The sequence below is a fragment of the Triticum urartu genome, chromosome 6, assembly GCF_003073215.2.
Source record: "Triticum urartu cultivar G1812 chromosome 6, Tu2.1, whole genome shotgun sequence".
NCBI classification, from domain to species: Eukaryota; Viridiplantae; Streptophyta; class Magnoliopsida; order Poales; family Poaceae; genus Triticum; species Triticum urartu.
This window is the reverse complement of record NC_053027.1, coordinates 427,558,251-427,630,339: the sequence shown is the minus strand read 5'-3', so window position 1 is coordinate 427,630,339 and position 72,089 is coordinate 427,558,251. Positions and strand designations below refer to the sequence as shown.

General features: G+C 45.3%; 1 protein-coding gene across 1 annotated transcript; it reads right to left on the bottom strand.

Moving 5' to 3' along the window:
* Positions 1-31,859: 31,859 nt before the first annotated feature.
* On the bottom strand, positions 31,860-37,132 carry LOC125513962. Its single transcript, XM_048679197.1, has 3 exons — positions 36,931-37,132; positions 36,561-36,851; positions 31,860-32,643 (listed from the first exon to the last, which is right to left on the bottom strand). The coding sequence occupies exons 1-3, from the start codon at positions 37,030-37,032 to the stop codon at positions 32,056-32,058; spliced, it is 981 nt and encodes a 326-aa protein (XP_048535154.1). The 5' UTR covers positions 37,033-37,132; the 3' UTR covers positions 31,860-32,055.
* Between the last annotated feature and the right edge of the window lie 34,957 nt (positions 37,133-72,089).

The following is a 72,089-nucleotide window of genomic DNA, read 5'->3' as shown; positions in this document are numbered from 1 at the left end:
CCTAGCAGCAATAGCAGAAGATGAACTAGGCCTATCAGTAGCAGCAGAAGATGAACTTGGCCTTGTTGGAGCAGGAGCAGAAGGAGCTGCCCTAGGTGCAGCCCTAGTTGCAGATGGAGCTGTCCTTGGTGTTGCACTGGTTGCAGCAGGAGCTCTTGCCCTTGCTGCTGGTGGAGCAGATGGAGCTGCCATTGGTGCATCAACTCTCCTGTTTTCCTGCAGTGACAACATATAGACAGATTAGAACATAGTATTAAATATACACAAGATTTAACCTGTAGTGACAACATATATACACAAGATTTAACCTGGTGTTGGTTCCTTCTCATTGCTAGGGCTGGCTTCAGATTTTTGTGGCAGCTAGTGTACTTATGACCTGTTAAGTTGCAATTGCTGCAGGTTATTGTTGCCATCCTTGAAGTATCCTTGGGAGCTGGCTTCTCAAACTGATTCCTTCTCCTGTTAGTCTGCTTCTTTCCTGGCTTGTCTCTGAAAACTGGTGGTTCTATGTCAGGGGTCCCAGTATTTGGCCATAGATCAGTCCTAGGCACAGGATACACAATTGGATTGTAGGCTGCTTGGTACATTGGTTTCTTGAAGAAATCACTAACAAAATCTTCTGGATGAAGTTTTGCCTTGTTAATTGCAGAAACACCATGCTTGCAAGGAACACCAGTCATGTCCCATTTGCTACACCCACATGTGTGCACTTGCAGATTTACTGCATATGTGCTTTCTCCACAGCTAACCTAGTATAGATCAGGTCCTGCTTTGATGGACTAACAGTATCTAGCATGGTGTTTTGCTTCTTCTAGCTTTTCAGCATATGTTGGGCATATCTGTCACTTGGCTGTCTTAGTCTTGGTCCTGTTTGCATTGAACTTAACTAGCAATTTAGTTCTGATGCCATCAACCATGGTTTTAATTGGTTTCCCTCTCACATCAAGTATCATTTTGTTGAAAACTTCACTAATATTGTTAACAACCAAATTAGCTTTACAATTTTTATCCATGGCATGTCTAGCCCATGTATGCTTGGGTATCTTTCTAAGCCATTTCCAAGCTGCCTCACACTCTCTTTTCATGCCTTCCATTGCTTGATCAAAACCATGCTCATTATATGAATAACTAGCCTGATCGATATACTTCTTTAACTCTTCACCTCTAAAGCCAGCTGTTTGAAAGTTCTGATAAATATGTCTAAGGCAGTATCTTTGAGGGCAATTTGGGAAGACATTGTTTATGGCTTTAAGAAGGCCTTGTTTAAATAACTAGTGTTCAAAATATAGTATAACAACAAACAATTTGACATTACTAAGCATGGTAAAACTTTAGTAAATATAAGAATGATGATGTGTGAGGTACCTTTTGTCTATCAGATATGATAGTGTAGTTGCCATACTTCCCTGAGTCACCACCAAGAGCATACTTGAGCCGGGTTAGAAACCAGGACCAGCTGGCAGTGTATTCCTTGTCAACAATTACAAATGCAATGGGAAAGATGTTGTTATTACCATCTCTTCCAATTGCAGACAATATTTGTTGCCCTGTTGTCCACTTAACAAAGCAACCATCAACACCTAAAACCAAACAGAACACATTAGTACCAAACATAACCAAATGCAATGGGAAAGATGTTGGGGAAATAATTATGCAAGTACCTATGAAGGGTCTGCAACCATTTAGGAAGCCCTCTTTGCAAGCATTGAGACACATGAACAAGCCATGAAATATAGGGTTTTTGCTAGGATGAGTCTTTAAATGCTTTGTTGTAACAATGCATCTACTTCCAGGATTGGTATCCAGCATAGCTTGGAGGTAATCCCTTATCCTAGTGTATTGTACCCTCTGATCTCCTTGGACAACTTCCTTAGCTGCTTTCCTTGCCCTGTAGGCCATGTGAATGGACACTTCAATTCCATGTTTTTTATTCAAATTGTTCATTATTTCCTGGACTGGTGTGTTTATGTAAGTGCATCTAGTGCCACCCCTAGTTGGTTTTGGAGTATTGACGACAAACCTAGTTGAGGGACTAATGTGTTTGTGAGAATTGCATGATAACACAGGTAGAATTCCCTCATTGATTCGGTTTTCCTACCAGAGATGACCCCTAAAAATGTATGAAGACATTGATGTCAAAGGTGGTATATGAAGATATTCACATTGAAGACTATGACAAGAGAAGACATCGCATGAAGCCTATGGAGCTCGAAGACTTAGATCTTTCGTAGTTCTTTTTCTTCTTTGTTGAGTCATAGGAACCACCGTACTGATAAGTGGGGTCCAAGAGAACCAGTCAGAATGACTGAAGTGATGCTTAACCAAAACCTATGTCTTCGAGTGAAGACTATGAGAGCGAATCTTGTCCAGAGTCGGACAAGTCAGCTTTGCTTGTAGCCCAAGTAAAGTTGACGTGTGAGTTTGAAATCTGACCATTGGAACACGTGTCAGTTCCTTAGTGACCCAGGGTCATTTCGGACAAATCAGGTCGGGTTGCCTAGTGGCTATAAATAGCCCACCCCCTACAACCATAAACGGTTGGCTGCTCAGAGTTAGAGTACGGCTTTTGTCGTTTGAGAGCAACCCACCTCGAAGCCTTTGAGAGAGAATTCCTTGCGAGGATAAAGCCCTAACCACCCAGAGCCTAAGAGTGTTAGGCATCACTTAAGTCTTCTTGTCTGTGTGATCTGAAGACTTATTACACTTGAGGACTGTGAATCCTCCAGCCGGTTAGGCGTCGCGTTCTGAGCGTCCAAGAGATATTGTGGATCGCCGGTGAACGAAGTCTGTGAAGGTTTGGGAGTCTACCTTGAAGACTTACCAGAGTGATTGGGCGAGGTCTGTGTGACCTTAGATCAAGGGGAATACGGTGAGGACTGGGTGTCCTGAGCTGCGTGTTCAGGACTGGGTGTCCGGGACTGTGTGTCCTCAGGTTTAAATACCTAGCCGCCCTAACCAGACATACAGTTGTCACAGCAATTGGAACTGGTCCAACAAATCATTGTCTTCAACGAGTCACTGGTTTCATCCTTCCCTTCCCTTTACTTACCGTTGGTCCTTGTGAAGTCATTGCATGATTGCACTACCTTTTGTCTTCACTGAGTGACTGCGTGTTCTGTTTGGCTTCATAATATCTTCCTACTTGATCCTTACTACCTAGCTGTTGTTAGTCATTGTGCTTTCACTTCATTGAATACTTGACTATGGTTTGCCTAGTGTAGTCCACCTTCCGCTGCATGGTAATAGGTTTATTTCTATCGTTTATCTTCGAAACTTCCACGTTTTGAATATTTTCATAAAAATCGCCTATTCACCCCCCTCTAGTCAATATAACGCACTTTCAATTGGTATCAGAGCAAGGTACTCCCTTGTTCTGTGTGATTCGGTTTAACCACCTGGAGTTTTAGCTATGTCGACTGCAGGGATAATTAAAGTCTCCACTGCATGCCCCGTCTTCGATGGAACTGAATATCCCTACTGGAAGAATAAGATGCGCATGCATCTTGAAGCCATTGACGTCGACCTATGGTATGTCGTCAAGAACGGCGTTCCCAAGGCTGGAGAAGGTGTCACTGCTGCTGACATCAAGAAGTTCGTTCAACTGGACTCTACTGCCAAGAATATCATTTGTGGTCATCTGACCAAAGGACAGTATGGCCGCGTGAGTGCTTTGGAAACATCTAAGCTAGTCTGGGACTGGCTCTCAAAGGTCAACGAAGGCGTCTCAACCCAGAGAGATCAGAGAATCAGTGTCCTTCGCAACCTCTTCAATCGCTTCAAGAGAAATGACAATGAGAATGTCCAGCTCACATTTGATCGACTCACTTACATCACAAATGAGCTTCAAGCCCTCGGCGCTACTGAGATCACCAAGCATGAAGTCGTCAAGACACTCCTGAGATCACTTGACAGTTCGTTTGACACCCTAGCCCTGATGATTCAAGAATGTCCTGATTTCAAAACACTCGATCTGTCTGACATACTTGAGAGGCTCAACACACATGAGTTTCAGCTTTCTAAGAAAAGAGATATCTACGGTCCCAACTATGGGCGAACTCGTGCCTTGAAGGCAAAAGCTGTCTCCACATCTGAAGAAGAATCCGACAGCAGTACTGATGATCCTGAAGACATTGGAAAGGAGCTTGCTATGCTTGTGAAGAAGTTCCAAAAATTCACCAAGAAGAAAGGCTTCAGAAAGTCTTCAAGCTCAAGGAATGATGAAGCTTCTGCTTATGACTACAAGAGAAGATCATGCCATAAGTGCAAGAAACCTGGCCACTACATCTCTGAGTGTCCGCAGTGGGACAATGAGAACAAGAAGAAGAAGAAGAAGAGCAAGGAGTATGACTCTGACGACAAGAAGAAGAAGAAATACTCAAAGTCTTCTTCCAAGTCTTCCTCCAAGTCTTCATCACACAAGAAGAGCTCATCTGGCAAGGCCCGTGCGTTTGTTGGCAATGAAATGGATTTAGAGGAGGAGTATGCTTCTAAGGAGGCGGAGGTGGAGTCTGAGGAGGAGTCCGATTCTGGCGTTGCGAGTCTGGCTACAACATACGTTGCCAAGTCCATCTTCAACACTGAAGACAATGACTTCATCACCGACACCGATGCAAATGACAAGGACTACTCCGCTCCTACCTACTGCTTCATGGCACGTGGTGCCAAGGTAAACACACGCACTAATCACTATCAAACATCTAGTGAAGATGACTCTGATTGTGATTCCAAACCCAGCTACAAAACACTTGCTAAAATTGCAACTGAACAACAGAAAGCTATGGAACATATTCAAAAACTGTTAGACAAAAGCGATGATCTGCTAGACGCTGAAATGACCCGATCTCATTCCTTAATTGAAGACATAAAAAATCTTCATGTTAAGTATGAGGAACTTGAAAGTCGTCATGAAACGCTCTCAACAACTCATGAAAGACTTTCCTATGATTATCTTCAAAGGAAGCAAGATCTTGAGAAATTGAGAGCGGCTCATGAAGATCTTCAAAAGGAAAACGAGTCACTTCGCGCCAAACAGATCATTTCCGCTCAGGAAGGATTTGAACCACCATGTCTTAAATGCATTGAGCGTGATAATGCTACTTCTGTTGCTGAATGTTCTACTGCTGCTACTGTTGCAATATCTTCAACTGTTGATGTGGTAACTAACCCCTCTGCTGAGGATACCATTGCTATTGCTGATGAGAATGCTAGGTTGAAGACATTGCTTGAAACAGGGATGTACAAAAGTCTTAAAGGGCATCAGACACTATGTGATGTCCTCAAAAGGCAGATTCTGAACCGAAACCCGAGGAAAGAGGGTGTTGGGTTCGTAAGGAAAATGAATGCTGATGGCTCTTACTGGAAACCTGAGCAGTACCCCAAAACCACATGGGTTGCTGCAACAGAACCTTCAGCAGATCCATCCAATCTATCTGGCTTCACTTGTGCTAACCCCATTGTCATTGATGAATCCTTTGATGCAAACTATAAACTGTTTAAGAATCAGAATGGTGAAGTGTTTGCCAGGTATATTGGTACTAACTGCAGGAATGGGCCGCCTATGAAGAAGATCTGGGTGCCGAAAAAGTGTTTGGAAAATCTTCCTGTGAATGTCATCATGACACCACAGGTGAAGAAGACAAACCCCAGACCACAGGCTTCATACAGTTCAAAGGCTTCATACAGACAGAGGACTCACCTGAGTCGCACTAACGCAAATGTTTTGCAGGGAAACCATACTCAGGCCTATGAATATGAGCGCGGTTCAACGAACCGCCATGTTCATAAGACCAAGAACTATTCTGCTTATTCTTATGAGTACTATTGTCCGCCTGCAAGACTTTTTGCTAGGGCTCCAAAGCCAAAGTTCTCAGACGCTGCACTTAGACTTATTGCTTCTAAGCCACCCTTGAAGATGTGGGTGGCTAAGAAAGCTTAACTCTCTTTTGCAGGGAAAGGTCTCCAGCAGAAAACCAAAATCTTCTGACGTTATTGCTGGGGACCTTAAACATCTTGTAGGGCGCAAGATCAAATGCCCGAATGGTCTTACTATGTACTTCGTTCCTGAATCGCTTGCTACTCTCCCTATCAGTCCTAATCTGGATCTAAGCTTTCATAACCCACTGGTTCGTCAAATGTTTTTGCTTCACAATTCTCTTCGTGAAGCCTATCCCCCTAACTGCACTGTAGGGTACGACACCAGCGTCTTCAGAATGGATTATTGATAGTGGGTGTACCAATCACATGACTGGCAAAAGAAGCCTTCTTATGGACTCAACCTTACGTCCATCCGACAAGAGTCACATCACATTTGCTCACACTGGTAAAAATAAGATATTGGGTCTAGGTAGAGTTGCAATTTCAAAGGATCAACACATGGATAAAGTCATGCTTGTTGAATCCCTTGGCTTCAACTTAATGTGTGTCTCAATGCTTTGTGATTTAAACATGATCGTAATATTTGGAAATATCGTTGCCTTGTTCTAATGGAATCTGACAAGTCTCTAGTGTTTGAAGGGTATCAGAAAGATGATTTGTACGTGGTAGATTTCTCAGCAGGACCTCAGCTTGCCGTATGTCTTCTAGCAAAAGCTTCAGAATGCTGGCTCTGGCATCGGAGGCTAGGGCATGCTGGCATGAGGAACCTCCACACCCTTGTAAAGAAGAAGCATGTCATAGGCATCGAGGGCGTCAAGTTCAAGAAAGATCACTTATGCGGTGCCTGTGAAGCAGGAAAGATGACGAGGGCCAAACATCCCTCGAAGACAATCATGACTACTACTCGACCCTTTGAACTGCTCCACATGGATCTTTTCGGTTTCCACTCATTATTCAACTCTTACTACTACTGCTTGTCTCTATGGCTTTGTCATTGTTGATGATTATTCTAGATATACTTGGGTGCACATAATCCTCTACAAGACTGAAGTGCAGGATGTCTTCAGACGCTTCGCCAATCGAGCAATGAACAACTATGGCGCCAAGATAAAGCACATCAGAAGTGACAATGGCACTGAATTCAAGAACACTGGCCTTGATACATATCTTGATACTTTGGGCATCACACATGAATTCTCAGCCCCGTACATGCCACAGCAGAATGGCATCGTCGAACGCAAGAACAGAACACTCATTGAGATGGCCCGAACGATGCTTGATGAATACAAGACTCCAAGAAAATTCTGGCCTGAAGCCATTGATACTGCATGCCATACAATCAATCATGTTTATCTTCACAAGCTTCTGAACAAGACATCTTATGAGCTCCTTACTGGCAAGAAGCCAAATGTCAATTACTTCAGAGTATTTGGCGCTAGGTGCTGGATCAAGGATCCACATCACACTTCAAAATTTGCACCAAAAGCACATGAGGGTTTGATGCTTGGATATGGAAAGGATTCGCACTCCTACAGAGTCTTCAATCTCTTTCATTATAAAGTGGTTGAAACAGTGGATGTGCGGTTCGATGAGACTAACGGTTCACAAAGAGAGCACCTGCCAAATGTGCTAGATGAAGTTCCATCCAGTGAATCAATCAAACTAATGGGAACTGGAGAAATCATACCCTCTGAAGCTCAACCTGAAGAGGAACTTATCATATCCACACCTGATCAACCGGAAGACAATGCTCAGCCTGAAGACAATCCTTCTAACAATGACAATGATCAGCAAGAGCAAAATCTTCGCCCTGTATATCCTCGTGTTGCCAATGAAGTGCAGATTGAGAGAATAATTGATAGCATCAATGCACCCGGTCCGCTCACTCGTTCAAGGGCAACTCAGCTAGCAAATTTCTGTGGGCACTTCGCATTCGTCTCAATAACAGAACCTAAGAAAGTTGAAGAAGCCTTCATGGAACCTGAATGGATTCAAGCTATGCAAGAAGAGCTTCAACAGTTTGAGCTAAATAATGTATGGGAACTGGTTAAGCGTCCTGACCCTCGGAAGCACAATATAATAGGCACCAAATGGATATATCGCAACAAGCAAGATGAGCATGGTCAAGTTGTCAGAAACAAAGCTCGTCTCGTTGCTCAAGGATATACTCAAGTGGAAGGGATTGACTTTGATGAAACATTTGCTCCCGTGGCCCGACTTGAAGCCATACACATACTGCTGGCCCATGCAAATCATCATAACATACTTCTATATCAAATGGATGTGAAGAGCGCTTTTCTCAATGGCAAGATTGAAGAAGAAGTGTATGTTGCACAACCGTCTGGCTTTGAAGATCCAAAACATCCTGACATGGTATACAAGCTCAACATGGCACTGTATGGCCTCAAGCAAGCCCCTCGGGCTTGGTATGACACACTCAAATACTTCCTGAAGAGCAAAGGCTTCATACCTGGTTCCCTCGACCCCACTCTCTTCACAAAGACATATGATGGTGAACTGTTTGTGTGCCAAATATATGTGGATGACATTATCTTCGGCTGCACCAATCAGAAGTACGGTGAAGAGTTTGGATATATGATGCAAGAACAATATCAGATGTCCATGATGGGTGAGCTGAAGTTCTTCCTCGGTCTTCAAATACAACAACAACGCAACGGCATCTTCATATCTCAAGAGAAGTATCTCAAAGATTGCCTAAAGAAGTTCGGTATGCAAGACTGCAAAGGCTTCACGACGCCAATGCCAGCCAAATATCATCTGGGTCCCGACGACAATGGTAAAGAGTTCGATCAAAAGGTATACCGCTCCATGATTGGTTCTTTACTTTATCTATGTGCATCTAGGCCAGATATTATGCTTAGTGTTTGCATGTGTGCTCGATTCCAAGCGGCACCAAAAGAGTCGCATCACTTAGCTGTGAAGCGAATTCTTCGATATTTGGCTCACACCCAACTCTAGGATTATGGTATCCAAAGGGCTCAGAGTTTGATCTGGTTGGATTGTCGGATGTTGATTATGCTGGTGACAAGGTGGATCGCAAGTCTACATCAGGCACATGTCATTTTCTGGGACGATCACTTGTATGTTGGTCTTCAAAGAAGCAGAACTGTGTATCTCTATCCACTGCTGAATCTGAATACATTGCTGCTGGATCTTGCTGCGCTCAGCTTCTGTGGATGAAGCAAACACTCAAGGACTATGGCATTCATCTGAAGCAAGTGCCACTCTACTGCGACAACGAAAGCGCCATCAAGATTGCCAACAACCCAGTTCAACACTCGAAGACAAAGCACATTGAAATTCGTCATCACTTTCTCAGAGATCATGTTGTGAAGGAAGATATTGATATCATACACGTCAACACTGAAGAGCAATTGGCAGATATCTTCACCAAGCCCTTGGATGAGAAGAGATTTTGCGAGTTACGGTGTGAGCTAAATATCTTGGAATCCTCAAATGTCCTGTGATCATGCACACATCCTAACACTTATGCATATTGATGACTTAGATGTGTAACACACGGAGTAAAGTATATCTTCAATCAATGAAGACATACATTCTAAGTGTGAATACATTAATGTGGAATTTGACTTTGGAGCGCCACGATAATTGTGCGCCGTGTCTGGGTCTAATACTTCCTATACAGTGGGTAATGCCACCACCAAATGTTCTGTTTGAAGTGTTTCACTCATGGCGTTACATTTGCTATGTCTTCACATTTGGTTTGGCTTCAATCTCAACATGTCTTCATAATTATCTTCACTATGTTGAATATATATATATACTAGTGTTCTGTCCTCTACAGCATTCACTTATAGCTATGTCTTCTTGTTGAATCTTTTGAACTAAGTGAATGTGATCGGACCCTAACCTTTGTATGCTTTCTATCTCAAACTCTATCTCTCCAAATCATATGCATTCTATCGAAACTGTCAAATGTCTTCTCTGCGTCCTTGTCAGCAGAAGATACAGAGACAAACTTTAAGTCCGTTTTCAATGCTCATTCCTTCACCTGAAACCCGGAGAAGTGGGAACGACCACCCGACAATCCAGGCGTGCGTGGGACGTGGAACAACCCCCATATGCTGCATGATGGCCACGTGTTCTTCAGATGTGAATCGCCAGGGGCACCTGTGTAATAACACTGAGCCGCCCCTATCCCTATAAATACACGCCTCACCACAGTCATTATCTCTTCTTCCACTCTCGCACGAACCCTAGCGCCACCGCTAGCCCTCGACGACGCCGGCGACAAAGCGCTTCGCTGCCGCAACCTCTCCGACGCCGTCTTCACGCCGACCGCAGACATCGTCCTCTCCGCCGTCGCCGTAGCTGTCCTCCGTCGCCAAGTTAGGGCACGGACGATCGAACTGCTCGGCCTCCTCTTCCACTCCGTCTAGCAGTTCTACGCGTGGTAAATAAAACTTCCTTTTTACGGCCCCTTTGATCCTATAGATCCGTCACTTTCTACCACAAGTGGTTTTTGTTCACACATGTTGGATCCACTTCAAACTGCATCTCATAATATGCCTAGTATATTCACTTATGCTTCACAAAGTAGTTAGATTCCTCACTTGTACTGGTTCGTGGATTCGTACAAATCTGGAACCAACTCCTTATCTATGAGTGAATGTCTTCGCACGATGAGGTCAATGTCTTCTAAACTGATTTATCTTCAAAATCTTCTGAGAATGCATATGACCTCTTCCCCTTCCCTCGCACCTTAATGCTGTCACAGGTACATGTCCGTGGGAGAATCCCTTGGTTCTCATAGTCTGCATTCATTTGCAGAATTCTTACAGTATCACATAAATTCTCCCGAAGCCAGTTCCTGTTTGTCCAGCAAGCGAAAGCCTTTGAAGCCTTTGAACGTATTGAAGCCTTTCACTCTAAAGTTCATGGCTTCAGAGAAATCAACAAGGAAGGGTGGCAGAAAGCGTCGAGGAGAAACATCAAGAGATCTGCCCGATAACCTCTCAGAGCTGTACAAGACAGATCCTGAAGAGGATTACAATCAACGCAAGACACGAATCCAATGGATTCGGCGCTATTGGGCAGAACAGTGATTCAAGTACAGATTTGTGACAAAGGAATATGCTGAAAAGAATGCCATCAAGCGACCATGGGGAGACATCCTCTACAAAAATCTTCAACCCAGGACTAGAGATGAAGCCATTGAACAAGGCTTCTATCCCTGCATGGTCCGTGGACCACAGCCTGCGGATGCTGACCCATCGTCACTGCTATGGTGTCGTGACGACAATCTGTTCAAGCGCAACTTCCAGTTTGCCCAGAACTCAGCGAAGCAGAACAAGAAGTCTTTGGGATTAGACTTCAACCTTGGTCCCTCTGCTCCCCGTGCTGATGGAACCCACGAAGCAGAACCCAATCTTGTTGGGCCCTTCTACAACTTGGAAGGTCTCATCACTCATATTGTGGTTCAAGGGACAGCCGTGAATGAGCCTGCAGATGACGCTGAATCAGATGAAGAGCCTGCAGCGCCGAAGCCAAAGAAGTTGAAGAAGCCTAAAGCTTCAAAGCCTGCCTCTGCGCCAAAAATCTCACGGGCGAAGCCACTGGCCACTGCACCTCCTGAAGACAATGTGCAGTCTGAAGATTTGTCACGCATCTCCAAGCCCCAGAAGGTCAAGATGCCTCTGCCACACACCGGCCAAGAACTAACTGCTGCTGCCATTCTGCGAAATGATGCCATTGATCTGTCCAGTGATGAAGATCTTGCAGATGACGCTCTTGAGCAACTCATCAAGAGCAAAGAAGAAGCAGAAATCTTCAATGATCTGCCTCTCTTTGACGTGACAATCACACACAACTTCATTGATGAGTGGTTTGACATGCCCAACATCAGCTTCGAAGATCTGCAACTACCCATTGGACTCAGTGTCGCCTTCCATGGCGCCATTGCTTCAGAATTAGCTATCGCCCAGCGCATTGTTGAACTGAAGCAAAATATTGACTTTGAGAAAGCTCAGTTCAAGAAGCATATGGCCAAGCTCAGCGTGCAAGAGGTGAAAAACTTCAAGATTATGCTGCACGAGCTCAAAGAAGGAAACGTGCAGAAGCTCAGGGTTCTCATGGGCGCATGAAGAGCCTGGCTGACAAGTGTGTGCAAGGCTACAACGAGGCTGAGAAGCGCAAGGCCCTTGGGCGTCCGGGCATTGATCCCAGGATGGCTGCCAAGCAGAAGAAGAAGCCCACTGTGGCCGAACCCAACGCACCAAGGCAGGAAGCAGATCCCATTGTCTTCCCAACTAGCATGACTGGCTCGAAGCCAAAGGCCCGGTCAACCGCTTTAGAGCTGAAGAAGACGAGGACTGCTGAGGTTGAAGCAAGGAAGAGGAAACATCCTGAAGTCTCTGCTACTGACCCCTCCAAGAAGAAGCGGAAGACCAAGAAGGAATGGGCTGCTCCCACAGAGCCCTTGATTGTCAAACTCATCTCCATGGTTCGCCCTGACATTGAACCTCAAGAGCGCCAACTGACTGTCCATAAGCCTGCTTTCACAGGGGCTCATGAAGCTGAAGACTTTCCAGCAGCTGATCCCATCGCTGCAGAAGACATTGGTCACCATGACCATGTTGAAGGTGATGCAGTTCTTCCTCAGCTCGAGCACCAACAGGTATCATCGCCTGTGCTCACGCACAGCGAGCTCATCAGCATTGGTCGTCCTCTGACGCCAATTGCTCAAGATGCATCATGGGCTGATCACCCACAAGCACAAGAGGAAAAAGACTTTGAGGCCCAGCCAACTCCAACTCCACAGGCGTCGCCAGCGTTACGCAGGCTTCACAAAGGACCAAGGCCTCCAGTCTCTGAGTCTGAAGCTAAAGCTGCTGAAAACATTCCGGCTGCATCAGCCGATGAAGAAGAAACCCCAAGCGCTGCCACACCCCCATCCCACCAAGAAGCTGTTCTCCAGGAGAACATGACTGTGACCGACCCTCCAGCTCATCAAGTGGAGGTTGAGAATTTTGAGGCTGCCACCAACGCCACTGACGCTGTCATGGCTAAAGCCAATGTGGAGCCTTCACCTACCCAAGCACCAGAAGTCAGTGAAGCCAATGATGCTACTGCTTCTGTTCCTGCGCCTGATGCTGGTCCTCAGTTTGACTACCATGTTGAGCATAGGCCTCAGGTACAGAAGCCAATCCCCAGATTGCCCAGGTTTCCAGGTCCTGCATCAGCACCTGGATCCTTCAATGTCAATGGCTTCAAAGCAGACAACACCTTCTTCAATAGCTCCAGGAACCCCTACTCAAGGGAAAGGATATCATCTGATCAGTTCTGGAGCTATCCACAGCGAAGCTATTACTCCTATATTCTATACAATCAAGGTCGCATCTTCCCACATAAGCGTCTTGACATCGAAGCAATAGCTGGTCTGCCCTGTCTAGAAGAAGCTCTGGATTGCTTCAAAGAGGTTGGATTGCTGCCGTTTGTCACCGACCAAGAGCACTGGAATGAAGAGTTGCTGCTCCAATTCTATGCCACACTTCATATCCGTGGGTACAACAGAGATCCGAAGACTTGGGTCCTGGAGTGGATGACAGAAAATGTTCATCACGAAGCCAAAGCCTTTGACATTATTGAGCTCATTGGTCTGCCCAGTCCTAGCGATCTCTACGAACCTGGCTGTCAGCTTCACAGTGAAGCTGTGGAGAGCATCTTTCAGAAGCCTGAACCAAACATGAGTCAGATGCTCAGTATGATGAAGCCATTGCCCCAAGATGCTCCATACCCCAAGGAGTTCTTTGTTGAAGACCTTGAGTATCTGCCAAGGACTATTTATCACATCATAAGGCGAACTCTCTGGCCCATCAAAGGACATTCTCCACATGCCAAGCTGGAAGGTGCAATGAAGACTTTGGTCTTCTATATTCTTCATGGCAAATGCTTCAATACTCAGGACTTCTTCATCCGCCAACTTGCTGCATCAGGCTCTGATCTTTTTGGCTTGAAGTTCTACGCTCCATGGAAAATGCGGCTGATTAAACTCCACTCCGCTATCTCATATCAGCCATCTACTCGCAATCATCGGATATTTCTGCCTGATGTGGATATGTCTGTTGAAGCCATTTATCCTGAGCCTGCCAAGGAACCTCTAAGTCTTCAGAATGCGGAGCATCAAAGTTTTTCTCAGAACATTGAAGGAGTTGAAGCAGTCACTCGTGTGTATCCTTTGGCTGGAACTACACGTGCACCACATCCTGCCCTTACTGAAGCCACCGATAGCACAATTGCCCAACGACCTAAGAAGCGCACTCGTGTTATCAATGACCGAGAACTTCTGGTGGCTCTTCATCAGAAACAGGATAGGCATCATGACTGGCTGAAGCACCAAATGCAAAGCCTCTTGGTGGATGTCAACCGTATTCGCAATCTTGCCACCAAGAATGCCTTTGTTGCACATGAAACCTCTCGACGCACATGGAAAGGGCTGACGCTTATGTGCTCTGAAGATGATCTTCAAGAGGATGGCGTCTCCGAACGCTTCAAGTTTGACTCCACACCCCCTTGAAGGGCCGTGCTGCGACGAACTCCATCTCTTGAAGACTTTGAGTTCTCTTCCTCTGCTGCAACTCTAAATGCCAGAGTGATCGAGGATGAAGACGATGCTACTTCACCGCCACCTCCTTCAGCACGCCTCGACACTGCTCCAAGTTCTTCTGCACCGCCGCACATCACCGACGACCCTACTGCTTCACCTACTCTTCATGGGAACGAGTAGATGCTCTATGTCTTCAAACCTTTTTGGTCCTTACTGACAAAAGGGGGAGAAGCATATGAGTGTGATAGTCTTCAAGCGGGTCCATATGGGCGGTTGCTTTATATTTTGCTCCGTGTTCACAACTCTCGTTTTGATATATTTGGTTCTTTGAGTTGTAACACCTAAACTCGATGGTCGTCTGCTACTTATTTGCTACTTCATGATGCGACGATAAATTCTGCATGTGCGATGATAAATTCCGCACTTAGATCATTTTGTAGACGTCCATTTTCCATTATGCATGTCATTATCTTCACATACCTTCTCATGCATAATGAATTGTCATCATAAGTTGAAGAGGATCTCCACGAGTACAACCTGCCATGTGCATTTGCATTCCAAAAGCAAATTACTTATATGCACATCTTCAGGGGGAGCCCTTGCAACTAATGAAGACAATTCCTCTACAATTTCACATATTATATTCCCCGTTGAAAACTTCAACTAGTTTGTCATCAATCACCAAAAAGGGGGAGATTGTAAGTGCATCTAGTGCCACCCCTAGTTGGTTTTGGAGTATTGACGACAAACCTAGTTGAGGGACTAATGTGTTTGTGAGAATTGCAGGATAACACAGGTAGAAGTCCCTCATTGATTTGGTTTTCCTACCAGAGATGACCCCTAAAAATTTATGAAGACATTGATGTCAAAGGTGGTATATGAAGATATTCACATTGAAGACTATGACAAGAGAAGACATCGCATGAAGCCTATGGAGCTCGAAGACTTAGATCTTTCGTAGTTCTTTTTCTTCTTTGTTGAGTTATAGGAACCACCGTACTGATAAGTGGGGTCCAAGAGAACCAGTCAGAATGACTGAAGTGATGCTTACAAAACCTATGTCTTCGAGTGAATACTATGAGAGCGAATTTTGTCCAGAGTCGGACAAGTCAGCTTTGCTTGTAGCCCAAGTAAAGTTGCCGTGTGAGTTTGAAATCTGACTGTTGGAACACGTGTCAGTTCCTTAGTGACCCAGGGTCATTTCGGACAAATCAGGTCGGGTTGCCTAGTGGCTATAAATAGCCCACCCCCTATAACCATAAACGGTTGGCTGCTCAGAGTTAGAGTACGGCTTTTGTCGTTTGAGAGCAACCCACCTCGAAGCCTTTGAGAGAGAATTCCTTGCGAGGATAAAGCCCTAACCACCCAGAGCCTAAGAGTGTTAGGCATCACTTAAGTCTTCTTCTCTGTGTGATCTGAAGACTTATTACACTTGAGGACTGTGAATCCTCCAGCCGATTAGGCATCGCGTTCTGAGCGTCCAAGAGATATTGTGGATCGCCAGTGAACGAAGTCTGTGAAGGTTTGGGAGTCTACCTTGAAGACTTACCAGAGTGATTGGGTGAGGTCTGTGTGACCTTAGCTCAAGGGGAATATGGTGAGGACTGGGTGTCCTGAGCTGCGTGTTCAGGATTGGGTGTCCGGGACTGTGTGTCCTCAGGTTTAAATACCTAGCCGCCCTAACCAGACATACAGTTGTCACAGCAATTGGAACTGGTCCAACAAATCATTGTCTTCAACGAGTCACTGGTTTCATCCTTCCCTTCCCTTTACTTACCGTTGGTCCTTGTGAAGTCATTGCATGATTGCACTACCTTTTGTCTTCACTGAGTGACTGCGTGTTCTGTTTGGCTTCATAATATCTTCCTACTTGATCCTTACTACCTAGCTGCTGTTAGTCATTGTGCTTTCACTACATTGAATACTTGACTATGGTTTGCCTAATGTAGTCCACCTTCCGCTGCATGGTAATAGGTTTATTTCTATCGTTTGTCTTCGAAACTTCCACGTTTTGAAGACTTTCATAAAAATCGCCTATTCACCCCCCCTCTAGTCGATATAACGCACTTTCAGTTTATGTCAGACCTTAACTGTTGCTCACACTCATGTGCCAACCACCTAGCAGTCACTTTGGTGCTCTCTCAAACAGCAAGACAATTGTGGTACAAGTTCATTTTCTTTATGCAAAATGTCTTCTCATGTGCAATTTTGGAAGCAGCAATGAAAAAAGGACAGTCATCTGTACTGCGAACTACAATAACTTTATCTGAGCAATTCCTATGAAATGAGTAGTTCCTGTTTTGTGAGATGTGAAATGTAAGCAGTGCCCTTTTGAACTGCTGCACATCTAGGAAACAAAGTTTCTTGACAAATTGTTCTTGTGGGTTTTCCCTCTTCTCATCATCCCAAACCCTAACTTTATTCTTTTTGGCCCTGCTCTTCCTACCATTTGGTAGCTTAAATGGTGGAAGCTGAGCCCAATGATTCTCTTCTTGACTTAAGTCACCTGGGTTGCTCTCCTCATCAGATGAAGGTGCCCAGTCTTGCTCTATGATTTGATCCAAACTTGCATGGGATCTTGTTGTTGGCCCCTTCCCCCTCCTCTTACTTCCTCCTGTGCTGCTGCTACCTCCTGCACTGCTTCCTCCTCCACTGCTTCCTCCTCTCAAGCCCTCATCTAGTGGCTCCTCCTGTCCTTCCTCTTCATCTCTTCCTTCATTCTCCTCCTCCTCCTCATCTGGTCCATATAGCTCTTCTACATCAGTGTCTCCTTCAAAGTGATATAGTGGATCATCCCTATGCCTCTTCATTGCCTCCAACCTAGCCAATATGTCCTCATCTTCTAGATCTTCATCCTCACTTTCACTATCAGTGAACTCCTCAACAAGCAGCTGTGGGAGTTTTCTTTTTGTTGCCTTGTACTTCTCTCTTTGTATCTTATTACTCATGTACCTCTGAATTTCATCATTTCTTTTCTGCTCCATCATCTGCTCAATGTGCTCTTGCTCTTGTTCTGTCTCCATGAAATACTCATGCCTCTCATTACCATTGTCCAAAGCAAACTCAGGTTCACTTGGGCCCTTTTGCTTCAACAAACAAGAGCTCTCCTGTGTGTTCATTACTTGGATTGGCTGTGGTTGGGGTTTCACTGGACTGGGGAAAACAACTCCTGAATTGTCTACCTCATAGACAACTGGTACACCTATTTCTGACAAAGGAACCTGCTCTTCATTAACATGAACAATGTTCAAATCAACTGGTCTAGGTGCATCACTTCTCATAACTGTAATGTTAACAACATTCTTTCCTTTACTAGCTATGTGATCCAACATTTCTTCCACCTTGTCATCATCAGTTAATTCTTCCATTCCTGACACCCCAGCTCCTGGATCTCTAACATAATACATAAAATCCCTTGAACTATAGCCTTCTACCTCTATTAGGGCAATGAGATTCCAGAAGGTTATGTCTGATAAACAAATTGTTCTTTCCAAGTTATCTTTGTCTAGGAAATGGAACCTCACTTCCCATTCTTCATCATCCAAGCTACAAATTCACATAAAATTCATTTAATTTTGTTGTTAAGTAGGTCAGTTAACACATATAAGAATAAGATGAAATAATTCATTTAACAAGGTTAAAATTATTGTTAAGAGGTCAGATTGGTGTTAAATGGGTCGGTTCATAGCCCTATTAATAAGTTGAAACATTCAGTTAACACTGTTAAAATTGGTGGCAACCGAAATTTCTGATTCAATTTACAATACTAAAGTTGGTGAAGACCAGTATTTGATCAAACAACACGCAAAGAGGATTTATGTCAAATTACTCATGTTAAAATTAATTTCTCTGAGACCAACAATCATGTGACAGAGAGGATATCATATAACACTAACCCTAATGCTAGAACCCTAATGTAACGCCCCGGTAGTTAAGCTACAGTAATCTCCCACTAATGATGACACGTCACCACGTTTACTGTTGTTAGACTCTCGTTGATTCGAAAACAGTTCAAATTCAAATTTAAAATAAAGTCAAAAATAAAAGTTTTCAAATGTCAAACTAAAATGTGCAAACTGTGGCAAATAAATCATAAGTTTTGTTGGTGAAGAAACCAAGTTTTTATAAAAGGTTCAAGTGTTTCAAAATGATTAAAACAGTAGTTAAAGCAATTAAATAAATGTCTATTAAACTTTGAAAAATACTAAACCATTTTTATTTTGGGATAAAACTTTTATGGCGGCGGGTTATTTTGAAACATTGTTTTAGGAGCTAATGTCATATTTTAATAAACTAAAAATAATGTGTAAAATAAAATAAAATAGTAAAAGGAATAATTAAAAGAAAAATGAACTAACAAAAAAAGAGAAACAACCCCTCCCTCCCGCCCCGTGCTAGGCCAACCGGCCCACCCCACCACTTAACCCCTCCCCCCACGCCCGTAACCCTAACCACCCACTCTCCCTCACTCCTCCCTCTCCCCACCCTGTTTCTGGATCGAGGGAGCGACCCCCCCCCCCCCCCCCCCCCCCCACAGCCGCGTCGTCGCCTGCCGCCTCCACCCGGCGCGCCGTGCCTGAGGACCGCCACCTCCGCATCGCAGCATCGCCATCGCCCCGCGTGCCTCGGCCTCCTCCTCACCCCATGCCGAAGTCATCGTTCCTGCGTCGCGCCCTCAACCCCGATGCCAATCCCCGCCGCATGGAGCCGCGTCGCCGACCTCCTCCTCGAATCCTCGCCGGACGCCATCGCCGTCGTCCCCTCTTCGTCGACGACCTCATCACCGTCGTCCTACCCGTGCCCCCCCTCGTGCACTTGCGCTCACTGTGGTCGGGCCGCGCCCTGGCCGTGCGTCGCTCCGTCTGGCCGCGCCCGTCGCCTCTTGTCGACGCGCCACACCTGCGTCGCTCGCTCGCTGCGCCACCGCCCCGTACCCTCCCCCCCGCGTCGCTGCGCCTCGCCTCCCCTGCATCCCGCTGCCTCGCCTGCGCCACCCAGTCGCGCCGCCAGCCTCTGCCCCGTCGCATCGTGGTCGTGTCGTCTTCGCCCTCCGCCGCCGTGGCATGACCACACGCTCGCGCCCCGCTCCACTGCTGCCGCTGCCGCTGCTCGTCCGCCGACCCGCCGCCGAACACACCCGCCGGCGCGCCGGTGCCCGCGCCCGCCAACCTTCCCGCGGCACCCAGTCGGGAGCACCAGCGCCGTTCGGGCTGCGCCCGACGCCCATTGCCCGATTGGCCCCTATGGGCCTATGACAAAGGGGCCCCGCCCAGAACGTTTAAAAAGAAGAAATTTTTAAAAATAAAATAATTAAAAAAGATAATAAATAAATAAATAAATAAAATCAAATATTAATTAATTCATTAACTAAACAATTAACTTAATTAATTCCGTTTAAATTAACTAATTAAGATTAATTAACCTTATTACTAGTTAACCTAATTAACTACTATTAATTAGTCAAAAAGTCGTTGATAGGTGGGACCCACCTGTCAGGTTGACCAGGTCAACGGTCAACGCTGTCTGCTGACGTCATGCTGACGTTAGCATGCACTATTGTGGATAATGTTGAATTTAAATAATTAAATAAATCCTAAAATGATTTAAATCTTTTAAAATTAATATAAAATAAACCGTAGCTCGGATGGAAAAACTTTCTCCATGAAAGTTGCTCAGAACGACGAAACGAATCCGGATATGCAACCTGTTCATCCACCATGCATACCTAGCATAGCGCACACGCAACTTTCTCCTCCGATTCATCTGTCCAAAAATGCGAAAGACCGAGGATATTTTCCCGGATGTTTCCCCCCTTCACCGGTATCACCTCATAGCGCTTTAGGGCATACCTAGCACCGCTACTTGTCATGTCATGCATCTTTATGCATATGTTTGCATTGTATTCATTGTTTCTTCCCCCTCTTCTCTCCGGTAGACTGCGAGACTGACGCCGCTGCTGGTGCCCCGATCGACTACGGTGTTGACGACCACTACTTGCCAGAGCAACTAGGCAAGTCCCCCCTGATCACCAGATATCGCCTACTCTTATCTCTACTGCTTGCATTAGAGTAGTGTAGCATGTCACTGCTTTCCGTTAATCCTATCCTGATGCATAGCCTGTCATTGTTGCTACAATCATTGATACCTTACATGCAATCCTAAATGCTTAGTATAGGATGCTAGTTTATCAACAATGGCCCTACATTCTTGTCTGTCTGCCATGCTATACTATCGGGTCGTGATCACTCGGGAGGTGATCACGGGTATATACTTATATACATATTATATGATACTTGTGGTGACTAAAGTTGGGTCGGCTCGTAGAGTACCCGCGAGTGATTCACGGATTGGATCTGAAAGGACGTTTGTCCGGACGGCCCTCTGAGTGAACCTTTGTGGCGGAGCGACAGGGCAGGTTGAGACCGCCTAGGAGAGAGGTGGGCCTGGCCCTGGTCGGTGTCCGTGGTTATTTCAAGATAACACACTTAACGAGATCTGGGTATTTGATCTGAGTCTGGCCATTGGCCTATACGCACTAACCAACTACGCGGGAACAGTTATGGGCACTCGACGTCGTGGTATCAGCCGAAGCCTTCGTGACGTCAGCGACTGAGCGGCGCGCGCCGGGTTGGACTGGAACGCCTGCTTTTGTATAAGGGAGGCTAGGTCTGCTCGTCGGTCGCATACGCAACGTGCATGTGTGCAATGGGCGATGGGCCCAGACCCCTGCGCCATAGGATTAGACCGGTGTGCTGACCTCTCTGTTGTGCCTAGGTAGGGTTGCAACGTGTTGATCTTCCGAGGCCGGGCATGACCCCGACAAGTGTGTCCGGACAAAGGGGATCGAGCGTGTTGGGAAATGTGGTGCACCCCTGCAGGGAAGTTAATCTATTCGAATAGCCGTGATCTTCGGTAACAGGACGACTTGGAGTTGTACCTTGACCTTATGACAACTAGAACCGGATACTTAATAAAACACACCCTTCCAAGTTCCAGATACAACCGATGATCGCTCTCTCACAGGGCGACGAGGGCAGGATCGCCGGGTAGGATTATGCTACGCGGTGATACTTGGTTAACTTACCATCTACTCTCTTCTATTGCTTCAAGATGGAGGCTACGAGAAGTGTAGTCTTCGATAGGACTAGCTATCCCCCTCTTATTCCGGCATTCTGCAGTTCAGTCCACATATACTACCCCTTTCATTTGAGACATTGCATATGTAGTGTAGCTCCTTGCTTGCGAGTACTTTGGATGAGTACTCACGGTTGCTTTGCTCCCATTTTCCCCCTTTCTATACCCGATTGTTGCGACCAGACGATGGAGTCCAGGAGCTAGACGCCATCGTCGACGACGAATCCTACTACACTGGAGGTGCCAGCTACTACGTGCAGGCTGCTGACGACGACCTGGAGTAGTTTAGGAGGATCCCAGGCAGGAGGCATGCGCCTCTTTCGATATGTATCCCTGTTTGTGCTAGCCTTGTTAAGGCAAACTTGTTTAACTTATGTCTGTATTCAGATATTGTTGCTTCCGCTAACTCGTCTATGATCAAGCTCTTGTATTCGAGCCCTCGAGGCCCCTGGCTTGTAATATGATGCTTGTACGACTTATTTTATTTGTAGAGTTGTGTTGTGATATCTTCCCGTGAGTCCGTGATCTTGATCGTACACGTTTGCGTGTATGATTAGTGTACGGTCAAATCGGGGGCGTCACAAGTTGGTATCAGAGCCGACTACCTATAGGAATCCCCCTTCCACACCCCTTGGCCGAAGTCGAGTCTAGACATTACAAAACTTTTTACTAACATGGTTGTGTGTCTTACGGGCCCACGTCGTCATTGGGTGGTATTAGGATCTTTTATTCCTCGTCTATACTCTGGGACTCCGATATCTCTTCTACTCGGGTTAAATGATTTTGCTAACTCTAACACTTGGTTCTCGTAACTATTTCCTCCCGGAGACCCCTCACTCCAGATGATTGCTTGGTGCACCGAAGGATCCCGAAGATACTCTGCGATGTTCTCTCGAGACTTTGTTCCAGCGCTTTTGCAATTCCCTTCTGTCGATAAACCCCCTATGGATAACCACATACACTTGTCCTTCATACAATCATTTCCCGTTGATCTTGTTATTACAAGATACCCCAAAATTCTCTCTATTGTCCTGAGAATCCTTTGAGATACTGCCTTGCAGTTCCTTGCCGCATGAATACCCCCTACAGATAATTTCTCTCACTTACCGAGTATCCATTCTTCCCCCGTTGTTCATCACAAGATACACTGAAGTACTATTTGATCTTCCGGTAATCCTCTGCCCGCTATTTCTCTACGAATACTTGGCTTGCATTATGGTTGTGTTCCATATGACTAGCAATATTCATTAGTATCCTTTGTCTTTATCATTTCGAGCCCCTTGAATCAATATTTTGCGGATGCTTGCCATCCTCAATCAGATCCTAGAATTCATCCTTCCGGCTCAAACGGCATTTTAAACATGAGCCGGATCTCGACCAATCTAATTGCCATCGATTATTCCCCTAAGACTATTAAACTTATCCATCCCTAATCAGAGCATTGCTTCTGATCCCTTGTCTTGGAATTCATAATTTCTTTGCATTTGAGCTTTGAGTTAGTCAGTTGTTTCTATAATCCAATGTCTTTGCATTGATTCTTCCTCTGGTTGTGTGATGATACTCACATCAGATCCTTTGTGGACCACCAAATCCTTTATTGGATTTTATCCGACAACGTCCTTCATATTCATTAAACTTGTGAGCCTTTCATCAGATACATAATGCCTTTGGTTAAATTGTATCCCCTGCTTTTGTCAACCATGCTCTGCTCCCGAGCTTGAGTTATTCACTCCTGGAGTTTGTGGTATATGTTTCTACGATGCCCCGATGGGTTGAACCTGTGCCTTCCTTAATCTGTGTGATCCTGAAAGATTCACATGTCATACTTATCTGGTATTGCACCAGGTAAAATTATCAATGACAAATGTCATTTTCGAAAAGCGAGAGGTGAATGGAAGGTTATGCATTGAGGAAGTGGGAGTCGACCTTGAACCTTTGTGTTCATGCCCATGGACACGATGTAGATCCTATCATGGAAGCCTCTTGTAATAATAACTATTTCCTTGATTTAATATCATTTGATATATGTGAATTGGTCCTTTGCAATCGTGCTTCCGATCATATTTTCTCCTTGATTCCATTTCTCGGACTAGTTAAAGCACTTGTCTTCTGCAGATCAATGCACCAGTGCAACCTCTATTATGTTCTACCTTCGAGTATTACCCCGTGGTATCTCGATAAAATCACAGAACCATATTACTTCTTGTGAGTTCTTCAAGTATTATTTCTCACCAATTTCAATTTTTCCCTGGGTTCTGAGTTGTTAGACACTCAGGGACACCGATAGTGAATCGATCCTGAAATCCGATTCATTAACTCTAAGTAATTTTTGTTGCTTATGAGTTTAATAATCCTTCAATTCATTCCTAGCCTGATCGGCTATATCATTATCGTGCTAAATTTTATTTGTGCTACCTCGTCCTTCTTCTCGGCGCACAATTTTTGACGACGAGCTAATCTTACGTCGAACTTCCTCGTCATATCATTTCTCCTTGAACATCAAACTTGATTTCGAGTTTATGTCGTACCTTGGTTCCCATAACTTTTCGCTTCATCATCATTTGACTTGATGGCATCGCTGACCGATTACATCTTCATGAAATCTCTCGATAACTGTGTCGTGACCATCATCAACATCCTAAGCTCTTCCAAGATATATATCGAATTCTTGATAGGCAATACCATCCTTGCCCCTCGATGATTCATGTTATCATCAACCACTTTATTGCCTTCCGTTCAACACAAACTTGTTCGTGTTTTGTGTTATACCTTGAGATCACGCTACCTAAGCCCATATGTCGGGTGCACCTTTCAATCAATGATTAACTGTGTATGTTTTCCTCGAGCATAACTCATTATATCATTTGATTTGACAAATTTTATCTCCTTGTTCGAATACTGGTGGGGATCCATCTTTTGGAAATCTTGATTCGTTGTCGCTGATTTCACCAGCCACCTCCTCATCCTCTCCTTGGTTTAATGATGAACCCATGGTTCGGAACTTGCTTCCATAGTTCATTACCCGAGAATCTTACAATGTCATCTCGTCAATTTGTGTTGCACCTTTTCTTCTCAGACATCCTGAGTCCGAGGTATCCTGACACCAATCAGATCTGAATCTCGGTCAGGTATGATGGTTGGGACATATTTCCAACAGTGATAACATTGGTATTTATATGATCCGACAAGGTGATGTCATGCCTAGCACAACTGGCCGGAGGACCTATTGTTATAGTTTCCTTTTTTTCAAGGTTAACCATTCTTCCATGAGGAAATTGTAAGACTTATTCTATAAGTTGTTCCTGATGAATCCTTTGAGTGTCTGAAGTCTGACGTTGCTTGAAGACCATGTCAATGCTATCTCGAAGCATGTCTGTGGAACTCTTATTTTTTCAGCAAGAACATTTGAAGCCCAATGCTAAATGTTTCTTACTCAATTATCCAAACACCGTTGTATGGGTAATGTCATGAAAATTATCTCCCCTTACCTAAAGTGTTTTCTACATTATATCCTGTAATGGATATCATGCCCTGCTTGTCCTTGGGAAGGATATACCCCTGAAATATGTCTTTAAGCACATTTTCCTTTCCATTCTTCTGTTTAATCTGATGATCACCTTTCCTTTCCATTGTTTGGTTTAACCTTTCTTGAGGTCTATATGATCTAAGAAGTAAAATTATCTTACTTATGTAAACACTTCGGTCTACAATCTGTCAGTAGGAACCTGTTACTATTGTTGATGACATTCCGGTATCCACCGATGGACGAGAACTTTGCCTAATGGTCCGCCTCGTTCAACGAGCAGGAAAATGGTTCTCTTCGTCCCTCGCCCTTGGTACCAACATTGATGCCAACATAACTGACGGACTATCCTCTGACATGTCTTGCTATCATGACCGTATAAGATGTCAACTGCCTTCCTACTTTTAACCACATGGTGGGCCCATAACCCACAATTCCACATGATCGAAACCTGACTCTTCTATACACCCATGTTGCCAAAGTTATTCCTCACGCTTGATTTCGTATGCAATTCATGGGTCATCCCCCTAGTAATCTACTTTGGTATCAAACGCAATACTTATTCTCGTTGCTCTAGACCCCTTCCACACCTTGTTCAGGCATCGAACGATTGCCTACCTGCTTAAACTTCTCATGGTACCTCCTTACTTTGCTCTTGAATTTTTCTTAAGTTTCAGTTCGAGAGTTACTTCCCGCCACCTTCCCCCGATGTTAGCTACCAGGTAGTCTAACCATGCAGAGGTCCGTTCTTCCAGAATAACCACCCCTTATCCTCTCGTAAGTATGGTGAAGATCCTGAAGGAAGGACGACAGCTTCATCATGTTGCATTCATGCATAGGAATGAAGACATCAATGCTATGGATCGACCTCTTCGAGAAGAGCAACCAAGACCGAGAAGATCCGTTAGAATTTCGTAACCAAAACTTTCCTCCTTACTCCACCTCTTAAATCTCGGGACGAGATTTCTTGTAGTGGAGGAGATTTGTAACGCCCCGGTAGTTAAGCTACAGTAATCTCCCACTAATGATGCCACGTCACCACGTTTACTGTTGTTAGACTCTCGTTGTTTCGAAAACAGTTCAAATTCAAATTTAAAATAAAGTCAAAAATAAAAAAATTCAAATGTCAAACTAAAATGTGCAAACTGTGGCAAATCAATCATAAGTTTTGTTGGTGAAGAAACCAAGTTTTTATAAAAGGTTCAAGTGTTCCAAAATGATTAAAACAGTAGTTAATAAAGCAATTAAATAAATGTTTATTAAATTTTGAAAAATACTAAACCATTTTTATTTTGGGGTAAAACTTTTATGGCAGTGGGTTATTTTGAAACATTGTTTTAGGAGCTAATGTCATATTTTAATAAACTAAAAATAATGTGTAAAATAAAATAAAATAGTAAACGGAATAATTAAAAGAAAAATGAACTGACAAAAAAAAGAAATAGCCCCCCATGCTGGGCCTTGGCCCAGCTAGAGTCAACCGGCCCGCCCCACCACTTAACCCCCTCCCCCCCATGCCCGTAACCCTAACCACCCCACTCTCCCTTACTCCCCCCTCTCCCCGCCCCGTTTCTGGATCGGGGGAGCGACCCCCCTCCCCCCCCCCCCCCCCCCCCCCCACAGCCGCGTCGTCGCCTGCCGCCTCCACCCGGCGCGCCGCGCCTGAGGACCGCCACCTCCGCATCGCAGCATCGCCATCGCCCCGCGTGCCTCGGCCTCCTCCTCACCCCGTGTCGAAGTCGTCCTTCCCGTGCCGCGCCCTCAACCCCGATGCCGATCCCCGCCGCACGGAGCCGCGTCGCCGACCTCCTCCTCGACTCCTCGTCGGACGCCATCGCTGTCGCCCCCTCTTCGTCGACCACCACGTCACCGTCGTCCTCCCCGCGCCCCATTGCCCCATCCCTACGAACCCCCAGTGAGGCCCTCATCTTCTCCTCTTCCCCGCACCACGATGGTCGCGGTCGCCGCGGACAGTCTGCTCCTGTGCGCTCGCCAGCAACCCCCTCGCACGCGCTCACCGCGGTCGGGCCGCGCCCTGGCCGCGCGTCGCTCCGTCTGGCCACGCCCGTCGCCCCTCGTCGACGCGCCACACCTGCGCCGCTCGCTCGTCGCGCCACTGCCCCATCCCCCCCCCCACGTCGCTGCGCCTCACCTCCCCTGCATCCCGCTGCCTCGCCTGCGCCACCCAGCCGCGCCGCCAGCCTCTGCCCCGTCGCGCCATGGCCGTGTCGGCTCCGCCCTCCGCCGCCACGGCACGAACACATGCTCGCGCCCCGCTCCACTGCTGCCACTGCTCGTCCGCCGAACACACCCGCCGGCGCGCCAGCGCCCGTGCCCGCCAACCATCCCGCGGCGCCCAGTCGGGTGCACCAGCGCCGTTCGGGCTGCGCCCGACGCCCATCGCCCGATTGGCCCCTATGGGCCTATGACAAAGGGGCCCGCCCAAAACGTTTTAAAAAAAGAATTTTTTAAAAATAAACTAATTAAAAAGATAATAAATAAATAAATAAAATCAAATATTAATTAATTAACTTAATTAACTTAATTAATTCTGTTGAAATTAACTAATTAAGATTAATTAACCTAATTACTAGTTAACCTAATTAACTACTTCTAATTAGTCAAACAGTCGCTGACAGGTGGGACCCACCTGTCAGGTTGACCAGGTCAACGGTCAACACTGACTGCTGACGTCAGCATGCATTATTCTGGATAATGTTGAATTTAAATAATTAAACAAATCCTAAAAAATGATTTAAATCTTTTAAAATTAATATAAAATAAACCGTAGCTCGGTTGGAAAAACTTTGTACATGAAAGTTGCTCAGAACGATGAGACGAATCCGGATACGCAGTCCGTTCGTCCACCACGCAATCCTAGCATAGCGAACATGCAACTTTTCCTTTCAATTCATCTATCCAAAAACGCGAAACACCGGGGATATTTTCCCGGATGTTTCCCCCCTACACCGGTATCACCTCATACCACGTTAGGGCACACCTAGCACCGCTACTTGTCATGTCATGCATATTTATGCATATGTTTGCATTGTATTCATTGTTTCTTCCCCCTCTTCTCTCCGGTAGACTGCGAGACTGACGCCGCTGCTGGTGCCCCGATCGACTACGGTATTGACGACCACTACTTGCCAGAGCAACCAGGCAAGCCCCCCCTTGATCAATAGATATCGCGTACTCTTATCTCTACTGCTTGCATTAGAGTAGTGTAGCATGTTACTGCTTTCCATTAATCCTATCCTGATGCATAGCCTGTCATTGTTGCTACAGTCATTGATACCTTACCTGCAATCCTAAATGCTTAGTATAGGATGCTAGTTTATCATCAGTGGCCCTACATTCTTGTTTGTCTGCCATGCTATACTATCGGGCCGTGATCACTCAGGAGGTGATCACGGGTATATACTTATATACATATTATATGATACTTGTGGTGACTAAAGTCGGGTCGGCTCGTAGAGTACCCGCGAGTGATTCACGGATTGGGTTCGAAAGGACGTTTGTCCGGACGGCCCTCTAAGTGAACCTTTGTGGCGGAGTGACAGGGCAGGGTGAGACTGCCTAGGAGAGAGGTGGGCCTGGCCCTGGTCGGTGTCCGTGGTTATTTTAAGATAACACGCTTAGCGAGATCTGGGTATTTGATCTGGGTCTGGCCACTGGCCTATACGCACTAACCAACTACGCGGGAACAGTTATGGGCACTTGACGTCGTGGTATCAGCCGAAGCCTTCGTGACGTCAGCGACTGAGCGGCGCGCGCCGGGTTAGACTGGAACGCCTGCTCTTGTATAAGGGAGGCTAGGTTTGCTCGTCGGCCGCGTACGCAACGTGCAGGTGTGCAATGGGCGATGGGCCCAGACCCCTGCGCCATAGGATTAGACCGGCGTGCTGACCTCTCTGTTGTGCCTAGGTAGGGCTGCGACGTGTTGATCTTCCGAGGCCGGGCATGACCCCAACAAGTGTGTCCGGACAAAGGGGATCGAGCGTGTTGGGAAATGTGGTGCACCCCTGCAGGGAAGTTAATCTATTCGAATAGCCGTGATCTTCGGTAACAGGACGACTTGGAGTTATACCTTGACCTTATGACAACTAGAACCGGATACTTAATAAAACACACCCTTCCAAGTGCCAGATACAACCGATGATCGCTCTCTCACAGGGCGACGAGGGGAGGATCGCCTGGTAGGATTATGCTATGCAATGATACTTGGTTAACTTACCATCTACTCTCTTCTACTGCTTCAAGATGGAGGCTGCCAGAAGCATAGTCTTCGATAGGACTAGCTATCCCCCTCTTATTTCGGCATTCTGCAGTTCAGTCTACATATACTACCCCTTTCATTTGATACATTGCATATGTAGTGTAGCTCCTTGCTTGCGAGTACTTTGGATGAGTACTCATGGTTGCTTTGCTCCCCCTTTTCCCACTTTCTATACCCGATTGTTGCGAGCAGACGATGGAGTCCAGGAGCCAGACGCCATCGCCGTCGACGACTCCTACTACACTGGAGGTGCCAACTATTACGTGCAGGCTGCTGACGACGACCAGGAGTAGTTTAGGAGGATCCCAGGCAGGAGGCCTGCGCCTCTTTCAATATGTATCCCTGTTTGTGCTAGCCTTCTTAAGACAAACTTGTTTAACTTATGTCTGTACTCAGATATTATTGCTTCCGCTGACTCGTCTATGATCGAGCTCTTGTATTCGAGCCCTCGAGGCCCCTGGCTTGTAATATGATGCTTGTATGACTTATTTTATTTGTAAAGTTGTGTTGTGATATCTTCCCGTGAGTCCCTAATCTTTATCGTACACGTTTGCGTGTATGATTAGTGTACGGTCAAATCAGGGGCGTCACACCTAACCCTAGAACCTAAACCGTACTACACTTACCCAAGAACACTAACCATAGAACCCTAACCCTAGAATGCCAATCGGGGAAATGACAAAGGAGGAGGATGACTTACTCCACACCGCCGAAGGAGGAGGCAAGATGTTGGCTGCCCGTCGGATTGGCCTTCACCGCCTGGGCGAACGCAGTAGCCGCCGCGTATTCCAACGACTTCGGCGGCGACGACGGTTGGGGAAGAGGCAGCGCGCTCGAGGGATTGGAGCTCCCGCAGAACTCCGGCGGATCTCCAGCACCTTCGCCCGGAGCATCCCCACCGGCAGCAACTCCGCCGCCGCCATCCACGCCGCCAGGTTCCGTCGTCGCCATGGATTGGAGCTGGAGGGAGAGGTCTGGTCTGGTCGGGTGCGGGCGGTCGGTCTGTCCGGCGCGACCAGACCGCGTCGGTCTTAACCAAACGGCGCCGTCCGCGCGTCCGTTGGGCCACGTCACCCAAATTGGACCCCACCTGTCGGAAACGCCCTCAACCGCGCCAAATGACAGGTTCAATGCACTCTGCAAATTTTTTACTGAATGCGTGATGGCTTTTGCAAAAGATTAGCGACGAGATTGTTTTCTGCAATAGAAGCCCCAAATGTGGTGGTTTCTTGCAATTCACTCGCAAAATACTCTTAAGTGGGTCTGGAGGCAATCCCACCGTGATCTGTCATCATACGTTGCCGATCTCACGCTCCATAACAATAGTTTCCAGATTTTTACTGAATGTGCGTTTTCACCTGATACATCGCCATTTATGTTACCGTCTTATACCTCATTTGCACTAGGGTCTTCATAACTCTAGGGCCGGCCATGTCTGTGACCTTCGGTGGACCGGTTCTAGAGGTGATTACGAAAGAAGCACGGCCACACCGAAAAAAGCGCATTCTTGGACTGGCATCGGTGGCGGCACGGCATGCGGTTGATCCGTTCGTGCGAGGTTTGTCCCGCAGCGACGGACAACGCGGATCAGCGAGAATTCCCGGTGATTGTTTAGCCGGAACTGAATCCCGAGATTTGGACATCGCCGTTTTATTAAGAACGATACGGGACAAGGGAGATCACGAGCACGCCAACCTCATCAGTCCATCTGAAAATGGCGTGTCTGTGGGTCTTGGGGAGACTCTCTGCTTTGACTGCTTCAGGTGTTGCCTCCAGTGTGAGACAAGAAACAACAGTTCGAGTGTAGCTGGAATCACCATAGGCTCATTTTAGTATGCTGTACATTTGTACTAACCAGTTAACCACTACCGGCCTGGCGCCATTATCTTATGCGCAATGGTGCTTACTTTCATGGATCATGTGGAACTCAGAGGTCATGGTTGCGTGGAATTCGGTCAGGCACGGGTACGACACGACACGACGTGTTCAATAACTGAATATGCAGCCTGCCCCAATTATTACAGACTCGGCTAAGTCTGCTTGACATCTAAACTGGAGCTAGCAGATGCCGCGTACGGATCAGCTTGACGAATATATACTACTAGTAAGTAGACTTGGTCTCACTAAATCGAGGAAGCAACTGACAAAATTTTCACCTAAAAGCTCATAACAGACGAGGATGTACGTCAGAAAAACAGTCGTTTCCTTGGCCTGCAGCTGCAAGTAGCCCGTGACCCGAACTCGTCAGCAGTTTGCAGTGACCAACTTGAGCTTTTTTTTGGAACTGGCATAATGTTGCAAACAAGAAGGGGAAAATGTGGGGAATGTTGAAGCGTGTGTTCGCATTGCCTAGTCCTTTTCATCAGTTCGGATTTTTGATTGCGCTGCCGCTGTGCACGAAGCTTAATAGGGAGAAGGAGACATTTGCCCCGAATGGTACACAAGGAACTACATCTTGTATATATTTCGTTAATCATTTCAGCTGTAACTGATTTGTGTTTGTTGTTCAGAAAAGACTTCTCATATACTCCCTGAGGGAATGAAACTACCTCCGAAAAGACGAAAAACAATCTAAAACCCTCGAAATATTCACATTCCGTTATTCGTTGCACAAGCTGTACAGAGACTAGAAGGCTACAAAGCTGCACAGGCCGAATATCAGCAGATGTCCATTGCTTCCAGAATCTCAAAATGCATCAGCAGACTGCGTGGTCTACCATCAAAATACTTCTTTTCAGATAGATTAAGTCTCCCTTCACATTTCTTAGCCTCGTCCTGAAGCAACCGCAGCATCGTGTTTTTCTCGGCCAGGATCCATGGGCGGTTGGGATCGGACCACTGCCGTGGTGTCCCATGAAGGACGAATCGGAGAGTATCACTAGTCTGGGAAACATAGTTGGCTATCCCCTTGATCACCGCATGGTCAGTAGTGTATGCTCCAGCACAATTCAGGCCCACATCCAAATAATGGAACTCGGAAATACTTGATAAAACATCACTAGGTGTAGCAGGAACAAGTAGATAACCGGTCAAGAGGGCTGGGCTTCGCCGTGAAACATCAACTGAACCTTTTGCTGATTTTGAGGCCCAGTAAGAAAGTTCTGACACAAGCTGGTTGACGACAACTCCGCCCTTACTGAACCCCAGGATGATAGTTTTGGGAGCAGATGATGGTAGCAATGATGCGGTAGGTTCTTGATTGCCTGCGGAATCATTCAATGACCCCTTCATGACCTTATTTTGTATCTGCTAACGAAAAAAGGGGATGAGAGGAATTAACAAGGAAAAGCGGAAAGACACAAAGTTCTGAGTGAACTCTAGAATGTCTACAAGAAATGAGAATACGACTACAGTATGCTAATTCAGTGGGAAGACATAAACCACGTAAAAAATACCGGTGCAATAAGATAAATACACAGAAGGGAAACAAAATGGCAAGATCTCATAAGGAAGCTTAACATCTCAGTATGCACATATTGTGAAAACCAAAAAAATACATTGACACAAAACAAGAACAACGTATAACATATGCATTATCATCAACTACTCCCTCCTTCCATCTATATAGGGCCTAATGCGTTTTTTGAGGCTAACTTTGACCAAATGTTAGAGCAATAATATATGACATGCAACTTACACAAAGCACATCATCAAATTCGTATGTGAAAGGAGCTTTCAATGATATAATTTTCACATTATGCATGTCATATAGTATTAATTTTATCAATAGTCAAAGGCGGTCTTGAAAAACGCATTAGGCCCTATATAGATGGAAGGAGGGAGTAGTAATGCAGTGGGGTTTCCCCAATACTAATGGAAAGGATATATTTTTTAAGCAACAGTCTGTTAAGGGTGCATGTTTTGGTTTCAGTTTTCTTGGAAGGATCCCCGGCAGTATAGTTCTTGCTCCACTATCCACAATTATATAAGATAGTAATACAAGACTGCGGAAATTCGTTCTGGCTCTCAGGTCCAGATGCACCCGGAATCTGAACTACACTTTCCACTAGTGATGTGCACCACCGTATGTACTCTACAAGTCTGCCAATGTAACCAGACTAGATACCGGAAATTTGTGGTATTAATATTACCTCTGAAACAGATTCCTATCTTGGATTATTTGGACCACGGCCCACGGGATGCATTAAAGTGATTCTCTCCAAAACTGCGACACGATGAACATGTTCCTATATGAGGCCAGCGACCAGGTTGTCTTCAGCATAAACATCGGTATCTTTGCTACCCTATCCACCGTCTCTCCAAGAACCCTGGTTAAATCATCTGCAGACTAATCCATCCATTAATTTAACATTGCATCAATCTCAACTAACTAAGCTATACGTCCCATGATGAACATGGTATAATGACATGTTGCAAGGCCACGGGGAGACTATCACTGGGCTCTGGGCTTGAAACACTCAAAGATGATGAAAGGGCCACGTCCAAACCTGTCTGCTCCATGGCAGCCTTTTGGGTCAGTGAGAGGCTGTTGTACTCATGCACACCACTGACAAAATGAACCGAAATTTACACGGTTCCCACGTGAAATCCAAGAGCAATGCTCTAATACTCATAGTCATCCTCTGGTAATTATATCAAACATGGCAATTTTTCATTGTTCGTTCTCTGGTTCCTGGGTATAAGATTATCAAAAATGTTATGGTTCCTAGCTTCCTGCTAATATCTAACTCTGCAAAGCAACCCTGAGAGAACATAAGTGCACTGCAGCAGCTTGACACAAATATGCAAAGTGTAATGTCGCCACAGAAAGTAGTGAAAAGGTGGATCTGATAAATAAGAGGGCATTAATCACCATAACTAGATTCATCATCCTTAGACACACTTATTTGACCCAGTCACCTTCGCTGTTTGACCTGGCTGCTGATGCTTTGTCAATTATAATCACTAGAGCTGTTAAAAATAATCTTATCACTGGCTTAGCTACACATTGCACCTGAGGGAGTACCATTCTGCAATATGCAGATGGTACCATCCTACAGTTCCAGGATGACTTAGAGCTGGCAAGAAACCTTAAATTTGGACTCTGTCTGTTTGAGCAGATGTCAGGTTTTAAAACAATTTTTCAAAAAAAGTGAAATTTATCTAACTTGGCAATGCTGCAAACAGAAACACTGAATTTGAGGAAATCTTAACCTGTAAAACTGGTAGACTGGCTATCCCTGTAGATGAGAAGAGAATTAGAAACGGTGATTGGCACAAAACTGCAGAAATTTGATCAGCGACTTGGGTGCTGGCAAGGCAGGACTTTATCTATTGGTGGCAGACTATCCTCATAAGTTCCTCATTGTCCAGTATTCCAATACATGCGTTCTTTCTACAGAATCCCAGTTGAAGGAAAAAGCAGGTTCACTAAGAGCCACATTTTTGTGGAGTGGGGAAAAACAAAAAGAAATATCATTTCGTTAATTGGCCCCAAGTTTATTTACCTAAAGATCATGGTGGCATCTGGATTTTAGATCTAGAAATCATGAGCATTGCTCTTCTGTCAAAATGGTTGCAGGAAGCTATAGGTTGCAGGATGCTATTTAATAGCAGAGGTTGTTGGCAAGATTTTCTGACAAACAAATACTTGAGCTAAGGCAGGTTGTCACTAAAAATGGGAGCTCTCACTTTTGGTAAGGATTGGTGGAAATTGAAAACCTATTTCGTAGCTGCTGTAAAATTGAGATAGTAAATAGGAAGAAAACAAGCTTTTGGGAGGATAACTGTCTTGGAGGAACCAGACTTGCTGAAAAATTCCCCAGGCCCTTTTCTACCTCTTCAGAACATTTTTTCGAGAAAACGCAAAGGACCTTTACCTCTTCAGAACATTACATTACATCAGGTTTTGCTCTAGGCTTTAACGCTCTAACTTTCAGAAGAGCTATAGTTGGAGAGAGACTAGCACAATGGCGAGTTTTGCATGATTTATGCGCTAATTTCCCCCTGACTGATGGGGAAGACAAATTTGTTTGGCTTCTCTCCAGCTCTGTGAGTTTAGCGTGAAGACTTTCTATGCTGTTATGCGAAGTGCCGGTGTAAAGTTAAGATCCCCTACATGTCAAAACTTTCATTTGGCTGAGGAAAAGCATTCCAAAGAGGGGACGTTTTGGTGAGAGGTGGTGGTGATTTTGAAGCTTCATGTCTGTTCTTTGGTAGCAATGAAATCATCAGGCATCTCTTTTTCTCTTGTCCCCTGGCCAGATATATCTGGGATGTGGTTAGCTGTGCACTGGGAATTCGTTGTCAGTTTACCTGAATACCTGGCTTAAGACTTTTAGTGGAAGCAAACGTGGGATAACTGCTGTTGGAGTTGCAGGGGTCATGTGGGGTATTTGGAAATTGCATAATCTGGCTTGGTTTCATAACAAATGGCCTAGCGATCCTGCTGTGGTTATCTTTCATATTTGTTTCTGGATCAAACACGGGGGCTTGTCGCAGGAGAAGGAGGAGAAAGCTGGTACTGCACAGGTGCACAAGACTGTTGGAACAATTCGCTGTTGAGACCTTCCAAGATTAGCGAAGCTGGACACCATGGATTTCAGCTGACGACATGACAGTGACATGGGATGGATTTTGGGCGCACGGCATCTGTCTTTTTTGCTCCTTTTTATTTTAGCTAGATCGCCTCCATTGCTGGGAGCTGAGCTCTACATATTAGTATTGCCGCTATTAGTAGTACTAGCTTTTGTTGCCCCTGTTTTTGGGGTGGCTACTTTGGTAGTTGATGTGTGAGGCAGTTAAAACAACATCGTAATTCCTAAAGCTATGATTTCTATAAATGGAAATTGGGGGGAAATCCTTTCTTAAAAAAAATTATACACACTTAGCTTTAGATAGTCAGTTTATGTACCGTTTTTGTGAACTAAAATGGCATCTCATCAACCCAAATAGAGGATCCATGAATTCCCTTTCTTCAGAAATGGGTAGAAGAACTATTCAGCTAAACTAGTTGCTGGATTTAAAAAAAAAATAACTAATTCCTGAATCCAACGACTACCTATGTATCTGCCCTGAAATAAAATACACCTAACATATCAAGTAACAAGAATGTGACGACACCATAAGAATTAAGACCTCAATTACTGTAACATCGTATTTGACCTACTCCTAGGTAAATCTTTGACTGCTGCAGAATTTTCCCGAAATTTACCACAACTTACCTCCCGAATACAATGTGCCAAGATGGTGGCAACGCCAGCCGCCGCCGGTAGGCCAGTGGGGTCATACCGCTCAGGGTCGCCAACGGTGTCCACGGACGGCACAAGCTCTCGGTAGACCGCAAACGGCCCGGCAAAGCAAGAGGCATCGACCACCCACGCGTTGGCTTCCCCGGCGAGCTTCCCAGCGAGGAGCTTGGCGAGGTAGGCGGCGTCCGACAGCCGCTCGATCGCCGGATCACCGGTGCCGGGGACGCGGTCGCCCGTGAAGAGGATCGCGTTTGCGCGTGGAACCTGGGCGGCATCGGGGTGTGAGGCTTTGGATGCTGTTATTGCCTTGGAGAGGGGAAAAGGGCAGCGGGGTCATCCTTACGGCGAGGGCTTTGGAGGGCGCGAGTATGAGCGAGGCGGCGACGCGGAAGAGGGGGGCGCCTTGGGAGAGCGGGACGTGGACGACGCCGGTCCACCGTTCCATGGCCGCCGCGAGGTCACCGGATTTGCGGGAGAGGGATCTCCGAGGCGAGCGGCCGGGGGGAGACACTCAAGAACTCTGAAAGAAATGTCGGCAACTGCATCTCTTCAGGAAAACGCTTCGCCTGAATCTTATCTTAAATCCTATGAGTAGGAATAGAAAAAAAGATGTCCTTTAATTCACATTCTAAGATTTTTTCCATTGAGTCTAAGTTAATGTTTATTTTCCTATAAAATATGAAGGATAGAAAGAATTCCTCTATAGAAATAGAATTCCATTCCTACAAACCAAAGGACTCTAAAGGAATTTTTTCTATAGAAATCCTATCCTATGAAATTTCTACAAGATTCCTTTAAACCAAAGGAGGTCTTAATGTTGTGGCGTGACCGGCCGATACTAGTTACCGTTGATACAGTAACTCTTTAGCATTCTACTGTCAATACAAAAAAAAATCTTTAGATACCGCCTCTATATAATGTCCATTCTACATTGTATAGACACTACATCAATTAATTTGAATCGAAGAGAGCACTTTAATTCTTCTTCTGATTCGCCTCTTTCACTTTCTCTACGAGTATGTAGCATAAAACTTTATGGTAGGTATCAGTTTATCAGCTCAAAGAGTATACCAAGATTTTTCACTTATATACCCATAAATCCCAAGCATCACCCCCGCCGAGCACAATCTATTGTTCGCACGAGCTTTTTGTAGTAACACCGCATCTATTTTCATCAAGTTTTCAGCTCAATACTGCGAACCCTTGGAAACTAGAACAAAAAAGGTGGCAGAAGGATGCGGCCAAGCACTCAGGAAAAGCAACAGGGTTGAGGTGGGAGGCAGATCCATGATGGAGATTGCAATCAACACTAAGAAGGTGCATAATTTGGAAGTCACTAAGAAAGACAACAAAGGTACCATTGTTAGAAACTCCTTTGAGCTTTTTAGTAACCCTAATTTCCTAGAAGTAGCTAAGAAGATAGGAATAGAGATAGATACTAGTTGTAATTTTACTGTAGATGCTAGTTCTTCCAGCTCTCTACCTTTGTCTGAAGGACAAAATGCAGGGGATTTTGAGCAAATTAATGCTGGATTGAACAGTAGTGCTGTTGTTAAGCAAAAAAGTAAGACGGATGTATTTTGCAATGTGAACCAATTAGTAGAGAAGCCTGGAGGGCCCCCAGATATTAGTAGTCTAATGGATTACCCTAGACTCACAAAAAAAAACCTGGACAAAGGAGCCTGAAGGGCTCCCTCCCCAAAAAGAACTCATAGAGTATTGTGGTACTCCTGGTACCCCTTCAGAGTTCAGTGTGATCCCATCTGAGCACTTGGACCAAAGTGCCTTGTGGAACCTAGTCTCCAAAAAAGGACGGGGCAAGCACCCTAAGAAACACATGATCCAATGAATGCCTTGTTTTGGAATATTAGGGGGATAACAACCCCAGGAAAAAAACCTTGCATTATTGAAACTCTAGCTAAACATAAACCTAGTATAGTAGCTTTTCAGGAAACAAAGAAAGATAAACTCTCTGCTTCCTTTTTAAAATCTATTGGTGGGGATAAACCTTATAGCTGGCATCACCTACCTGCTGAAGGCACTTCAGGTGGTGTTCTGGTAGAAGTAGACTTGGATATTTTTGATGTTATTAGCTGGAACTCCCTCAAATACTCTGTCTCATGTAATCTAGTACATAAGACAAGTGAAAAAACTTTCAGGTTCATAGCAGTCTATGGATCACCATATGAAGAGGGCAAGGATGAGTTCATCTCTGAACTCCATAGTATGTTCATTGATGACCACCCACCCACTATTATAGGGGGGATTTCAATTTAGTTAGATATCAGAAAGATAAGAACAATGGGAGGATTAACCATAATTGGAGTGACAAATTCAACGCTTGGATAGAAATTTGGAGTCTGTTAGAAATTAAGATGTCTGGAAGACGATTCACATGGGCAAATTATCAAGATAACTTGGTTATGAGTACCATAGATAGGGTCTTTTGTACCACTGAACTAGATGCAATGTTTCCTTTAAGTAGTTCTCAAGCTCTCCCTAGAACTGGTAGTGATCACACTCCTATTCTGTGGGATTCAGGGGTGGATGGTACCCCAAAAAGCTCAAGCTATAAGTTTGAGAAATGGTGGCTACTAAGAGCTGAATTTAAGGAGCTTGTGGAGAAAAATTGGTCTGCTCCTGTCAAATGTACCACCCCCATAGACATTTGGCAGGAAAAAGTGAGAAGATTTAGGAAGTTTAGTAGAGGATGGAGTAGAAATGTAGATGCTGAGATTAGAAAAGCTAAGCAGGAGTTAGAAGAAGAGTATGATAAACTTGATATTAAATCAGAAACTGTGCAGCTTTCTGAGGTAGAAAATTTAAAGATGAAAGAACTCCTCTCCAGACTCCATAAACTTTGGATTGTAGAAGAAGTTAAAGCTAGACAAAGATCCAGAGATAGGGATATCCTTGAAGGGGATAGAAACACTAGGTATTTTCAAGCTGTAGCAAACCAAAGGAGAAGGAAAACGCTTATTAACAGGTTGGAAGGACCTACTGGCACTACCACAGATGTCAAGGACATGTTGGGTATAGCCACAGACTATTATAAAGACCTCTTTAAGAAAGAAGATAGAAAAGGTTTTAGAATCAATAATAATTTCGTTGCTGCTGAAGAAAAGGTCAATGATTTAGAAAACCAATCCCTACAAAAACCTTTCTCTGAAGGAGAAATTAAGGAGGCCATCTTTGGTTCATACTCTGATGGAGCCCCTGGTCCAGATGGTCTATCTTTTATATTCCTCCAAAAAATTTGGGAAGTGATTAAAAAAGATGTGATAGCCATGTTTGATGATTTCCATAAAGGGGAATTGGATATCTATAGATTAAACTTTGCTGTGTTGACCCTTATCCCAAAGGAGAAAGAGGCTACCAGCATGAAAAAATTTAGGCCCATTAGTTTGATCAATTGTATCTTTAAGGTGTTTACCAAGGTACTTACAAATAGATTAGCTATGCTGATGAATAGGCTTACATCTAGTAACCAATCAGCTTTCATAAAAGGGAGGTTTATCCTAGAGAGTGTAGTCACAGCACATGAGGTGCTGCACTCCACTGCTAAATCTGGCAACCCAGGTCTAGTATTAAAACTAGACTATGAGAAAGCTTTTGACAAAGTTAACCTAGACTTTCTTATTGAAATCCTAGAAAAAAGAAACTTCAATCCCCTTTGGGTGACTTGGATCAAACAGGTCACACACATGGGATCAATTGGAGTGAAAATTAATGGAATAGAAGGCAACTACTTCCTCACAGGAAAAGGCCTGAGACAGGGAGACCCTCTGTCCCCCCTTCTCTTTAACCTGGTAGTAGATGTTCTAAGCAAGATGCTCTTCAAAGCAACTTCTGACAAGCTGATTAGTGGTCTATGTTCTGAGATAATTCCCAATGGGGTCATCTGCCTACAGTATGCAGATGACACCATCCTATTCATGGAGAAAAATGAGCAGAAAACAAAGAACATGAAGATGGTCCTCACTTGCTTTGAACAAGTCTCAGGCATGAGGATCAATTACACAAAGAGTGAGATCATCCCAATAGAGCTTTCTCCTGAAGAAACTCAATCCTTTACAGATATATTAGGATGTAGAATAGGGGCTTTCCCAATAAAATACTTGGGAATTCCTCTACACTATGATAAACTTAGGAGGGAGGATATACAACCCCTAATAGACAAAATCCTCAAAAGGATGTCTGGCTGGAGAGGCAAACTCCTCTCTTATGCTGCTAGGCTAACTTTGATTAAAACCTGCCTGGCTAGCATTCCTATATACCTCCTTTCTTTTTTTTAAATTTCCAAAATGGGCTTTAGATATGATCAACAGTCAGATGGCCAACTGTTTGTGGAATGACTTTGAAGGAAATAGGAAAATTCACCTGGCCAATTGGCACCTAGTTTGTATGGGGAAAAACATGGGGGTTTAGGTGTGCCCAACATCAAAGATGTTAACCTTTGTCTCCTTGGGAGCTGGGTAAAAAGATACATCAAAGATGAAGGCAAGCTTTGGAAACAGATAGTGGACAAGAAATACATCCACAACTCCCCTAACATCTTTGCTAGTAAACCCCAAAACCCTTCCAGATTTTGGCAAGGGGTCATGTGGGCTGCTAAGGCTTTGAAATTTGGATATAAATGGGTGGTGGAAGATGGACAGAAGATCAGATTCTGGGAAGACATCTGGTTTGGTACATCTCCCCTCTCAGTCCAGTTCTGGCCGCTTTACACCATCTGCCATCAACAATGCTCTACCATAGTTGAGATCTGGGACAGCTGTGAGATTAAACTCACCTTCAGGAGGGTTTTCACACCTGCTATGATGGAGCATTGGTATGCCCTAGAGCAAATCATTAGGAGTACCCTGCTCAGAGAGGAGGGTGACTCACTCATTTGGCAATATGAAGCCAAGGGGGAATACACCACTAGTTTCCTTTATAGTATCATCAACTTTAGGGGGGTCCAGCCTGTATATATACCAGCGGTGTGGTCAATAAAAATCCCACCCAGAGTCCAGGTGTTTTTGTGGCTACTCTCCCACAACAAACTGATGACAAAAGACAACCTGGCCAAGAGAGGCATAGAAAAAGGCCCAGAATGTGTTTACTGCTCTGAGAAAGAATCAATTACACACTTATTCTTTGAATGTGTGGTGACCAAGCAAATCTGGAAGGAAATATCAGATTTTTTTGGTGTAGAATTAGGAACTAACTACTTATCAATTGCTAGATTTTGGCCTGCTAATAAGAAGCATATCGTTTTGAATTCAGTCTGTGCATGTGTTCTATGGGCTATGTGGAAAAATAGAAATTTACATGTCTTTAACAATGCTATATGGACTGACGTGAAACAGATATGGAGGAGAGTGCTAGGACAATCCAGGAGATGGCTGATCTTGTTCGAAGGACCTGCCTTGACAAAACTGGAGGCGTTCGTTCAGAAAATCTCCTGCATCCTGGAAGCCCCACTCCAGATTCTGGCAGGTTAACTGTCGAGACGAAAGACACTGAAGGTGGCTTCGATCGCTCGCTTCTCTTCTCCCGCTCGAAGTCCAATGACGCTCCAATCACAAAGGGGGCAGCATACCAAATCTCTCCACCAAGAAGCCCTCGCGAAAGCACCTACAAGGCGACGCTGCTCAGCCCGGTCACCCCTCTGGAGCTGGGTGGATCGCCAGCTAAACCATGGAAGAAGCTCAAGGTGGTGCCCATTACAGACGTGGCGAAGAAAATGGTGTCGCTGGGGACTGCATAATGCGGCGCGCCGATTGCAAAAAGTGAAAGAAATCGGGTCTCCAGGAAGAAAAGGGAGGGGAGAGAGATGTTGGTTATTACAGACTTGTGCGCAAAAATGTAATAATGAAACGCTGTTTAGACTTCTTTGATAGAGCTGATCTGCTGTTTTTCAGCTGATTAGTCAGTCTTTGTAGTGGTGTTACTTTCCTGAACGTTCCTGCCACGACTGTAATGGTGTTATTTTCCTAGTCTCATCTATAAAAATGGGGCTGGGGGGCTCAAAACCCCCTTTTCTCTAAAACAAAAATCAGTTTGGTACTCTCCGATTCGTCGATGCGGTCATGTCTGGTGTCTCCTCCATCTGTAGGGCTCGCCGGCACGAGCTGGGTGACATAACATGGGACCTAGCACGATGCCCAGGAGCCGAGTTATGCGGGCTAAAGAACAAGCAGTAGCGCTCAAATTTTTACAGGGTCAGCTTCGTAATCTACGTGCCCTCCAAATGACCAATAGGAACGGTAGGTTCAGGTGTCTAAGACTTAACGAGTTCTACTGAGAAAATTGCATGTCGGTATGACGGGTTACTTCAAAAGATACACACTGAGGTCTTTGTAAAAAACTGTTCGTATATTCAAAAAGTTCACAATTTTGAACAAAGTTCGCGTATTCAAAAAATGTTCATCAATTTGAATAAAAATCACAAATTCAAATAATGTTCATGAAAATTTAAAAAATTGTTAAAAAAATGAAAAATGTTCGTCAATTTTAAAAATAGTTTCCAATTATTGAAAAAACTTCATCAGTTGAAACAATGTTCATGAATTCGAAAAATGTTCATGTATTTAAAAAATCACCAAACATAAAATGTATGTGATTTTCAAAAATGTTCACTGATTAAAAAAATGTTCACGAGTTTAGAAAAATGTTTGCAATTTCAAAAAATATTCGTGAATTTCTAAAATAGATCATGAATTCGAAAATTGTTAAAAAAATGTTTGCAAATTTGTAAAAATGTTCATGAATCTGATAAGGGAATTGTTCGCAAATTTAAAAACAATATTCACGAATTTTAAGAATATATTCACAATTTCAAAAAAAGAGTTTGAAATATGTTCCCAAAAATAAAAAAAAAGAAAAATAGAAATAAAACAGAACGAAAAATGAATTAAAAATAGAAAATAGAAATGAAATGAAAAATTAAAAAATTAAAAAGAAACATCATAGGAAAATAAAAAACCGGTTCTGTGAAGGTTATAGAACCTTCCCAAAACCGGTGAGGAATACGCCTAAAACTTGCCGGCCTAAACGCTGATCGAGCACGCTGGAGGGGTGAGCGTTGGGTCGATCACGGGCGACCTACAGTTAGATGCTATTTTTAGGGATATCAAATATCAACTGCGTTTGGATGCAAAGTATTTTGCAGTTTTTTGGGAATACCGTGGTTTCAGAAAAATACCTTAGTATTAAATACTTTGAGGTGTTTGGATGAAAGAAATATTGTAGTTTAAGATACCGTGGTATTTCTCATACGGTGGTTTTCTTGCAGTATCTAAAAAAGAGGCCCCGACCTCTTTTCTTAAAACTGAACAAGGCGATAAGTCAGTGCCTCCGACTCCTCATCATTATCTGTTAATCGTTGTGTCATTTATATCCTGATTAGTAGAAACTTTTGGTTAGGTGATTAACTTGTGTTCCGTTGGTCTCTAGAGTCCATGTTCTTCTGGACGTTGTTGCCAGCGATTCCTCCGTCCGATCAGCGATCTTTTTTTTAGAAAAAGAGGACTCCCCGGCCTTTGCATCAGAACGATGCATACGGCCACATTTATTAAAAAAAAGTAAATGAGGTTCAACAAGGTCATAAAGTCTGCAAACAAAAGGAGCGGCAAGCTCACAGAGAGGCGCAATGCCAAAACAGAAAGCCTAACAAGCCACAACCGGCTGGCAAATTAACAGATAGGTAAACTAATCGTCTATCCTATTACATGACCGTCATTCAAACCGGTTGAAGATATCTCGCGCTACCATCTCCCACCGGACAGATCCAGTAACCAAACGCTCCCTGGCCTCCGTCGGAGTGAGTAAGGACCACATACGGATCAGCGCAGTAGCCCGGAATAAAACCTGCAAAAAATGAATAGTTGTTGTTCTGTTAAAAGCCAAATCATTTCTGCAGTTCCAAATTGCCCATAACAACGCACAAACTCCTACATGAATGTGTCTAGCTGTTTCGGATTCTATCTCAGCAGGCCACGTCCCGAATAACGTGTTGACCGAATTCGGAGGAGTAATGTTAGAGGCAATTTGCACAGAGCGCCACAAGCCTCGTGCCAATGGGCAGTCAAAGAAGAGGTGCTTGATGGTCTCCTCCCGATCACAGAAACTACACCTAGTAGAATCTGTCCAGTTGCGCTTAACTAGATTGTCCTTTGTTAGAATTACTTGTTTATGTACAAACCACATAAACACTTTAATCTTTAAGGGGACCTTAACTTTCCAAACCTCTTTGGAATTAGGAATCACACTAGAGTTAATGATATCGATATACATCGATTTAACTGTGAACTCCCCAGATCTAGTAAGCTTCCACCACAACTGATCGGGCTGAGGAGTTAGCTGAACCCCATCAATCTACGAACCAAGTGAAGCCATGCTTCCCATCAGTCACCCACAAGCACCCTCCTAAACTGAATGTTGAGCGGAATGGACTGCAGAACCGTGGCACCAAGAGCCTCACGGCGCTGAACAATACGATAAAGGGACGGATACTGGGTCGCCAAAGGCGCGTCGCCAAGCCACGTATCCTCCCAAAATCGAGTGTCATTACCATTACCGACAATATGTATAGTTCTGTTAAAGAAGGTAGCTTTGATTCTCATGAGCCCCTTCCAGAACGGCGAATCAGTTGGTTTCATAGTGACCTGGGATACGGTCTTGGATTGCAAATATTTACTATGTAAAATCTGCGCCCATGTTGCCTCCGTCTCAAGCACCAACTTATACAGCCACTTACTAAGCAGACATCTGTTCTTGACTTCTAGATTTTCAATACCAAGCCCCCCTGGTCCTTTGTGTTGGGGAACGTTGCAGAAAACAAAAATTTTCCTACTCGTTTCACCAAGATCATCTAGGAGTTCATATAGCAACAAGTCATTGGATGCATCTACATACCTTTGTAGATCGCGCACGGAAGCGTTCAAAAGAACGGTGATGATGTAGTCGTACTCGACGTGATCCAAATCACCGATGACCAAGCGCCGAACGGACGGCACCTCCGCGTTCAACACACGTACGGGACGGGAGACGTCTCCTCCTTCTTGATCCAGCAAGGGAGAAGGAGAGGTTGATGAAGATCCAGCAGCACGACGGCGTGGTGGTGGATGCAGGGCGTCACCGTAGCAGGGCTTCGCCTATACTACGAAAAGGAGACGTAACGGGGAGAGAGGGAGGCGCCAGGGGCCGGGGTATGAAGTCCCTCCTCTCCCCCACTATATATAGGGGTGCCAAGGGGGGTTGGTGCGCAGCCTAGGAGATCCAATCTCCTATGGCCGGCGGCCAAGGGGAGGTTTCCCTCCCCCCCAAGGCACCTAGGGGTGCCTTCCACCACTTGGACTCTTCCTTGGTGGAAACCCTAGGCGCATGGGCCTAGTAGGGCTGGTGCCCTTGGCCCATGTAGGCCAAGGCGCACCCCCTACAGCCCATGTGCCCCCCCGGGACAGGTGGCCCCACCCGGTGGGCCCACGGGACCCCTCCGGTGGTCCCGGTACAATACCGATGACCCCGAAACTTGTCCCGATGGCCGAAACAGCACTTCCTATATATAATTCTTTACCTCCGGACCATTACGGAACTCCTCGTGACGTCCGGGATCTCATCCAGGACTCCGAACAACATTCGGGTTACTGCATATACATATCTTCACAACCCTAGCGTCACCGAACCTTAAGTGTGTAGACCCTACGGGTTCGGGAGACAAGCAGACATGACCGAGACGACTCTCCGGTCAATAACCAACAGCGGGATCTAGATACCCATGTTGGCTCCCACATGCTCCACGATGATCTCATCGGATGAACCACGATGTCGAGGATTCAATCAACCCCGTATGCAATTCCCTTTGTCAATCGATATGTTACTTGCCCGAGATTCGATCGTCGGTATCCCAATACCTCGTTCAATCTCGTTACCGGCAAGTCACTTTACTCGTACCGTAATGCATGATCCCGTGACCAGACACTTGGTCACTTTGAGCTCATTATGATGATGCATTACCGAGTGGGCCCAGTGATACCTCTCCGTCATACGGAGTGACAAATCCCAGTCTTGATCCATGTCACCCAACAGACACTTTCGGAGATACCCGTAGTCTACCTTTATAGTCACCCAGTTACGTTGTGACGTTTGGTATACCCAAAGCACTCCTACGGTATCCGGGAGTTACACGATCTCATGGTCTAAGGAAAAGATACTTGACATTGCAAAACTCTAGCAAACGAACTATACGATCTTGTGCTATGTTTAGGATTGGGTCTTGTCCATCACATCATTCTCCTAATGATGTGATCTCGTTATCAATGACATCCAATGTCCATAGTCAGGAAACCATGACTATCTGTTGATCAACGAGCTAGTCAACTAGAGGCTTTACTAGGGACATGTTGGTGTCTGTTATTCACACATGTATTACGATTTCCGGATAACACAATTATAGCATGAATAAAGACAATTATCATGAACAAGGAAATATAATAATAATGTTTTTATTATTGCCTCTAGGGCATATTTCCAACACTTTGGTTGACAGATAATATCCCATTTGGCCAGTCGATATTTTCTCTTAAGTTCATCACTCTGCCAAAAGAATCGGGATCGATAGAAGTCCAGCCTTTTCCTAACCCCAACCGGGACCTCAAAGAATGATAAGAGGAACATAGGTAAACTCGTGAGCACCGAGTTAATAAGGATCAACCGGCCTCCATAAGACATGAGTTTTCCCTTCCAGCAACTCAGTTTCTTCTCAAATCGACCCTCTATGCACTTCCACTCGCTGTTTGTTAGCTTACGATGGTGAATGGGAATACCTAGATACGTAAAAGGTAGAGCCCCAACTTCACAACTGAACAATTGTCTATATGCCTCTTGTTCATCTTTGGCTCTACCAAAGCAGAACATCTCGCTTTTATGAAAATTAATCTTAAGCCCCGTCAATTGTTCAAATATGCATAACACTAACTTCATGTTTCTCGCTTTTGCCAAATCGTGTTCCATGAAGATGATAGTATCATCAGCGTACTGCAAGATGGACACACCATCATCAACCAGATGAGGCACCAAGCCACCCACATGACCGGCCTCTTTTGCCCTTCCTATCAGGATCGCCAACATGTCCACCACAATATTGAATAATATTGGAGACATAGGATCGCCTTGTCTAAATCCCTTATGCGTTTGGAAATAATGACATATATCATCATTTACTTTGATTCCAACACTCCCTTTTTGCGTGAATGCTTCCACATGGCGTCGCCAAGCCTCATCAAAGCCCTTCATGTGCAAGGCCTATTGAAGGAACGGCCATTTGACTTTATCATATGCCTTCTCGAAATCCCCTTTGAAAATAACCCTATCCAGTTTTTTCATGTGGATCTCATGGAGCGTTTCATGAAGGACCACCACCCCTTCCAGGATGTTCCTGTCCAGCATGAAAGCCGTTTGAGTAGGCTGCACCACGGCGTGCGCAATCTGTGTTAGCCTAATCGTCCCAACCTTGTTAAAGATTTTGAAACTGACATTCAGAAGACAGATAGGCCGAAATTGCTCGATTCTCATGGCCTCTGTTTTCTTAGGAAGCAGGGTTATTGTTCCAAAATTAAGCTGGAAAAGCTGCAAATGTCCCGAGAAGAAATCATGGAACATCGGCAACAGGTCCCCTTTAATAATATGCCAGCACTTCTTATAAAACTCAGCCGGAAAACCATCCGGACCGGGTGCTTTATTATTTTTCATCTGGGAAACAGCCTCGAGAACCTCCTTTTCCGAAAAAGGGGTTGTTAATATATCGTTCTCCACAGCAGTGAGTTGAGGTACATCTTCGACTCTAGACTCATCCAGAGACACACAGTTCTCCTCTGGTGGTCCAAACAATCGTTTGTAGTACTCGGTAATGTAAAGCTTCAAATTATCCTGACCGATAATCGTACCCTCATCTTGTTCCAGCTGGAAGATTCTCTTCTTCCTATGTTTGCCATTTGCAATCATATGGAAGAATTGAGTGTTCGCGTCCCCCTCGACCACTCTTCGTACCTTGGCCCGCAGAGCCCACTTTAAGTCTTCTTCACGAAGAAGTCCTTTCAACCTCATCTCAGCGTCAAGCTTAGTATGAAGCTCGATGGCTGGCAACACCGTAGTTTCTGCTTTTACATCTAAGGACTGAATGAGGGCAAGGAGCCGTTCCTTTTAAACCCTATAAATCCCACTGAGATGTTTAGCCCATCCATGTAGGAAACTTCTCAGATGCCTAATCTTATTCTGCCAGCGCTCAAGCGCATTCCTCCCGCCTGCATCCTTAGCCCACTCTCTAGCTACGAGATCCAGGAAGCCTTCTCTTTCAAACCACGCAAGATCGAATGAGCACAAATTCTTGTTGCCCGAGTAAGTAGCCCCACCGGAGTCAAGAAAAAGAGACGTGTGATCAAAAATCCCGCGAGAGAGAGCCTGAACTGTTACGAAGGGAAACTTCTGTTCCCATTCGACACTTGCGAGTACCCGATCCAACTTTTCAAACATTGGATTTGGCATGGCGTTGGCCCAAGTAAACTTCCTACTTGAAAGCTCAATCTCTTTCAGATCCAAGCTTTCAATGATAGTGTTGAACATAAACGACCATATCCCGTCAAAATTATCATTGTTCTTCTTGTCACATCTCCTAATAATGTTAAAGTCACCCCCAACGAGAATGGGGAGCTGCTCAGAGCCACAGACTCTAACTAGGTCGGCCATGAAATCCGGTTTGAATTCTGCCTGCGCGGCACCATACACCGCCACCAGAGCCCAGTCAAAACCGTCGACCTTGGATCGCACCCTGAACTTTACAGTAAAATCTCCCATGACCACACTTCAAACTTCGAGAGAATCACATCGAACACCAAGTAAGATCCCTCCCGACCTCCCTCATGGTGGCAGACAATGCCAGTCAAACTCAATACCCCCCGATAGAGTGTTAAGAAATTGTGGTGAGAAATTTTCTCTACCGGTTTCCGACAACGCAATAAAATCTAATCGATGCTCGATGGATGCATCTGCGAGAAATCTTCTTTTAGCCAAGTCCTTAAGACCTCTGCTATTCCAAAAGATTCCTCTCATATCTCATCGTGGAATTTTTTAGCGGTGCGGATCCTAGCACTCCTACGCACATCAGACGTTGGATAAATCTTGCGCTTCCATTTGCGCTTAGGGCCGGTCCTCACATCGACCCGGTCCTCACTCCCCGTTTCAGGGGGACCAACAACATCCATCTCGACACTCTCATCCTCCTCCTCCGGTTCCGGGAGGGGAGGTGCGAGATCGCACAAAAATCCTCGAGCACCCAAACTCCCAAGGCATCAATCTCGGAATCATTCATGGGTTTGACAGCAACTAAGTTTCGAATCAAATCTAAAGCCCTCTCAGCTTCTAGATCTAGCAAATCATTGATGGAGTTAGAAATTTCACCCTCATTACTACCTAGTGAAATCCCTAGTTGGTTCGCATTATCAACAATCTCATCGTTCGAAAAATGCAATATGGAATTAGAAGTATTGACCGACATACCAGTAGTGACCTGGACGTCACGAAGCTTGGCCGCCCTCCCGGCGCACCATTGCTGCATGTCGTCCACCTTCGGACGGCCCTGAAGACGGCAACTCACCCGTCGGCCCTCAGACGCCTGGTCTGGAATCTCGCCGAACTGAATAACCTCCTCCCGAGCTTATCCCCATGGCTCGGAGAAGGCGCTGAGTCGGCTGATGGGGAACCAAAGGCCACCTGCCCCCGCTCCCCATCCACCCCAGACCTTCGGCCAGGAGTGATTCCCGGCGCCAACGGTGGGGTGGTCCCCCTGGGCGCGGAAGGTGAAGAGGGCCCCGAGGCCACCCGCCCCAAGCCCCCTCCATAGGCTGGACCGGCCACCTGCAGAATCGGCCCAGCGACCGGTGAGGAGGGCGCCGAGGCCACCTGCCTCGGCCCCCTCCCGAAGGTAGCACCTCCCTCATGGTCGCACCGACCTGAGCGAGAGGAGAAGGGGGCACCGAGACCACCTGCCTCGACCCCCTGCACAGCTCGGAACTGTTGGGGATCGTAGCAGAAATTCAAAATTTTCTACGCATCACCAAGATCAATCTATGGAGTAATCTAGCAACGAGGGGAAGGAGAGTGCATCTACATACCCTTGTAGATCGCTAAGAGGAAGCGTTTAAGTGAACGGGGTTGATGGAGTCGTACTCGTTGTGATCCAAATCACCGATGATCCTAGCACCGAACGGACGACACCTCCGCGTTCAACACACGTACGGTTGGGAGACATCTCCTCCTTCTTGATCCAGCAAGGGGGGAGGAGAAGTTGAGGGAGAACTCCAGCATCACGACGGCATGGTGGCAATGGAGCTCGTGGTTCTCCAGCAGGGCTTCGCCAAGCACTATGGAGGAGGAGGAGGAGGTGTAGGAGGAGGGAGGGCTGCGCCAGGGAAGAGGTGCGGCTGCCCTCTCTCTCCCTCACTATATATAGGGGGAGGGAGGAGGGGGAGGCGCCCTAGGGTTCCCTAGGGGAGGGGCGGCGGCCACAGGGGAAACCCTAGATGGGTTTGGGCGCCCCCACCCCCTAGGAAACTTGCCCCCCAAGCCGGGAGGGGCGGCTGCCCTAGGGGTGGTGCCCCCACCTCTCCTGGTTACGTGAGATGGGGTGGGAGGGGTGCTCAGCCCCTTAGTGGGCTGATGTGCCCTCTCCCCTTGGCCCATAAGGCCCCCCAACGCTTGCTGGGGCCTCCGAAACCCCTTTCGGACACACTGGTCATCACCTGGTACCCCCGGAACAATTCCGGACTCCAATACCCTTCGTCCAATATACCGATCTTCACCTCCGGACCATTCCGGAGCTCCTCGTCATGTCCGGGATCTCATCCGGGACTCCGAACAACCTTCGGTAGCCACATACTATTTCCCATAACAACTCTAGCGTCACCGAACCTTAAGTGTGTAGACCCTACGGGTTCGGGAACCATGCAGACATGACCGAGACAACTCTCCGGCCAATAACCAACAGCGGGATCTGGATACCAATGTTGGCTCCCACATGTTCCACGATGATCTCATCGGATGAACCACGATGTCGAGGATTCAATCAATCCCGTATACAATTCCCTTTGTCCATCGGTACGATACTTGCCCGAGATTCGATCGTCAGTATCCCGATACCTTGTTCAATCTCGTTACCGGCAAGTCTCTTTACTCATTCCATAACACATCATCCCGTGATCAACTCCTTGATCACATTGTGCACATTATGATGATGTCCTACCGAGTGGGCCCAGAGATACCTCTCCGTTTACACGGAGTGACAAATCCTAGTCTCGATTCGTGCCAACCCAACAGACACTTTTGGAGATACCTGTAGTGTACCTTTATAGCCACCCAGTTACGTTGTGACGTTTGGTACACCCAAAGCATTCCTACGGTATCCGGGAGTTGCACAATCTCATGGTCTGAGGAAATGATACTTGACACTAGAAAAGCTTTAGCAAACGAACTACATGATCTTGTGCTAGGCTTAGGATTGGGTCTTGTCCATCACATCATTCTCCTAATGATGTGATCCCGTTATCAATGACATCCAATGTCCATGGTCAGGAATGTGTTGGGGAACGTAGTAATTTCAAAAAAAATTCCTATGCACACGCAAGATCATGGTGATGCATAGCAACGAGAGGGGAGAGTGTGATCTACATACCCTTGTAGACCGACAGCGGAAGCGTTATGACAACGCAGTGGATGTAGTCCTACGTCGTCACGGCCCGATCGATCAAGCACCGAAACTACGACACCTCCGAGTTTTAGCACACGTTCAGCGCGATGACGATCCCCGGACTCCGATCCAGCAAAGTGTCGGGGAAGAGTTTTGTCAGCACGACGGCGTGGTGACGATCTTGATGTTCTACCGTCGCAGGGCTTCGCCTAAGCACCGCTACAATATTATCGAGGATTATGGTGGAGGGGGCACCGCACACGGCTAAGAAAACGATCACGTGGATCAACTTGTGTGTCTAGGGGTGCCCCTGCCCCCGTATATAAAGGAGCAAGGGGAGGAGGCCGGCCGGCCATAGGCCGTGCCAAGGAGGAGTCCTCCTCTAGTAGGAGTAGGAACTCCTTACTAGGAGGGGGAAGGAAGTGGGGAGGGAGAAGGAAAGGGGGGCGCCGCCCCCCCCTCTCTAGTCCAATTCGGACCAGGGGGAGGAGGTGCGGCCCACCCTGGCTGCCCTTCTCTCTTCTCCACTAAGGCCCATATGGCCCATTACTTCTCCCGGGGGGTTCCGGTAACCCTCCGGTACTCCGGTTTTCTCCGAAATCACCCGGAACACTTCGGTGTCCGAAATATAGTCGTCCAATATATCAATCTTTATGTCTCGACCATTTCAAGACTCCTCGTTATGTCCGTGATCACATCCGGGACTCCGAACTAACTTCGGTACATCAAAACTCATAAACTCATAATATAACTGTCCTCGAAACCTTAGCGTGCGGACCCTATGGGTTCGAGAACAATGTAGACATGACCGAGACATGCCTCCTGTCAATAACCAATAGCGGAACCTGGATGCTCATATTGGCTCCCACATATTCTACGAAGATCTTTATCGGTTCAGAACCGCATAACAACATACGTTGTTCCCTTTGTCATCGGTATGTTACTTGCCCGAGATTCGATCGTCGGTATCTCAATACCTAGTTCAATCTCGTTACCGGCAAGTCTCTTTACTCATTTCGTAATACATCATCTCGCAACTATCTCATTAGTTACAATGCTTGCAAGGCTTATGTGATGTGTATTACCGAGAGGGCCCAGAGACACCTCTCCGACAATCGGAGTGACAAATCCTAATCTCGAAATACGCCAACCCAACATTTACCTTTGGAGACACCTGTAGAGCTCCTTTATAATCACCCAGTTACGTTGTGACGTTTGGTAGCACACAAAGTGTTCCTCCAGCAAACGGGAGTTGCATAATCTCATAGTCATAGGAACATGTATAAGTCATGAAGAAGGCAATAGCAACATACTAAATGATCGGGTACTAAGCTAATGGAATGGGTCAAGTCAATCACATCATTCTCTAATGATGTGATCCCGTTAATCAAATGACAACACATGTCTATGGTTAGGAAACACAACCATCTTTGATTAACGAGCTAGTCAATTAGAGGCATACTAGTGACGTTTAGTTTGTCTATGTATTCACACAAGTATTATGTTTCCGGATAATACAATTCTAGCATGAATAATAAACATTTATCATGATATAAGGAAATAAAATAATAACATTATTATTGCCTCTAGGGCATATTTCCTTCAGTCTCCCACTTGCACTAGAGTCAATAATCTAGATTACACAGTAATGATTCTAACACCCATGGAGCTTTGGTGCTGATCATGTTTTGCTCGTGGAAGAGGCTTAGTCAACGGGTCTGCAACATTCAGATCCGTATGTATCTTGCAAATCTCTATGTCTCCCACCTGGACTAGATCCGGATGGAATTGAAGCGTCTCTTGATGTGCTTGGTTCTCTTGTGAAATCTGGATTTCCTTTGCCAAGGCAATTGCACCAGTATTGTCACAAAAGATTTTCATTGGACCCGATGCACTAGGTATGACACCTAGATCGGATATGAACTCCTTCATCCAGACTCCTTCGTTTGCTGCTTCCGAAGCAGCTATGTAACTCCACTTCACATGTAGATCCCGCCAACGCTTTGTTTAGAACTGCACCAACTGACAGCTCACCGTTTTAATGTAAACATGTATCCGGTTTGCGATTTAGAATCATTGGATCAGTGTCAAAGCTTGCATCAACGTAACCATTTACGATGAGCTCTTTGTCACCTCCATATATGAGAAACATATCCTTAGTCCTTTTCAGGTATTTCAGGATGTTCTTTGTCACCTCCATATATGAGACCCCCTAGGAGAGAGGTGGGCCTGGCCCTGGTCGGTGTCCGTGGTTATTTCAAGATAACACACTTAACGAGATCTGGGTATTTGATCTGAGTCTGGCCATTGGCCTATACGCACTAACCAACTACGCGGAAACAGTTATGGGCACTCGACATCGTGGTATCAGCCGAAGCCTTCGTGACGTCAGCGACTGAGCGGGGCGTGCCGGGTTGGACTAGAACGCCTGCTCTTGTATAAGGGAGGCTAGGTCTGCTCGTCGGTCGCATACGCAATGTGCATGTGTGCAATGGGCGATGGGCCCAGACCCCTGCGCCATAGGATTAGACCGGCGTGCTGACCTCTCTGTTCTGCCTAGGTAGGGCTGCGACGTGTTGATCTTCCGAGGCCGGGCATGACCCCGACAAGTGTGTCCGGACAAAGGGGATCGAGCGTGTTGGGAAATGTGGTGCACCCCTGCAGGGAAGTTAATCTATTCGAATAGCCGTGATCTTCAGTAACAGGACGACTTGGAGTTGAACCTTGACATTATGACAACTAGAACCGGTTACTTAATAAAACACACCCTTCCAAGTGCCAGATACAACCGATGATCGCTCTCTCATAGGGCGATGAGGGCAGGATCGCCGGGTAGGATTATGCTACGCGATGATACTTGGTTAACTTACCATCTACTCTCTTCTATTGCTTCAAGATGGAGGCTACCAGAAGCGTAGTCTTCGATAGGACTAGCTATCCCCCTCTTATTCCGGCATTCTGTAGTTCAGTCCACATATACTACCCCTTTCATTTGAGACATTGCATATGTAGTGTAGCTGCTTGCTTGTGAGTACTTTGGATGAGTACTCACGGTTGCTTTGCTCCCCTTTTCCCCCTTTCTATACCCGATTGTTGCGACCAGACGATGGAGTCCAGGAGCTAGACGCCATCGTTGACGACGAATCCTACTACACTGGAGGTGCCAGCTACTACGTGCAGGCCGCTGACGATGACCTGGAGTAGTTTAGGAGGATCCCAGGCAGGAGGCATGCGCCTCTTTCGATATGTATCCCTGTTTGTGCTAGCCTTGTTAAGGCAAACTAATTTAACTTATGTCTGTACTCAGATATTGTTGCTTCCGCTAACTCGTCTATGATCGAGCTCTTGTATTCGAGCCCTCGAGGCCCCTGGCTTGTAATATGATGCTTGTACGACTTATTTTATTTGTAGAGTTGTGTTGTGATATCTGCCCGTGAGTCCGTGATCTTGATCGTACACATTTGCGTGTATGATTAGTGTATGGTCAAATCGGGGGCGTCACAAGTTGGTATCAGAGCCGACTGCCTATAGGAATCCCCCTTCCACACCCCTTGGCTGAAGTCGAGTCTAGACATTACAAAACTTTTTACTAACATGGTTGTGTGTCTTACGGGCCCACGTCGCCATTGGGTGGTATTAGGATCTTTTATTCCTCGTCTATACTTTGGGACTCCGATATCTCTTCTACTCGGGTTAAATGATTTTGCTAACTCTAACACTAGGTTCTCGTAACTATTTCCGCCCGGAGATCCCTCACTCCAGATGATTGCTTGGTGCACCAAAGGATCCCGAAGATACTCTGCGATGTTCTCTTGAGACTTTGTGCCAGCGCTTTTGCAATTCCCTTCTGTCGATAAACCCCCTATGGATAACCACATACACTTGTCCTTCATAAAATCATTTCCCGTTGATCTTGTTATTACAAGATACCCCGAAATTCTCTCTATTGTCCTGAGAATCCTTTGAGATACTGCCTTGCAGTTCCTTGCCGCATGAATACCCCCTACAGATAATTTCTCTCACTTACCGAGTTTCCGTTCTTCCCCCGTTGTTCATCACAAGATACACTGAAGTATTATTTGATCTTCCGGCAATCCTCTGCCCGCTATTTCTCTACGAATACTTGGCTTGCATTATGGTTGTGTTCCATATGACTAGCAATATTCATTAGTATCCTTTGTCTTTATCATTTCGAGCCCCTTAAATCAATATTTTGCGGATGCTTGCCATCCTCAATCAGATCCTAGAATTCATCCTTCCGGCTCAAACGGCATTTTAAACATGAGCCGGATCTCGACCAATCTAATTGCCATCGATTATTCCCCTAAGACTATTAAACTTATCCATCCCTAATCAGAGCATTGCTTCTGATCCCTTGTCTTGGAATTCATAATTTCTTTGCATTTGAGCTTTGAGTTAGTCAGTTGTTTCTATAATCCAATGTCTTTACATTGATTCTTCCTCTGGTTGTGTGACGATACTCACATCAGATCCTTTGTGGACCACCAGATCCTTTATTGGATTTTATCCGACAACGTCCTTCATATTCATTAAACTTGTGAGCCTTTCATCAGATACATAATGCCTTTGGTTAAATTGTATCCCCTGCTTTTGAATGTAGAGCCTATCACACCCGATCATCACGTGGTGTCTCAGCACGAAGAACTTTCGCAACGGTGCATACTCAGGGAGAACACTTCTTGATAATTAGTGAGAGATCATCTTATAATGCAATCGTCAATCAAAGCAAGATAAGATGCATAAAAGATAAACATCACATGCAATCAATATAAGTGATATGATATGGCCATCATCATCTTGTGCTTGTGATCTCCATCTTCGAAGCACCGTCGTGATCACCATTGTCACCGGCGCGACACCTTGATCATCATCGTAGCATCGTTGTCGTCTCGCCAATCTTATGCTTCCACGACTATCGCTACCGCTTAGTGATAAAGTAAAGCATTACAACGCAGTTGCATTGCATACAATAAAGTGACAACCATATGGCTCCTGCCAGTTGCCGATAACTTGGTTACAAAACATGATCATCTCATACAATAAAATTTAGCATCATGTCTTGACCATATCACATCACAACATGCCCTGCAAAAACAAGTTAGACGTCCTCTACTTTGTTGTTGCAAGTTTTACGTGGCTGCTACGGGCTTAAGCAAGAACCAATCTTACCTATGCATCAAAACCACAACGATAGTTTGTCAAGTTGGTGCTGTTTTAACCTTTGCAAGGACCGGGCGTAGCCACACTCGGTTCAACTAAAGTTGGAGAAACTGTCACCCGCTAGCCACCTTTGTGCAAAGCACGTCAGGAGAACCGGTCTCGCGTAAGCGTACGCGTAATGTCGGTCCGGGCCGCTTCGTCCAACAATACCGCCGAACCAAAGTATGACATGCTGGTAAGCAGTATGACTTATATCGCCCACAACTCACTTGTGTTCTACTCGTGCATATAACATCAACATATAAAACCTAGGCTCGGATGCCACTGTTGGGGAACGTAGTAATTTCAAAAAATTCCCTACGCACACGCAAGATCATGGTGATGCATAGCAACGAGGGCAGAGTGCGATCTGCGTACCCTTGTAGACCGACAGCGGAAGTGTTATGACAACGCGGTTGATGTAGTCGTACGTCTTCACGGCCCGACCGATCAAGCACCGAAACTACGGCACCTCCGAGTTCTAGCACACGTTCAGCTCGATGACGATCCCCGGACTCCGATCCAGCAAAGCGTCGGGGAAGAGTTCCGTCAGCACGACGGCGTGGTGACGATCTTGATGTTCAACTGTCGCAGGGCTTCGCCTAAGCACCACTACAATATTATCGAGGATTATGGTGGAAGGGGGCACCGCACACGGCTAAGAAAACGATCACGTGGATCAACTTGTGTGTCTAGGGGTGCCCCCTGCCCCCGTATATAAAGGAGCAAGGGGAGGAGGCCGGCCGGCCCTATAGGCGCGCCAAGGAGGAGTCCTCCTCCTAGTAGGAGTAGGACTCCTACTAGGAGGGGGAAGGAAGTGGGGAGGGAGAAGGAAAGGGGGGCGCCGCCCCCCTCTCCTAGTCCAATTCGGACCAGGGGGGAGGAGGCGCGCGGCCCACCCTGGCTGCCCTTCTCTCTTTCCACTAAGGCCCATATGGCCCATTACTTCTCCCGGGGGGGGGGGTTCCGGTAACCCTCCGGTACTCCGGTTTTCTCCAAAATCACCCGGAACACTTCCGGTGTCTGAATATAGTCGTCCAATATATCAATCTTTATGTCTCGACCATTTCGAGACTCCTCGTTATGTCCGTGATCACATCCGGGACTCCGAACTAACTTCGATACATCAAAACTCATAAACTCATAATATAACTGTCATCGAAACCTTAAGCGTGCGGACCCTACGGGTTTGAGAACAATGTAGACATGACCGAGACATGTCTCCGGTCAATAACCAATAGCGGAACCTGGATGCTCATATTGGCTCCTACATATTCTACGAAGATCTTTATCGGTCAGACCGCATAACAACATACGTTGTTCCCTTTGTCATCGGTATGTTACTTGCCCGAGATTTGATCGTCGGTATCTCAATACCTAGTTCAATCTCGTTACCGGCAAGTCTCTTTACTCGTTACGTAATACATCATCTCGCAACTAACTCATTAGTTGCAACACTTGCAAGGCTTATGTGATGTGCATTACCGAGAGGGCCCAGAGATACCTCTCCGACAATCGGAGTGACAAATCCTAATCTCGAAATACGCCAACCCAACATTTACCTTTGGAGACACCTGTAGATCTCCTTTATAATCACCCAGTTACGTTGTGACGTTTGGTAGCACACAAAGTGTTCCTCCGGCAAACGGGAGTTGCATAATCTCATAGTCATAGGAACATGTATAAGTCATGAAGAAAGCAATAGCAACATACTAAACGATCGGGTGCTAAGCTAATGGAATGGGTCATGTCAATCACATCATTCTTCTAATAATGTGATCCCATTGATCAATTGAAAATACATGTCTATGGTTAGGAAACATAACCATCTTTGATTAACGAGCTAGTCAAGTAGAGGCATACTAGTGACGTTTAGTTTGTCTATGTATTCACACAAGTATTATGTTTCCGGATAATACAATTCTAGCATGAATAATAAACATTTATCATGATATAAGGAAATAAAATAATAACATTATTATTGCCTCTAGGGCATATTTCCTTCAGTCTCCCACTTGCACTAGAGTCAATAATCTAGATTACACAGTAATGATTCTAACACCCATGGAGCTTTGGTGCTGATCATGTTTTGCTCGTGGAAGAGGCTTGGTCAATAGGTCTGCAACATTCAGATCCGTATGTATCTTGCAAATCTCTATGTCTCCCACCTGGACTAGATCCCGGATGGAATTGAAGCATCTCTTGATGTGCTTGGTTCTCTTGTGAAATCTGGATTCCTTTGCCAAGGCAATTGCACCAGTATTGTCACAAAAGATTTTCATTGGACCCGATGCACTAGGTATGACACCTAGATCGGATATGAACTCCTTCATCCAGACTCCTTCGTTTGCTGCTTCCGAAGCAGCTATGTACTCCACTTCACATGTAGATCCCGCCACAACGCTTTGTTTAGAACTGCACCAACTGACAGCTCCACCGTTTAATGTAAACATGTATCCGGTTTGCGATTTAGAATCATCTGGATCAGTGTCAAAGCTTGCATCAACGTAACCATTTACGATGAGCTCTTTGTCACCTCCATATATGAGAAACATATCCTTAGTCCTTTTCAGGTATTTCAGGATGTTCTTTGTCACCTCCATATATGAGACCCCCTAGGAGAGAGGTGGGCCTGGCCCTGGTCGGTGTCCGTGGTTATTTCAAGATAACACACTTAACGAGATCTGGGTATTTGATCTGAGTCTGGCCATTGGCCTATACGCACTAACCAACTACGCGGAAACAGTTATGGGCACTCGACATCGTGGTATCAGCCGAAGCCTTCGTGACGTCAGCGACTGAGCGGGGCGTGCCGGGTTGGACTAGAACGCCTGCTCTTGTATAAGGGAGGCTAGGTCTGCTCGTCGGTCGCATACGCAATGTGCATGTGTGCAATGGGCGATGGGCCCAGACCCCTGCGCCATAGGATTAGACCGGCGTGCTGACCTCTCTGTTCTGCCTAGGTAGGGCTGCGACGTGTTGATCTTCCGAGGCCGGGCATGACCCCGACAAGTGTGTCCGGACAAAGGGGATCGAGCGTGTTGGGAAATGTGGTGCACCCCTGCAGGGAAGTTAATCTATTCGAATAGCCGTGATCTTCAGTAACAGGACGACTTGGAGTTGAACCTTGACATTATGACAACTAGAACCGGTTACTTAATAAAACACACCCTTCCAAGTGCCAGATACAACCGATGATCGCTCTCTCATAGGGCGATGAGGGCAGGATCGCCGGGTAGGATTATGCTACGCGATGATACTTGGTTAACTTACCATCTACTCTCTTCTATTGCTTCAAGATGGAGGCTACCAGAAGCGTAGTCTTCGATAGGACTAGCTATCCCCCTCTTATTCCGGCATTCTGTAGTTCAGTCCACATATACTACCCCTTTCATTTGAGACATTGCATATGTAGTGTAGCTGCTTGCTTGTGAGTACTTTGGATGAGTACTCACGGTTGCTTTGCTCCCCTTTTCCCCCTTTCTATACCCGATTGTTGCGACCAGACGATGGAGTCCAGGAGCTAGACGCCATCGTTGACGACGAATCCTACTACACTGGAGGTGCCAGCTACTACGTGCAGGCCGCTGACGATGACCTGGAGTAGTTTAGGAGGATCCCAGGCAGGAGGCATGCGCCTCTTTCGATATGTATCCCTGTTTGTGCTAGCCTTGTTAAGGCAAACTAATTTAACTTATGTCTGTACTCAGATATTGTTGCTTCCGCTAACTCGTCTATGATCGAGCTCTTGTATTCGAGCCCTCGAGGCCCCTGGCTTGTAATATGATGCTTGTACGACTTATTTTATTTGTAGAGTTGTGTTGTGATATCTGCCCGTGAGTCCGTGATCTTGATCGTACACATTTGCGTGTATGATTAGTGTATGGTCAAATCGGGGGCGTCACAAGTTGGTATCAGAGCCGACTGCCTATAGGAATCCCCCTTCCACACCCCTTGGCTGAAGTCGAGTCTAGACATTACAAAACTTTTTACTAACATGGTTGTGTGTCTTACGGGCCCACGTCGCCATTGGGTGGTATTAGGATCTTTTATTCCTCGTCTATACTTTGGGACTCCGATATCTCTTCTACTCGGGTTAAATGATTTTGCTAACTCTAACACTAGGTTCTCGTAACTATTTCCGCCCGGAGATCCCTCACTCCAGATGATTGCTTGGTGCACCAAAGGATCCCGAAGATACTCTGCGATGTTCTCTTGAGACTTTGTGCCAGCGCTTTTGCAATTCCCTTCTGTCGATAAACCCCCTATGGATAACCACATACACTTGTCCTTCATAAAATCATTTCCCGTTGATCTTGTTATTACAAGATACCCCGAAATTCTCTCTATTGTCCTGAGAATCCTTTGAGATACTGCCTTGCAGTTCCTTGCCGCATGAATACCCCCTACAGATAATTTCTCTCACTTACCGAGTTTCCGTTCTTCCCCCGTTGTTCATCACAAGATACACTGAAGTATTATTTGATCTTCCGGCAATCCTCTGCCCGCTATTTCTCTACGAATACTTGGCTTGCATTATGGTTGTGTTCCATATGACTAGCAATATTCATTAGTATCCTTTGTCTTTATCATTTCGAGCCCCTTAAATCAATATTTTGCGGATGCTTGCCATCCTCAATCAGATCCTAGAATTCATCCTTCCGGCTCAAACGGCATTTTAAACATGAGCCGGATCTCGACCAATCTAATTGCCATCGATTATTCCCCTAAGACTATTAAACTTATCCATCCCTAATCAGAGCATTGCTTCTGATCCCTTGTCTTGGAATTCATAATTTCTTTGCATTTGAGCTTTGAGTTAGTCAGTTGTTTCTATAATCCAATGTCTTTACATTGATTCTTCCTCTGGTTGTGTGACGATACTCACATCAGATCCTTTGTGGACCACCAGATCCTTTATTGGATTTTATCCGACAACGTCCTTCATATTCATTAAACTTGTGAGCCTTTCATCAGATACATAATGCCTTTGGTTAAATTGTATCCCCTGCTTTTGTCAACCATGCTCTGCTCCCGAGCTTGAGTTATTTGTTGGGGAACGTAGTAATTTCAAAAAAATTCCTACACACACGCAAGATCATAGTGATGCATAGCAACGAGAGGGGAGAGTGTGATCTACGTACCCTTGTAGATCAACAACAGAAGCATTAGCACAACGTGGTTGATGTAGTCGTACGTCTTCACGGCCCGACCGATCAAGCAATGAAACTACGGCACCTTCGAGTTCTAGCACACGTTCAACTCGATGACGATCCCCGGACTCCGATCCAGCAAAGTGTCGGGGAAGAGTTCCGTCAGCACGACGGCGTGGTGACGATCTTGATGTACTACAGTCGCAGGGCTTCGCCTAAGCACCGCTACAATATTATCGACGACTATGGTGGAAGGGGGCACCGCACACGGCTAAGAATATGATCACGTGGATCAACTTGTGTGTCTAGGGGTGCCCTCTGCCTCCGTATATAAAGGATCAAAAGGGGGGGTGCGGCCGGCCAGGAGAGGGCGCGCCAGGAGGAGTCCTACTCCCTCCGGGAGTAGGATTCCCCCCTTTCCTAGTTGGAATAGGATTCGGGAGGGGGAAAGAGGAGAGAGAGAAGGAAGGGGGGTGCCGGCCCCCTCTCCTTGTCCTATTCGGACTAGGGGGGAGGGGCGCGCGGCCCAGCCCTGGCCACCTCTCCTCTCTTCCACTAAATCCCACTAAGGCCCATATACCTCCCGGGGGGTTCCGGTAACCTCCTGGTAATCCGGTAAAATCCCGATTTCACCCGGAACACTTCCGATATCCAATTATAGGCTTCCAATATATCAATCTTTATGTCTCGACCATTTCGAGACTCCTCGTCATGTCCGTGATCACATTCAGGACTCCGAACAAACTTTGGTACATCAAAATGCATAAACTCATAATATAACTGTCATCGAAACCTTAAGCGTGCGGACCCTACGGGTTTGAGAACAATGTAGACATGACCGAGACACGTCTCCGGTCAATAACCAATAGCGGAACCTGGATGCTCATATTGGCTCCTACATATTCTACGAAGATCTTTTATCGGTCAGACCGCATAACAACATACTTTGTTCCCTTTGTCATCGGTATGTTACTTGCCCGAGATTCGATCGTCGGTATCTCAATACCTAGTTCAATCTCGTTACCGGCAAGTCTCTTTACTCGTTCCGTAATACATCATCTCACAACTAACTCATTAGTTGCAATGCTTGCAAGGCTTATGTGATGTGCATTACCGAGAGGGCCCAGAGATACCTCTCCAACAATCGGAGTGACAAATCCTAATCTCGAAATACGCCAACCCAACATGTACCTTTGGAGACACCTGTAGAGCACCTTTATAATCACCCAGTTACGTTGTGACATTTGGTAGCACACAAAGTGTTCCTCCGGCAAACGGGAGTTCCATAATATCATAGTCATAGGAACATGTATAGGTCATGAAGAAAGCAATAGCAACATACTAAATGATCGGGTGCTAAGCTAATGGAATGGGTCATGTCAATCAGATCATTCACCTAATGATGTGATCCCGTTAATCAAATAACAACTCTTCGTCCATGGTTAGGAAACATAACCATCTTTGATTAACGAGCTAGTCAAGTAGAGGCATACTAGTGACACTCTGTTTGTCTATGTATTCACACATGTATTATGTTTCTGGTTAATACAATTCTAGCATGAATAATAAACATTTATCATGATATAAGGAAATAAATAATAAATTTATTATTGCCTCTAGGGCATATTTCCTTCAGTCTCCCATTTGCACTAGAGTCAATAATCTAGGTTACACAGTAATGATTCTAACACCCATGGAGCCTTGGTGTTGATCATGTTTTGCTCGTGGAAGAGGCTTAGTCAATGGGTCTGCTACATTCAGATCTGTATGTATCTTGCAAATCTCTATGTCTCCCACCTGGACTAGATCCCGGATGGAATTGAAGCATCTCTTGATGTGCTTGGTTCTCTTGTGAAATCTGGATTCCTTTGCCAAGGCAATTGCACCAGTATTGTCACAAAAGATTTTCATTGGACCCGATGCACTAGGTATGACACCTAGATCGGATATGAACTCCTTCATCCAGACTCCTTCATTTGCTGCTTCTGAAGCAGCTATGTATTCCGCTTCACACGTAGATCCCGCCACGACGCTTTGTTTAGAACTACACCAACTAACAGCTCCACCGTTTAATGTAAACACGTATCCGGTTTGCGATTTAGAATCGTCCGGATCAGTGTCAAAGCTTGCTTTGACGTAACCATTTATGATTAGCTCTTTGTCACCTCCATATATGAGAAACATATCCTTAGTCCTTTTCAGGTATTTCAGGATGTTCTTGACCGCTGTCCAGTGATCCACTCCTGGATTACTTTGGTACCTCCCTGCTAGACTTATAGCAAGGCACACATCAGGTCTCGTACACAGCATTACATACATGATAGAGCCTATGGCTGAAGCATAGGGAACATCTTTCATTTTCTCTCTATCTTCTGAAGTGGTCGGGCATTGAGTCTGACTCAACTTCACACCTTGTAACACAGGTAAGAACCCTTTCTTTGCTTGATCCATTTTGAACTTCTTCAAAACTTTGTCAAGGTATGTGCTTTGTGAAAGTCCAATTAAGCGTCTTGATCTATCTCTATAGATCTTAATTCCTAATATGTAAGCAGTTTCACCGAGGTCTTTCATTGAAAAACTCTTATTCAAGTATCCCTTTATGCTATCCAGAAATTCTATATCATTTCCAATTAGTAATATGTCATCCACATATAATATCAGAAATGCTACAGAGCTCCCACTCACTTTCTTGTAAATACATGCTTCTCCAAAAGTCTGTATAAAACCAAATGCTTTGATCACACTATCAAAGCGTTTATTCCAACTCCGAGATGCTTGCACCAGTCCATAGATGGATCGCTGGAGCTTGCACACTTTGTTAGCTCCCTTTGGATCGACAAAACCTTCTGGTTGCATCATATACAACTCTTCTTCCAGAAATCCATTCAGGAATGCAGTTTTGACATCCATCTGCCAAATTTCATAATCATAAAATGCGGCAATTGCTAACATGATTCAGACAGACTTAAGCATCGCTACGGGTGAGAAGGTCTCATCGTAGTCAATCCCTTGAACTTGCCGAAAACCTTTTGCGACAAGTCGAGCTTTGTAGATAGTAATATTACCGTCAGCGTCAGTCTTCTTCTTGAAGATCCATTTATTCTCAATTGCTTGACGATCATTGGGCAAGTCAACCAAAGTCCATACTTTGTTCTCATACATGGATCCCATCTCAGATTTCATGGCTTCAAGCCATTTTGCGGAATCTGGGCTCACCATCGCTTCTTCATAGTTCGTAGGTTCATCATGATCTAGTAGCATGACTTCCAGAACAGGATTACCGTACCACTCTGGCGTGGATCTCACTCTGGTTGATCTACGAGGTTCAGTAGTATCTTGTTTTGAAGTTTCATGATCATTATCATTAGCTTCCTCACTAATTGGTGTAGGTGTCACAGAAACAGGTTTCTGTGATGTACTACTTTCCAATAAGGGAGTAGGTACAGTTACCTCGTCAAGTTCTACTTTCCTCCCACTCACTTCTTTCGAGAGAAACTCCTTCTCTAGAAAGTTTCCAAATTTTGCAACAAAAGTCTTGCCTTCGGATCTGTGATAGAAGGTGTATCCAATAGTTTCCTTTGGATATCCTATGAAGACACATTTCTCCGATTTGGGTTCGAGCTTATCAGGTTGAAGCTTTTTCACATAAGCATCGCAGCCCCAAACTTTCAGAAACGACAACTTTGGTTTCTTGCCAAACCAGAGTTCATAAGGCGCCGTCTCAACGGATTTTGATGGTGCCCTATTTAACGTGAATGCGGCCGTCTCTAGAGCATATCCCCAAAACGATAGCGGTAAATCAGTAAGAGACATCATAGATCGCACCATATCTAGTAAAGTATGATTACGACGTTCGGACACACCATTACGCTGTGGTGTTCCGGGTGGCTTGAGTTGCGAAACTATTCCACATTGTTTCAAATGTACACCAAACTCGTAACTCAAATATTCTCCTCCACGATCAGATCGTAGGAATTTTATTTTCTTGTTACGATGATTTTCAACTTCACTCTGAAATTCTTTGAACTTTTCAAACGTCTCAGACTTGTGTTTCATTAAGTAGATATACCCATATTTGCTTAAGTCATCTATGAAGGTGAGAAAATAACGATATCCGCCACGAGCCTCAACATTCATCGGACCACATACATCTGTATGTATGATTTCTAACAAATCTGTTGCTCTCTCCATAGTACCGGAGAACGGTGTTTTTTTCATCTTACCCATAAGGCATGGTTCGCAAGTACCAAGTGATTCATAATCAAGTGGTTCCAAAAGCCCATCAGTATGGAGTTTCTTCATGCGCTTTATACCGATATGACCTAAACGGCAGTGCCACAAATAAGTTGCACTATCATTATCAACTCTGCATCTTTTGGTTTCAACATTATGAATATTTGTGTCACTACTATCGAGATTTAACAAGAATAGACCACTCTTTAAGGGTGCATGACCATAAAAGATATTACTCATGTAAATAGAACAACCATTATTCTCTGATTTAAATGAATAACCGTCTCGCATCAAACAAGATCCAGATATAATGTTCATGCTTAACGCTGGCACCAAATAACAATTATTTAGGTCTAATATTAATCCCGAAGGTAGATGTAGAGTTAGCGTGCCGACCGCGATCACATCGACTTTGGAACCGTTTCCCACGCGCATCGTCTTATTCATCCCTTGCATATTATAGTTCATCACGAAGCTCTTGTAGCTTGGTGGCAGTGATTGGAGAATTCTGTCAATGACGCAATCATCTGGAAGATTAACTCCCAATTGAATCAAGTGATTATTATACCCAGACATTTTGAGTATATGCTCATTGACAGAACTGTTCTCCTCCATCTTGCAGCTATAGAACTTATTGGAGACTTAATATCTCTCAATCCGAGCATTTGCTTGAAATATTAACTTCAACTCCTGGAACATCTCATATGCTCCATGACGTTCAAAACGTCGTTGAAGTCCCGATTCTAAGCCGTAAAGCATGGCACACTGAACTATCGAGTAGTCATCAGCTTTGCTCTGCCCGACGTTCATAACACCTGGTGTTGCTCCAGCAGCAGGCCTGGCACCCAGCGGTGCTTCCAGGATGTAATTCTTTTGTGCAGCAATGAGGATAATCCTCAAGTTACGGACCCAGTCCGTGTAATTGCTACCATCATCTTTCAACTTAGCTTTCTCAAGGAACGCATTAAAATTCAACGGAACAACAGCACGGGCCATCTATCTACAATTAAACATGAATAAGCAAGATACTATCAGGTACTATGTTCATGATAAATTTAGGTTCAATTAATCATATTACTTAAAGAACTCCCACTTAGATAGACATCCCTCCAATCCTCTAAGTGATTACGTGATCCAAATCAACTAAACCATGTCCGATCATCACGTGAGATGGAGTAGTTTCATTGGTGAACATCACTATGTTGATCATATCTACTATCTGATTCACGCTTGACCTTTCGGTCTCCGTGTTCCGAGGCCATATCTGTATATGCTTGGCTCGTCAAGTATAACCTGAGTATTCCGCGTGTGCAACTGTTTTGCACCCGTTGTATTTGAATGTAGAGCCTATCACACCCGATCATCACGTGGTGTCTCAGCACGAAGAACTTTCGCAACGGTGCATACTCAGGGAGAACACTTCTTGATAATTAGTGAGAGATCATCTTATAATGCAATCGTCAATCAAAGCAAGATAAGATGCATAAAAGATAAACATCACATGCAATCAATATAAGTGATATGATATGGCCATCATCATCTTGTGCTTGTGATCTCCATCTTCGAAGCACCGTCGTGATCACCATTGTCACCGGCGCGACACCTTGATCATCATCGTAGCATCGTTGTCGTCTCGCCAATCTTATGCTTCCACGACTATCGCTACCGCTTAGTGATAAAGTAAAGCATTACAACGCAGTTGCATTGCATACAATAAAGTGACAACCATATGGCTCCTGCCAGTTGCCGATAACTTGGTTACAAAACATGATCATCTCATACAATAAAATTTAGCATCATGTCTTGACCATATCACATCACAACATGCCCTGCAAAAACAAGTTAGACGTCCTCTACTTTGTTGTTGCAAGTTTTACGTGGCTGCTACGGGCTTAAGCAAGAACCAATCTTACCTATGCATCAAAACCACAACGATAGTTTGTCAAGTTGGTGCTGTTTTAACCTTTGCAAGGACCGGGCGTAGCCACACTCGGTTCAACTAAAGTTGGAGAAACTGTCACCCGCTAGCCACCTTTGTGCAAAGCACGTCAGGAGAACCGGTCTCGCGTAAGCGTACGCGTAATGTCGGTCCGGGCCGCTTCGTCCAACAATACCGCCGAACCAAAGTATGACATGCTGGTAAGCAGTATGACTTATATCGCCCACAACTCACTTGTGTTCTACTCGTGCATATAACATCAACATATAAAACCTAGGCTCGGATGCCACTGTTGGGGAACGTAGTAATTTCAAAAAATTCCCTACGCACACGCAAGATCATGGTGATGCATAGCAACGAGGGCAGAGTGCGATCTGCGTACCCTTGTAGACCGACAGCGGAAGTGTTATGACAACGCGGTTGATGTAGTCGTACGTCTTCACGGCCCGACCGATCAAGCACCGAAACTACGGCACCTCCGAGTTCTAGCACACGTTCAGCTCGATGACGATCCCCGGACTCCGATCCAGCAAAGCGTCGGGGAAGAGTTCCGTCAGCACGACGGCGTGGTGACGATCTTGATGTTCAACTGTCGCAGGGCTTCGCCTAAGCACCACTACAATATTATCGAGGATTATGGTGGAAGGGGGCACCGCACACGGCTAAGAAAACGATCACGTGGATCAACTTGTGTGTCTAGGGGTGCCCCCTGCCCCCGTATATAAAGGAGCAAGGGGAGGAGGCCGGCCGGCCCTATAGGCGCGCCAAGGAGGAGTCCTCCTCCTAGTAGGAGTAGGACTCCTACTAGGAGGGGGAAGGAAGTGGGGAGGGAGAAGGAAAGGGGGGCGCCGCCCCCCTCTCCTAGTCCAATTCGGACCAGGGGGGAGGAGGCGCGCGGCCCACCCTGGCTGCCCTTCTCTCTTTCCACTAAGGCCCATATGGCCCATTACTTCTCCCGGGGGGGGGGGTTCCGGTAACCCTCCGGTACTCCGGTTTTCTCCAAAATCACCCGGAACACTTCCGGTGTCTGAATATAGTCGTCCAATATATCAATCTTTATGTCTCGACCATTTCGAGACTCCTCGTTATGTCCGTGATCACATCCGGGACTCCGAACTAACTTCGATACATCAAAACTCATAAACTCATAATATAACTGTCATCGAAACCTTAAGCGTGCGGACCCTACGGGTTTGAGAACAATGTAGACATGACCGAGACATGTCTCCGGTCAATAACCAATAGCGGAACCTGGATGCTCATATTGGCTCCTACATATTCTACGAAGATCTTTATCGGTCAGACCGCATAACAACATACGTTGTTCCCTTTGTCATCGGTATGTTACTTGCCCGAGATTTGATCGTCGGTATCTCAATACCTAGTTCAATCTCGTTACCGGCAAGTCTCTTTACTCGTTACGTAATACATCATCTCGCAACTAACTCATTAGTTGCAACACTTGCAAGGCTTATGTGATGTGCATTACCGAGAGGGCCCAGAGATACCTCTCCGACAATCGGAGTGACAAATCCTAATCTCGAAATACGCCAACCCAACATTTACCTTTGGAGACACCTGTAGAGCTCCTTTACAATCACCCAGTTACATTGTGACGTTTGGTAGCACACAAAGTGTTCCTCCGGCAAACGGGAGTTGCATAATCTCATAGTCATAGGAACATGTATAAGTCATGAAGAAAGCAATAGCAACATACTAAACGATCGGGTGCTAAGATAATGGAATGGGTCATGTCAATCACATCATTCTCCTAATGATGTGATCCCGTTAATCAAATGACAACACATGTCTATGGTTAGGAAACATAACCATCTTTGATTAATGAGCTAGTCAAGTAGAGACATACTAGTGACGTTTAGTTTGTCTATGTATTCACACAAGTATTATGTTTCCCGGATAATACAATTCTAGCATGAATAATAAACATTTATCATGATATAAGGAAATAAAATAATAACATTATTATTGCCTCTAGGGCATATTTCCTTCAAGGAAACCGTAACCATCTATTGATCAACGAGCTAGTCAACTAGAGGCTTACTAGGGACATGGTGTTGTCTATGTATCCACACATGTATCTGAGTTTCCTATCAATACAATTATAGCATGGATAATAAACGATTGTCATGAACAATGAAATATAATATAATAATAACCAATTTATTATTGTCTCTAGGGCATATTTCCAACAGTCTCCCACTTGCACTAGAGTCAATAATCTAGTTCACATCGCCATGTGATTAACACTCACAGGTCACATCGCCATGTGACCACCATCCAAGAGTCTACTAGACTCAATGATCTAGTTCACATCACTATGTGACAAACACTCAAAGAGTTCTGGGTTTGATCATGTTATGCTTGTGAGAGAGGTTGTAGTCAACGGGTCTTGCCATATTCAGATCCCTATGTATTTCGCAAAACTTTATGTCATATCGTAGATGATGCTACCACGTTCCACTTGGAGCTATTCCAAATTGTTGCTCCATTATACGTATCCGGTATCTCTACTCAGAGCTATCCGGATAGGTGTTAAGCTTGCATCGACGTAACTCTTTACGTCGAACTCTTCATTACCTCCATATCCGAGAAACATTTCCTTATTCCTCTAAGGATAATTTTGACCGCTATCTGGTGATCCACTCCTAGATCACCTTTGTACCCTCTTGCCAGACATGTGTCAAGGCACACATCAGATGCGGTACTTAGCATGGCATACCGTATAGAGTCTATGACAAAAGCATAGGGGACGACCTTCGTCCTTCCTCTTTCTTCTGCCGTGGTCAATCTTTGAGTCTTACTCAACTTCACACCTTACAACTCAGGTAAGAACCCCTTCTTTGACTGATCTATTTTGAACTCCTTCAAAAACATGTCAAGGTGTGCGTTCTTTGAAAGTATCATCAGGCGTCTTGATCTATCTCTATAGATCTTGATGCCCAATATGTAAGCAGCTTTATCCAGGTCTTCCTTTGAAAATCACTCTTCAAACAACTGTTTATGCTTTCCAGAAATTCTACATTATTTTGGATCAACAATATGTCATCCACATATACTTATCAGAAATGTTGCAGTGCTCCCACTCACTTTCTTGTAAATACAAGTTTCTAACAAACATTGTATAAACCTGAAAGCTTTGATCACTCCATCAAAACATATATTCCGATTCCGAGATGCTTGCTCTAGTCCATAGAAGGATTGCTGGAGCCAGC

Bases quoted from the DNA above. Each gene is read 5' to 3' on its own strand.
- LOC125513962 (XM_048679197.1), bottom strand. From the start codon at position 37,032: ATGGAACGGTGGACCGGCGTCGTCCACGTCCCGCTCTCCCAAGGCGCC. The intron at 36,852-36,930 runs GTAAGGATGACC...GATGCCGCCCAG, and splicing joins CGCCCTCCAAAGCCCTCGCC to GTTCCACGCGCAAACGCGAT. The intron at 32,644-36,560 runs GTAAGTTGTGGT...TTTCGTTAGCAG, and splicing joins TGGCACATTGTATTCGGGAG to ATACAAAATAAGGTCATGAA.